Here is a 72,089-nt window from a genome sequence, read left to right as displayed (position 1 = left end):
ATTAAGTCCAATTAGAAAGCAAGATATACACTTTATTACTGCTTTAAATCTGTATATACTTGGCCAACTGGGAACAGCACAAACATAACATAGACAGAGACACCTTATAAAGTTGATTTGACGAACATGATAGCAAACGGTTGCTTATGAACACATCCAACAGACATGGATCAACATTAGCATTCATTTGAAGTTGTGTCCTTACTTTTAGGTTTCTTTTGTTCTCCACAAACTCCTGAGGGAAATATATTACTGCTATATGTTCCTCTATGTTCATAAGCTACGAGTTAACTGTCTGCTGTTTGGTGCAGGGCTGAAGGCTGAAATCTGTACTCAAGAGCAGTGGTGCTTTGGGCTAAATGCTAACATTAGCATGCTAACATGCTCATAATGACAATGCTAACATGCTGATGTTTAGTGTAATATTTACCATGTTCACCATGTGGGTTTAATATGAGTTTTTGAAAATTAGCACTAAACACAAAGCACAGCTGATGGTGAGAGGAATATAAATAGTTCTGCAGGTATTTGGTCGTAAACCAAATACTTGCAGAACAGACCAGAATCAAATAAACCCAAATTTTGACCAGATGGTGAGGTTAGAGGTTAGATGATGGTTAGAGGATCACCAACGTTGTTACAGTTCATCACGAAGGAAACATGAATGTCTGAACTAAATTTCAGGGCAATTTGTCCAATAGTTGTTGCATACATATATATTTCACTTGTACCAAAGTGGTGGAAACAACTGACTGACTTTGCCATCCTCAGAGTCACGCTGCTAGCATGGCAAAAAACATTGATTAGAGCAGCTTTAAAGATAAAGCCCTGCTGGGCTCCATTTCAGTCTCTGTAATCTTATTTCTTTGTTGTCTTTTGTCAATGCAACTCTACCCTTGAAATCTTAGCAAAAATTCTGAAAATTGTGTCCTGTGGTAGATGAATGCATTTATGGCACTGAGTGACACTGCAGGGGTTAGCAACAACTGGGTCAACTCATGTAAAGAATGTATGTGCTCATGCTGTTATACAGCTGTTAAGATTAAAATGACCACCACATGACATATGATATGTTAATAGGCAGCTGTTTGGATCAAAGTGAACATCAAATGACATATGATGCTGGAATCACGCAGGCCTGCAAATCTTTACTGCTTACTGATTTAAAGATCCCGTATTTTTTCATATTCGTCATAAGCTGCACAGCTGAGCCGAGCATGAAGAAGATATGTATGTAGGGGTAGACAGGAACCCCTGCTGACAGCTTCTGTGGAAAATGGCAAGTTTTAAAGGTTTATGTTGACATAGGTTAAAGGTCACATAGTGTAAGACAGCAGAGCAGTGGGTGGTTGCATGTTGAATGTCAGCATTTAGGGGACTGGAAGACACTCACAGTGGAATCTAAACAGCTCTGTACACGCAACATATTATATTTGCACGCATACCCAAAGTTTAGAACACACACACACACACACACACACACACACACACACACACACACACACACACACGCTGCCATGATGGTAACATGATGAGAGGTGACACATAACATGAGAGGTAGAATAGCTCAACACTGTCAGACAGGAACCATTTGAGTGTGCATAATAGTTGATATAATGAATTTTGCAAAAGGTTAATTAAAGTGAGATTAAGGAATCCATATGATGTTCCACTTTTTACTGTGTGAAATAACATTACAGTAAATGGAAATTTTGCATAAATGCAAGAGGCTTTGCACGAGCCCAGTGTTTGACTGAACTGAGATCACGCCAGACATTAAACAGAATGTATTTAAATAAGCTGTTTAATAATTTCTACCGTTACCTGCACCCCATCATGCATGCAATAACATTAATCTAAATGTCACTATGCAAAATTGAAATATTCCCTGCCACCAGACCTCTCGCCTTGGATAAACTGAATATTTGCACTGTGATATAATCAGAGAGCTTCCCACTGATTTTCATCAACTGATATATGCGACACCAACTCTTTGATTCTGACATAAATCCAGTATTGGCAAAAGTGTCATCAGAATTGCTGAAAGAATGAAATAGACTTGCTGAGGCGCACATTGCTTGGAGCCCTTTATGCAGTTATTCAAACAAAGTAGTCTCATTGGATCTTATCGACACATGACGAAACAACGGAAGGCAGCGTTTTCCATCCCTGACAGTAAACAGCCGCTCCGTCCACAGGCCTGTCAGTGTTAGAGACAGAGCTCGTTAAGAGCTGACATCAAACGCTTATGGAGACTGATGATTTAAATATTGAATCGACTAGCGGCAGCGAGCAGACAGAGGAGAGCTGCTATGTGCTGACACTAAGACAGATGTATATTTTAGCAGCCGTTTCCCAGCTAAACTGTCTAATGGCCTCGGGGATCAGACAGATGAAAGTCAGACCTGCAGATCTGCTGGGACATCTCCAGGGTTTTGGTGTACTGTAAGTGGCAAAGACCCCCATCGCCTCCCCCTCAACCTTCCTCTGTCCCTGCCCCCACCCCCCCTTACACGCTGGTTCACTCTCAGTAGGATCAGAGGAGAGGTTCCCGAAACGGAGGCCCCTCGCCAGGCCCCAGGCAGCGAGGACACTAACAAGCTCTAATGATCTCCAGCCAGGCCTGTCTCTCTGCTCTTCCTCCATTCACTCACACTGCAACCTGCAGAACAGGCCTCCACGCAGACAGACAGCCTTACTGAACCCGCTGTACTGCATGTACTGTCTCCTGTCCAGCTACTTTCAGTTCAGGATCAAGATAAGACAACCTCTGCTGAGAGTGGATGGGCATTTCTTAATGGAACACTCCCCAAGAATATGTTCTGATAAATGTATATGGATGAGAACAGATGAATGTTTGGTATGATAAGAACTCAGTGCACCCCTTTTCTTTCTGTACGTCTGGTCTGCAGGTTTTTGTTGGCATGTCTGCTCTCCAAGGGGAGACCAGATGTGAGGCACTGAAGGGATTTAAGATAATTGCAAACGTGTTTTGGTCTGCTTCTTATCTTGATGGGTCCAAGTGTATCTATCTAAGACCAAAGACGAAGAGAGAACTCTGCTCTCCCCCATCACCATGACCGAGGTTGGGAGCTACAAGGGCAGGTTGTATCTTAAATTGTTGGCCATTAACCAACTCTAATAATCATCCAAGGGATGCTGCACTTCTTGGTTCATTTTGTTTTGATCCCATGACATTAAGTTAAGATATTTTCAGTGCAGCTACAATAGGGCTTAATAGCACATAATTTCTTAGTTATCTAAATCATCAACACAAAATGTCAGGCTTTGGTTTCAGCATCATTTAGAGTTGTGTTGCTGCCATCCTTGTGAATTTAATTCCAATATTCACTTTCTTTTCAGCTCTATTTTGGTCTGTCAACTCCTGAGAGAAATACCTGGCTTTTTAGCTGCTTAAACGCTCACTAGCTATAGTCCCTGACTTTGTTGTTTTGTGCTGGCCAGGTAGCATTCAATAGGTTTGTCAAAGCTTTCCAGCTGAAAAATAAACCTGCTCTGGTGGGAGGCAACGCGAATGAGAGTGTTAGGAGTGAACCAGTCAAATAGTAAAACAGGTTGCAAAACCAAAAACAATCAGCTGACAGACCCTAAAATGCTCTGTAGAACTGAGGGGAACTGCAGAGGTGTGTGCTAATTCTCTGTGGGTTTGTTTCTATGAGTGACCACTTTCACATTATGCATAGTGATTTGTCCATTTGCACATATAAAATCCTTGATTAATGCAGCTTTAAACACTTATGATAACTTCAATTAACACTAAAATATTTGAAATGTACTTGTGACTTATGGGCCCCCAAGAATTCTCCAAGATAACTTGGACTGATTGCTGGGAAAATGTAGAAAGAGACTGAGAGTAAATAATAAAAGTGTCTAGAAACAATATAAATCATAAAGCTGCTTTTGGATTCCACTGAAATCATCTCTCAGAGTGTAAAATTTATATTTGGCGTATTACTTAAGGGCAAGCCAAAAAAGTTGTTGAAAATTAAAATTATTATCATCATATATGCAACAAATCAAGATTAGCACCTCCTTTGTAGCTGTAACACTGAATTGAGAAATAAGCAAAAAAAAAAAAAAAATTTTAAAGTAATAAAACAGAGTAGCCACTTTTTAAAGGAATGGTTTTGTAGCACAAAGGTATCAACATGATTGGAAAGAAACTTATCAAAGCTCCTGCAGTTTTAAACATGTCTATTTCCACACATACATTTCACAAGACTTTGTAAGGGGAGGAGTAATTTCATGACAACATATTATTGCATTTAACTTTGGACAATTTGTTTTTGGCCAGATCCATTGGTGTATAATTTGAGTAAAATATCCTACACTTTATTTGAGTAAAAAACTGGACTGGAGTGATTGAAGTGGACTGACAAACAACCTGGTGGCAAGTTGTTTACATTGCTATTCTGCTGTCTAGTTTTTGAATGTGCAGAAAACAGTTGATCACAGCAATAAGACCAAATCCAGACCTTAAAAACCATCAAAAGGACCATGTGGATCCTGGCATGCAAGCCAGGCCGGATGAATCCTCTTAAAAAAAGTGACTGCATTAGCAGCACATTGTTTAGATGCGGCTTCAAGTTCGAGATCATAAATGAGTTTAGATTTAGTCTCAGGGGCAGGACTGCTTCCAGTCTGTCTGTGCAGTCAGACGGAGTTGACCTCAGACACAGATGCTGTAAAAATGTCCTCTGTACGTCACGAAACCCAATAATCTGACAATGACTAATAATTTATTCACATATCGTTTCTTGAATCAAGTGTCATTATTTCATGCTGGGAGAAACAGTCACATACAGTAACACTGAACACTTTGAAACAGATGAATTTGCATTGGAAACCAGTAAAATCATCAGATCTTTTAAGAATAATGTCAGTTTAGGTCTCAACAATGAAGAATGACCACTTAAAAGGGGCACTTTTTGCAGTGTACTGTCTGCTACAAGTCAGAGTCCTGTTTTGTTGTGGAGTACATTCTCCTCGGGGAATAATGAGCATGAGGCGATCAGACAGCAAAGCTGGTTTCGCTCTCTGAAGTGTGTGCCAGAAATGCACATCCTCGTTAGACTGGTCCACAGCTACTGGGAACAGAAAGTTCCCAACTTTGGCTTTTGTGAGCCATTGTGTTTGCATCACTCTCTAACCCCTGAACCTTCAAGTGTATAATTGAGTGGTTACAGAATATTTTCATTAAGTCCGAAGTTGCTGTCCAGCCGTGGCAAGCAGCACGTCTCTGCTCTCAGCTTAGACTTCAAAGTTCTCTTGAAACTTAGCTCTGTGTTTATTTATGTCAGTCTTGAAGCCCGAGTAATCAACAGGGAATTGACTTGAAGGTCTTAAAGGGTCCACTTTGAAATAGATCAGTACCCGCTTAGATCCACCCTCACTCTGGATATGAGAGGTGTGGACATAAATTTCGCATCGGACAGTGGATGAAATGAATATGAATTTTCAGCATTTTGATCTAAGCATTGAGAGCGGATAAAAGGCACAGTCCAAAGCGCATCTGAAAAAGGAGCTTACATTTTCTATAATATTAAACCTAAGTCAGCCTTTGATCTTTTAATCCTGTGCTCATAAGGTTGTGAGATAAGCAGGCATGACTAACGTCTCTTTCTAATAGTCAAGAAAGAGCAGAGCCCACATAATGAGCTCTTTTACCCCTTTTGAAGACAAATTGGACTGAAATTCCATATTTAATGGATCTTCCTTTCAATAGATTTCTGTTTAAAATCGAGAGATAGCGAGATGGTCCAGTCACGTTAAGAGCTCTGTTAAACACAGCGTGGGTGACTGGCCTTGTTTTACGCTCAGCCTCCTAGATGTCTGTCTAAGCTGTCTGCTGCTGTCTTTGTGGTACCATCGTTGCTGTTTCTGTATTTAGCCAACACTGTCACTTACACTGACTTGCAGGGTTTATGTAAATATGACAGTGGAACTTCTGTGCAGCACACAGGCTCCTTGTGTTTCTTTCAATCACATCCACAGATCTGCTGATGCCAGCTGTGGTCACCTATCTCTCCTCAGTCAACACCCCTCTGCCTGTTCATTAGTGCGCTGAGGCTACTGGACTCAACTCAAACCAGAATTATAGCCACACATGTAAAAATATTTAGAAATATAGAATTTAAACAAAATTGTATGCAGCCCTAGTATAACCCAAGACTAAAGGTTTACAACCACAGTGACCCCATAAGACTGCAATACTCATCAATCACAAGACAATAAAATTTTAAAGAAAAGAAAAACGGAGAGTGGACTGTTTTTTAAGTGATAGTTTGGGTCATTCCTAGTCAGTGTATTACCTGCAGTAGATTCAATTTAGCCCACTGCCAGTTTAGAGAAGCAGCCAGGAGTACCAACACAGAAGCTGAGCGATGTGCTGTGGATGGGGACAGCAGAAAAAACATATTTCAGCCACTTAAAAAATTGGGCACCAAAAAAAACCCAATATCAGCTGTAGTGTACACTTTATTTTCTCCACTTTCTCTTGTCGTCAAACAGTCTTTTCCTTTGTCACTACATTTTCTCAACTGTTGAAATTATTATTATATCCTTTATGCACATTATATTTACTTATTGAATGTATTCTTATGCATAAACACAGTGTATTACACAGCAAATCAGCTGAGTAGGAAAAGGGCATATTTTCATTTGGCTAAAATACGTTTTTTCTGCTGTCCCCATCCACAGCAGTACATTGCTCAGCTTCTGTGCAGGTACTCCTAACCTGCTGGCAGCGGGCTAAACTGAATCTACTGCAGGTAATAACTGACTATGGATAAGTACCTCATACAACCCCATGTGAAATAACCCAAACTATCACTTTAACCACCAAGGAGATGTGGAGTTGTTACTTAGATCAAATATATGAGTGTAATGCTAACATAGCATGCTAAGATGCTAGCGACAAATTAAAGTAGGGCCACATAGAGCCTGATCTCACAATGAAATCTAAACCCTTTTGATTTAAATGAGTGGTTGGACAGTAGTTGGATGTGATTAGCCTAGCTTAGCATGGAATCAGGAAATGTTAGCTATGTATTTGTTTCTGTCAAAGTGTGGCTTTAGTAAGACAATTTATCAAAACTACTGAGACAAACTTTTACAATGATTAACACTTTAAAAAGGGAAGGAATAAGAGAATCTACCAAACCTTAAAGTGGAAATGAAATGAAAATCAAATTTGATGCAGATCACTAAACTATTAAAACTCTCTCTGCCTGTCTCTGTCTGAGCACATATAGTGTATTGTTTAACAGTTTTTATAGATGTGATCCATTTCTGACATGAAATCTAAATTGTGATTCTGCTCTTTGACCTTTAAAACACACAAATAACAGTTGACACTATTAGCCTTTGCAGGGCATGACAGGGCATCTAATCACTTTTAGAGATTAGAGCCCTCTGTGCTTGGCTTTGTAACTGCAGCTGGGTAATAGTTTCTCTCTGGCTCTCCCACAGGCTGTGCTGAACCTTTAATTGGGTGACACTCATTCCTGTTGCTCTCTCTCTCTCTCTCTCTCTCTCTCTCTCTCTCTCTCTCTCTCTCCCTCTCTGTGTGTCTGTATCTCTGTCTCTCTGTTTCACAAGCAGACAAAGTTATTTAAATCGCTCTAATACTTTCATCTCATATTCTCTTTGTCCCATTATTATGCAACCACACGGACTCAGATGTAAAAAGACACTAAGAGTACAAAGAGAGGAATTTTTCTGATTTCATGCATTACTTCCCTTCACATATCTTACATTCTCTCCAGACAAATTATACTCTAGATATGAAACGTTGGAGAGAAGGGGGGCAGGGGGGTGAACAAGGCCAATTTGTTTAAAGGCTGGTCTTCAGGGCGAGGCACACCACAGAGCTATATTCATATATTACATTTGCGTTTTTACACTTCTGACAGGCACTCTATCGTGTGGCCGTTTTCATCTCTCCGTTTGATGCTGGTTAAAGGAGAAGGCAGTCATTGTCCTCTGTGGCCTGCAGGCATGTTTTGAGCAACGCAGAGTGAGTCAATGGAGAGTCGGGGGCCGGCTAAATGTCAGGCGCACATGGCCACGCTCGCATAGCTTAATGCAGGCCTGTGTCTGGCCCTTGTCCTTGTCCCCCTCCAACTCTGTGTGTCTTTATCCCTCTGTCTCCAGCTTCTCTCTCTGTCTCAGATGTACATGCCATCTGGTCTGGCTCCACATCTGTGGATATCCTGTCTACAAAGCCTGGACAGCAGCGCTCTTTGTGCAGCGACTCTTTGCGCTCTCAGGCACCTGCCATGGCTTAATTCACTTTACCCATGCAAAAGAGGCAAGCCCATTAACAGTGCCCACTGCTAAACATTGCATGTTGTAAAGCTCTTGCTGGTATATATATACCCATACCCATAGGGTGAGATGCTTGGGAATAAAGCTCTCTCTACAGAGGGAGAACATTTGCAAACCTGTCAGCGACCTATACAGCTACAAAACACACAGTCATTACAGTGTCAAACCTTTGCCAAAGAGGGAAAAGTGCCAACTGTAGAGAGGAAGACAAATTGTGTTTGGAGAAAAAATAAACACAGTTCAGTCATTAATTTGTTGTTATCAAATGAGCTTGAATCTGCTTTCGTTCCCTCCTTTGCTGGCTTCAAACAATGATTTGAATGCAAAGGCTAATTACTCTTCACCGTGTTTGGCCTTGGCAGCATTTTGGTCCACAGATGTGTTCAATATGGGAGTAGTCACAGCAAATACGTGTACCAGGAATGAAAAGCCATGTGCCATGGATATTTCCCACTGGGATAGGCGAATAAATGTTTAATTGATTATACAGCTCTACACTATCCAATATGGGCTATCTTATATAAGTCTGTTTGTGATATGTCTCTTCGTCAAGGCGTTTTTGTGATTGCCTTAAAACTATTGTCAGATAAAATGAATCCCACATTTTTAGGGTTTTTTTTTTTGCCCTGTATTAAAATGGGCATCAAAAGAAGAAGAAGAAGACACTCATGAGGATGTTTTGATCATAAGATGTTTTGACGTGTACAAAGCACTTGATACCAGACACCACTGTTTTTAAGATCTCATTAGAGGCCCAATCTGTATTTTGTTGTTGAGCATTGAAATGACAGCGTCTGTCACACACAATGGAAGAGTTTTACTTAGTTATTACAACTAAGAATCATACTTGATACTTGATCATACTGTAAATAGTCAGCACATGCAGTATCATGTTTGCATATTTGCAGTGTTTGCAGAAATGTTTACTTTAGCACAAATGTTCACATGCTAAAATGAAATGAAATATGTTTCTCTTGAACATATTTCTCTGAAATTTGAATCTGTGAAAACTGTGACACAAAATGCACAATCAACATAATTTCATAAATTGAACAACAGCAAACATACGTACTGTATATAAAACCATGGTTGGTTATTAGACTCTATCTCAAAACAGTGACGGTGTATACTTGTATTTCTCAAATTGACACCACATTTCCCCAAAGCCCTGTTGCTTCCTGTCACAAGATGCTGAATCTTGCCCTCCAGTGATGTTACTCCACAAGCATACATGTTTTCACTGGGTTGATGAAGACGAACATGTTAGCAGTCTTTTTCCCAGAGGACTTTGACTCCTTCCAGCATCTGCCATTCCTAGTAAAGAGACTTAGCTCCATGTAGATTGAATGAACAGTGCTTACCTCCCATCTGAGCTGTGACACATTCCTGTAGAGTTCCTGCAAAGTCAAACCTGGTTGGACACAAGGTGCTGTAAAATGTAGTGTAGACCAGTAATGGTATGACAAAAATGTTGTTATGCTAATGTTTCAAAGTAAATATTGCAGTGTTTCCTAATTTTAATTTGTATGGATGCTGTTAGAGAGATGGGACATGGGACATGCTCTTTGGTACTGTACAAACAAACACCATGAGGGCAGCTCTACAGTGGGTAATCAAACATGTGAAGAGGGAGCTGTGTGTTGAGGGGATGAAACATTCATACAACTCCAACAGACTTAAGTCAAGGCAACTCAAAGGAAGATGAAAAGACCTTTATTAGATTGGTAGTTCATAATAGAACAATAGAAACTCTCAGCACCGGGTTTCAGTGTTTTGACCTTCATTAGGGCCAAAAACAGAGATCTTGGTCTGTTTCCATTCAGTTCTTTCAGACTCACGGGGAAATGGAAAATGGAGCCTCTCCCAGCATGCAATGTACAGAAGTCAGGGACACACTCTGAGGAAAGTCAACCATGTCAACACTATTTTAATTGGGCTTCAATAGATCAAAATGGTATTCGTTTAATTTTAAATTGGAGATCTTTTTTTTTCACTGAATGACTTTTTTTTTTTACAATTTCAACAACATTTTCTCAAAAAAATTATTCTGGTAAGTCGTCAGCAAGATTAGAAGTATCGGACAAATCAAGGAATTCTTTTAACTGAGTGATATTGTAATTGGAAGTGTGTTCATACATATAGAGACACTTTGTATTTCTATACAGTAACCTACAGCAGTAGATGTCAAAAATGGTGCATTGTGACATGGTGCGTCTGTGCCATAAAGTGCAGGAATTGACAATGAGACAAATAAATAAATAAAACAATAAGAACAATAGGAAAAAGAATTCAATTAAATTAAACAATGAGAATTACAATAAATACAATTAGCAATAAAACCTTGGGATTGTCTCAGTGGTTTTAAAGAGGTCAACTTTTGTTGAAGCATGTTCCAAGTATGTGGGCCCCACAACAGAAAGCAGATCTTCCTAACTCTGTATGAATTTTTGACACCTGCAGGCTGAGCCATGTCTGTGAACGGGTACAATGGCGTTTTTTACTCCTTGTGAAAATTCACATCACACTGACACACACAAAAAAAACAGGTAAAAAAATCTGTTTATTTTCCTTAAATAAAGGAAAGTCTGCCTTTTCTACTTCCCTCTTCTTCTACGTACAGTAGATACAGTGACCTGAGCACCTGACAAGAAGTCATCTATATCTCTGATGCAGGTAATGTATGTCACATCATAAACTGAAGGGCCGGCAGAGCAGAACAGGAAGACAGAGCAGAGAGAGAAAGAGTGCACGACCCTGACAAACACTGTAACAAACACAGTAAACCTGCCGGGCCTGAACAGACATCATTGACTCTGGGCAGATGTTAGTCCTGTCAAATGAAAAGACAAGAGCTCGTCTACAGTGACATGTGTGGTGATGGGCTGAGTTGATGGTTGTGGGTGAGGGGAACTTTGCAGGCTCATACATGCATATGGTTTCTTTCACTGCTAACAGGCCTTTACTTGAGGCAGGCTTGTAGTAGAGACAGGTATTTATTTCAGATTCCCTCTGGTATGCATAATCGATCATAGCGATACTTTAGTATGATGCCATGTTTTCAGTCACACCCGTTTTGCTATGTTAAAGCTACTACATTACGTGTTAATACAAACTCAACACCTCCTAAAAGCCCTCTAGTGCTTCAGTTGACAGGGACCCTTTTCTTCCTAACAGGGCTTTTATTGTTGTGCTGACGTGTTTGTCTCATTTCTGTGTTGTTTACCTGCTATTCAGATCTGATAGTTTCTTTAGCTTAGCAGTTACCGATGACTTTTCTCTCTCCTTTCAACTCTCCTGCTCTGTCTTGCTCAGCGTGTCTAATCTTTTATTATTCCTCTGCCTCATTTAGTAATAATGATAAATAGAATTTAAGTAGTTTATTTGTTGTAATGGAGGTGAGGCTCAGTGAACTGGAAGCAAGACTCCACTTTCCTGTAGCCCCCGAGCAGCTGGGAAACCAGACCGGCAAGGTGACTGCAAGTAACAAGAGGTCTAGCCCTAAGCCCACGGGTGCCACTGGTTGGCACCCATACACAGTCCAGCTATATACTAGTTTTATACCTAGTCTTGTTAGAAAAAAAAGTCTCTAAATCTAGTGACAAATTTGCTAAGTTGGCACCACTGCAGGCTGTGGCTGGTATTATAGACCACTATGGGGGGCAACCAAAAGAGCGCAGAGAAATTGATCATGACATGTAAATGTGTGTAACCTGACCCCCCCCCCCCCCCCCCCCCCCCCAATAGACTGGTCTTGTGTACATGTAAATATGTCAGGTCAGCCATGTGTTTTCCACACTAACACACAAACACACAGACAAATAACTGGATAAAGTTTGTATCTTTGCCACATTGTCATCTTGTGGAATCACATTTTATACTTTATCTTTCATGTTACTCGTTGGAAACCCAAAACGTCATGCAGTCAGCATGGATAAGTTCCATGTCTCTTCTAACAGGACATGCAACTCTGCCCACTCTTCTGAACATGAATCCAGGGACACCTGAGATTGTAGGTTAGCATCTCAAAAATGTCAGTAAGGCAGAACCTATTGGGTGTGAACCCATATTTCAAGGAACAGAGTGAGTAAAGTGTATTCGTTGGCTGGTAATCTAAAGCTTCACTGTCCAGCCAGCATGTTGATGCCTTTTTTGGTTCCCGTCTGTCTGCTTACAGAGATATAAGAGCAGCGTGAGTTTGCCAGGGTTTGATCCCAAGTTGGAGTGGAGGGGTGTTTTCTGCTATTATAACACCATTGGACACACCCAGTTCTTACATGCCTTTAAAATATACTCCCACGTTTTCAACACATCCTTTTTGGGCAGAAAAACTGGGTGATAAGTGTTCACACACACACACACAGACACACACACATACACACACACACACACACACACACACACACACACACACACACACACACACACCAGCGGCAAAAGAATCTGCAGCTTCTCATAGTTTCAACTCTCCAGTGATGGTTTCTCTCATTTTTTGAAAGTTCTGTTTTATTTTGAAGGATAATAAACCATCAGAGCACCAAAGAGACAACACTGGGGCTCTCGCAGTGATTTGATGATGGTAGTGAAGTCCCCTGGGAGTGGCAGAGTGGTTATATAGCCCAGTTACAAAGCTGACATGGTGAAAGTGATTGCCCAGTTAATTAGTGCAGTGAAAATATATATAATTGTGCATTTGAGAGCTGGAGGCAGCATAAAACCGTTGTGCTGTAATCTTACCCTCGCATCTCCATCAAACGGTCCGAGTCGGGAGAGACTGATCACAGAGAACTGTGTACTCTCTGATAATGCTGTTTCAGACCCTCTACGGGCTCACACGGGCCTTTCATATGTGTTATTTATGTAATTATCATGCTCATGAATTGCGGATTGTCAACAGAAGTTTGAAGATGAAGCGCTGTGTCAATTAAAGTGATCCGCATTTGAAGTCCGCATCATCCACCACTACAGAGGGAGCAGCTTCTCTGATGTGCAGGCATGAATACAAGCAAATGCATGTGATTAAATATTGTTTCCTATTATTGTTTACTTGGAGATTTCTCTGAAGTTAATTCAGAAAGTCTCTCACATTGAATCACTTTGAGCCGCACATCAGAGGGAGAACTTGAAATCAAATGCTTTTGGTTTTCGGCTTTCTCATGGAAAGTTATTTGAGAGATTTATTTCAAACAGTTACTCTTGTCAGGCTGATCTAAAGCTTTGGAATTTCAGAAATGTGTGATTCTCTCCAGAGCCATAGTCAAACCAGACTGAACAGAATGAAACTTTCCACAACATGTGTTCAATCAAACACATCTTGGCTTCTCAGAATTCCTCTCCAGAGTGGACATGTGCATCTAGGATTGTTGTTGTACTGATTTTTCATTTAACATCACAATACACCTCTGAGTTGGCCTTCCCGGCTTTTATATGTTATCAAACAGACGTCTAGCCATATAAATGAAAACTTTACAACCTAGTAGTGTTACAAACACACTTGATACTGTGGGACAAAGTTTAGCTTGGCTTAAGCAGTGCAGGTTGTGACTGACCAAATCAAGTTTTCTTGCCATAACTTCAGTGCTACAAACCTGTGTGCTGCTGATACCACCTCATGTTACGTACTTGTGAGACTCAACACTTCCCGCACAGACCAAGCTGCAGCCTGTACGCTGAAGAATCCCGAAGAGGCTGCTTGGGAGCAATGGGACTCCCCAGTTTCACTCATGCATCAGAGTCAGACTCAGTGCTTATTAGCTCATTAGACTATTAGTTTGTTATCCTGTTAATATTACTCCTGATTCCTGGTGCACTTGCTGCTGCAGTTTGGGTAAGTTACACAACTTTTACTGCCTGTTTCTGCCTGTTAATAATTGTTTAACCTAGTCTCTAGGTTATTTATTCTCTAGGGTACATTTGCTATATCCCAGAATGTCAGTGAGTGAATGAGTGAGTGAGTGAGTGAGTGAGTGAGTGAGTGAGTGAAAGGGTTGAGTGTCAAGACCACACCTCAGTCACTTAAGTGTTAGGTTTTTCCTATTGGCCGTTGGTCTTTCAAAATGCTTTAGCGTGAAGATTTTCTATTATGTCATCACAGGATCCAAAAAGTTTTAATTTTCCTTCGACAACCTTTTTTTCTCCCTATAGCTGTGACAGACAAAATAAGAAAGATATTGCTTCTAACTTTCAGTTTGAGTGATTATTTTACATGTAAATACGACTGAAATCACAGCACAATCTCGGTCTTTAACTTACATGTGTAGTGAATTTGTCAGAAGACGACACGGTTATAGAATCAGGATTTTAGCAGAGCAGAGGAGCAACCTGGAAATGACTTGGAAGCAACTCCTTGTTATCATCTAGTCTAATGGACCAAATTTCAGCCATTATTTCATAATTGTTCGATTATCTGACAGCAGAAACAGAAAACATGTAAATGAGAACAGCTTTATTGGGAATTCGAATGTACTAAAATACTGTATATGTCAGCACAGAGAGTAGGAAAGAACCAAAATTGGCTGAGACTAGGCAGAATACAAATATGATGCAATGACAATATGAATATGTTATTTAGTGTATTACATGATGAGTGAAATGTGACATTTAGCATCTTTTTGAGCAGACTTTGGCTACTTGACATTGAAAGTAGTTTACAGCAGTTGCACAGCAGTTCTCCACTATGTTCTCTAGTTTGCACATTGACCTTAATCCTGCTTTCCATAAATCTAGAGGTCTGCCCCTGTATACTGAGTGAAAATATCATTTGGACCACCACCGCTTGCAAGTGGAATTTACTGGAGTTCTCTGATATCTTGAACCATTTCACACAACAAGCACATCACTATCAACAGGACGACATTGATGTTTCAAAACTTTTCTGATCTTACACTACTATAGTTAGGAACCGTTTAGGTTTTCGGCACATCTGTTATATGGTTAAGGGAAAGATGATGTTCAAAGTTATGATACCTTTGTCACTGCAGTTAGTTTAGGGAGTGACCACACTAATGGTCAAGAGAAACCAACGGGAAATATACAGCTACCTCTCGTATTAAAGTTTGATGTCTTGTTGATCCATCCAGGTACCTCATCCTCCTCCCTCTGTGGACTTTGTTGCTCTATAATAACACCACTACTTTGTCTTTTGCTCCTGTTGGATAAGAGTCATAACTACTTCACTTGTCAGAGTGCTTTGTCACTTGAATGTTAGCACATCGTAGCACATCAACTTAAAGTGATGCTCTTGTTTTCTTAGTATTAACATATCTGAATCTGTATATAAATATGTTCAAGATGTCATATGTCATCAGGATAATTTCATCTGATCACAGGCCTTTGCATTCAGACCAGGTACTATTTAACCATTCTCACTATCTTGATTCTGCTGATGTATGATTGAACTGTAGGGAGAGCAAAGCTATCTTTTCCTGTTTCCAGTCTTTGCTTTCTAAGCTGAGCTATTTGCCTCACGGCTCTGGCTCTATGATGCGCTAGCTCTCTCAGATAAGGTGTTAAAATACAGATCTCAAGTTAATACCAGATGTAAATGGGGTAATTTAGTCTCATTATGAATAATAACACTGTTGTTCCTGCTGATCACACTCTGTCAGAGGCAAGGCTGCATGCAGTTATGCAATAATTGCACCATATTATCATTTCTTTTATCAGGTGTTTTACATCTGCTGTGTCCACTGACAGGGCTGAGGTTCCCTTAAGTATCTCGATCCAGCTTTATAGTCTGACTTCATTTTGAAATGAGACAGTGTGCTGAGGATTTAAAAATTCCCTGATAAGAAAGGACAACAAACATCTTCATCATCAGCAGACCAGTGCGATCTCAAAGCATTGATCTGGCTTTCTTATTCAGTAAGACTTGCAATGACTGAATAGTTACAGGTTAGGCATCACAAACGCTTTATAGAACTACAGTTTGGTTAAGTCCTGCCACCTTTCTGACGTGGAGGGGCTCTCGAACCCCTAGGTCACACTACATCCCATACAATTCATCCCTACAGTAAGAAGAAGGAGTCTCTGCTGTTTTCATTTCTCCTTTTCCATCCCATTTGTTACACAGCCGGTCTGTTCCAAGAGACAAGTGTTTACAGTTTTCAGAAGACTCGCCGACCATGTGTTCCAACAAAATGAGGTATGAGGCCTTAAAGAGCTCAGAGGACAATTCAATCCCAGTGCAAAGCTAAGAATCACAGCAAGCCAAAGTAACCAAAGTAATTAACAATTAACACTGTACAAATTCTCCCTGCTCACTTGCTTTTAATATTAGGAGGAGGAGGAGGAAGGAGGAGTGGGGTGGGTGCGGGTAGTGAAGAACTTTGAGGTTTCAGAAAACAAACTTTGCCAGGCATTCTTTAGACTTCGTTTGGCCAAGTCTGAATCAAAGCGAGCAGACAATCTTCCCTTTCATCTCTCTGAAGCTGTGAAGGAACAGACTGTGTCCTGCCATGGCTGTGAACTTGTACAGCTTAGCACTGTGAAGGCCACAATTTTTTTTTTCAGAGGGTCGTCCTTTGAGTGTATTTTTTTTTCCTCTCTAACCTTTTGATCTAAATCTTCTTAACTTTAAATGAAGTGCTTCAGCCTCTTGAAGATTCAGAGCTTTCATGTCACTGTTCGTTTTGAGATGTAAATCCTCTTGGAGACGTGATGACTTGACCATGTTGATCAAATACGGTCGGAACTTAAGTATGGACATTCAGTCTCTCTTTCATTGTTCTATTCAGTAAAAATAACCTGTCTCACAAAAACTTCACTTTTGAGCTAAAGATCAGATCTCCAAATCTGACATTTTGTTGGATGTTTTTATTTGATCTTTAGTTACTGTACCAAAGGTGAATGTATTTTGGGGATTGAAGTATGAATTTAACCTCCTTATCCTGTTACTGGGATACTCAGTGCTTTTTGAGTCGTATACATGGTCACAAAGCGCTGCCATGAAACATTCTCTTTAGAAGGGTACTTCTGTTTTCTGATGTTGCAACTCATTTTTCACATTAAACTGTACAAACTTCAATTAACTGTAAATTAAAAGGATTTTTATATTGTAACAGTGATGGAGTCGTATTTCTCTGGGGCATGAAAACATTTCTAGTTTCTATATATTCTTAAATAAATCCATTTACTTGGACTGTAACAAATTATGAATGCACAAATGTGCAGTACTGAAGTACTGTACAGCCAAGACTCAAGATTCAACTTAATGATGCATAAAAATATGGAAATAACAGTGCTTCTATCCCAATAAACCAATGCTAATTCCCAAAAGATAGGAGATAAATTTCCATCATAAATACCCATAAAACTCATAAAAATATTGTTAAAACCAATTTCATAATAAAAGCTGTTAAAAGGACCTATTCCAACAGGCAGTTGTAGCATGATAAAATACAGAATTTAACTCCATAACAGCTGCTAGCAAAGACAACAAGGTCAGTGACGCTTGTATTTTGTTATCCATGTTGCGTTCACCACAGGTTGTCAGGCTGCTGAGACCCTGACCGTGGGAATCTACGTCATCGTTTCCAAAGGTCTCCATTTCTGGCCATCCAGACTACGACGCAGCCCAGGAGTTTTCAAACTAAAACTGCGTCAGCTGCGTCTCCAAAGTCTCTTTTGAAAAATCCGGAGTGGTGTGGATGCCAGACATTAACATAGTCAAAGAGATGTGTTTTAAAATTAAAACATAGTAGCGTGGAAGTAGTCTTAAAGTCCATCCAAGTGGTTTGCAAGTGTTTCAATTATTCAGAGGACTGAAGTACATGAGTCTTCTGATGTATTATATAAACATTATACGAGCATAAAAAGTCAACAAAAGAAAAGCATTATATCCTCAGAAAGGCTGTGCAAAAAATCAGGGGTTCCTAACAATAAACACCTGGTGCCCATTTGTCTTATTTTGGCCCCTGTGACAAATAGAGGGACCTTGCCTAGCATAGCATGCTGTAATAATAGGCCCAAGACAGAAAAGTACACTGAACTGACACTAAAGTTATTGTCTAAACTTACATAGTTTGGCAATAGGGTAAAGGTTCTGGAGATCCCTATACAATATAAAAGCAAATGTGCTCAAAAGTTATAGCTGCATCTTCATTTATACGCCATTATTTATGCACTCCTCGTCCATACGCTCAATGTAATATCACAAGTTTATGACTAAAATAAAAGTGCATATCATCAAGCTAAATTGAACTGAATTTAACATCATGACCTTGTACCAGAAAATGTTCTTTGCATTGTATTGATAAATCACCTATAAATCACAAAAGATTGTTGTGGAGATGGAAAGTTGTCTTGTTCTCTTCAGGTATGGCATGTTTATCTCCAGCCCGATGCTCCAGCCTGATCTGCTCCATATGTCACAGAAACTTCGATCCCTCCGTACTTGCCGTTACATGGTATTGAGGGGGGTACAAGCGGTGCATCTGCGCACATGTTGGTGAGCATCAGCCTCCAGAGAGGCCATAAGAGCTCACAGAACCCACTCTTCTATCCATTCACCATACATGATTTACAGGACATTGAGGAATAGAAATTCCTGTACCCAAGCCTATCCTGACCAAGCTGTGCCAGTGTTCGACCAGCCAGAGGAATAAGAGGAATCCCTGGCGCTCTGTGCTTAGTGCTGCTAAACAGGCTTTTGTATGTGCTATACACAATGCTCCATCACTGGCACTTTGGACAGCATGAGGGCCCTGCTGCCAAGGGAGCTCCTAGCTGTTGTTCTTTTCATCTAAGTTAAGCCACTTGGCCCGCGGTAGAATGGACATGGAGAAGAAAGGACGAGCAGAGAGGCTTGAGGGAGATGGCAGGATTCCTCCCCTTCTCCCTCTGGGACACGTTTCCCCTGCATTTTATCCTCGCACCCTTGGTCTGATTCACCATGAATTCTTTGGAACACTTTGGTACCGCTTAATTTACATGTATGCCAACAGGCTTTTAATGTATTTAAAACTTGGATGATGTTCAAAGGACACTATAATTCCTCTGAAATAGGCCTTTTGAAGGCTTTATCTTGTTCTTTCTCTCCTGGCTAATCTTGGAGCCCCTCAGTATGCCAGAGCAATTTTTCTAATGCCAATTAAGCTTGACATTAGCATAAAACAGCTTTTAAAGTTTTTTTTTCTTTTTGAATGAAAGAGTAATGTTAAATGGACACTTACTTACAGTCCAGTCGTCTGTGTTTGGAGTTTGAACATTGAGCAACCTCAGTAGAATAAAGGAACCTGGTCTTTGTTTCTATTGACTCATTAACAGATGGGAATATGAAGGCCAAAATTTCCCTCAATAACAAGCAATAACAAGTCAAAGTGTGTGTGTGTGTGTGTGTGTGTGTGTGTGTGTGTGTGTGTGTGTGTGTGTATATATATATATATATATGTACTGTATGTGTATAATGCTAATTAGCACTCCCTGTGGTATAACAGCACACATTCTGCTTTGTGTCCAAATGAAGAAGGTTATGCTGTTAATGCAGAACATGTTGGCAGTCTCTTTCATTTCTCCCAAGAACTGTAGTAATTGCCACAGAGAGCTAGGAATCAATTAATTACCATTAGGGCTTCATTCCAGAGCACAGTGAAACACACAGCAAATGGTTTTTCATTAGCCACAAATGTGCAAATGTGACCCAGAGGAGAAACATAAATTCTTAGCAGATTTCTTGCATTTTTGAGTGGAAGTTAAAAGCTTCGTTCTTTCCCCGCATGGAGAGCTGGGACACATTCCACTCCCAGGAAAAAAGTGTAAGTCCCACTCAAGGGAGTGCTGTGGGAAATCTCAAGCTGTTGTCGTTTTGGGTTCTTGTTTTTCAGAGTTTAGAAGAGTGGGACCAAATAAATCTGCAGTATAACTTCTTTTACTTTGTTTGGATTATTTGAATTATGATAAACAGCTTCATTAACTAAATCCTTGGAGGTGAAATAGGTTATTTAGTTGACTTCACAAAAAAGTAGACTGTAAACAAAAAACTAAAGACAGTCATTCTGATGAGAAATTGACACACCTCAACACAATGCAGTCGTCATTACCATTATTCATTATACCTGTACTTTTCCTGCTATGACGGGTTAAAATGTTTGCAGTGAAAATGGCCTGTAGAGGTTATATTTATGGTTATATTTAACCATTATACCTACCTGGAACACACACAGGGTGCACCAGTTTGCATGCATCTAGTTGGGAAAGGAAATAGAGAATGTATATGTAGAATTTTGTTCAACTTATCTTTGTTTCTACATTTTAACAACTTGTCTGACTGAATGTTTCATTGTTTCATAAAATGTAGTATAGCCTTGGGCATAGTCTGCACATGTTTTTTCTTCAAACGCTTATGGACCTGTAGTTCACCAGTGTTTTCACTCCCTTTGTGAGTGTGAGCTTGATGGACACCTCCCTCACTTTCCTGTGACTTTGTTACACTTGTTAGGGCAGGATAACATCCAGATTTATGGCTGTCTCCAAAATCTCTTGTTCACTCATTCACTACTTTCTATAGAACCAAGGGTGTCTGATTCAGTTACTATAAGACCACTGAACAGTGCCGTCTTACTGTGCAACCACCAAAGTCTAGATGGGAGAAACTGTGTTGATCAAAATGTTAAAATGCTTGTGTGATTTTTGGACTTTTCTGCTTCAGATTTTGTTTCTTAGTTGTGCTTCTTGGTTGAAGTTGTTGGGGCTGTAGCAGCTTGTGCACTGTTTCTACTCTGGGCAGAAAAAAGTCCCTCAACTCTTTTGAGTTATCAGGTAAAAAATTATTTTGATCATTTTCACATAATTCCATTAAAAAGAAGCTAGAACTGATCATCAATCGGACACGATACATAGAAATAAAGTATAGTATAACATTATTACAGAGAGCATGATAACCGCTTAAAACATTTTTTTTATTTGCCACATGATTCAAATTTATATAAACTAAGAATGTAACATATGATTATGTATATTACTTGTAAAATGTGAGCCATTGTATTATGGGTTTGTTGCAGTCTGCACTGTAGGCATTTTATCAGGCACTGTATGGTACATAAATTCCACAAGCCCATTTCTAATATTGTTTTGTAAAATATTACCAGTTTTTGAAAAACATTTTATAGATAACAAGCAGATGAGAACATACACTGCAAAACAAACATTTTAAATGTTGCAATATAAAGTTCATGTAGAGTTTTTAAGTTCTCAAAAGTGCACAGTAATTCCACTTATTGGTAAAAGAACATATATTGTTTTCTTTGTGTGACTGAGTTATTTCCAGTCATTGTAATGCTATAACTAGTTTTATGTAAGTTATTTCCAGTCATTACTGTACAACTATCTGTAATTTAGAGCATAATTCCAGCACTGCATACTGGAAGACACTCAATAGTCAGTTATAAACCTTTCGGGACGAATGACTCTACCTTAGATTATGGGCTGCAAAAATGCCAGTCGACTTATTTTAAGATTAATATAGTTTCCCAATCACTTTTATTTGTACCCCATATGTGCATCAAAATCCCTCTGGAATTTACAGCCTGTAATCTGGGATCATGTTTCTGCTTTAACCTATTTTATTTTTTTTTGGCATTTATGGATTAAGGACATTTATAGAGGGCAGAGATCCTTGTGTGCATGATAGACTTTGATACTGCTCACTAGCCACCTGTTAGCTTACCTGCCTGTTTCCCTCTTTGTGTTTCCCATTAAATGTATTTAGGTTACCCACCCAAATAGGTTTCCCCCTACCCACAAACACGTTCTTGTACTGCATTAATTCTTTGATATAAAAAATCTTGGAAGAAATGTAGTTGTCAGTGCTGAATGAATCAGCCAGACTATACATTCACACACTTCCGGTAACCATTTCAATCGACCCTTTACTTCTTAACATGGCTCTTATTGCTGCGCTGACATGCTGGCAGTTCTTTTCTGGTTGCTGGTGTTGTTTACATGCTATGCAGATCTGCTAGTTTCTTTAGCATAGCAACAGGCTTCTATCTATCTCCCACTCTCTGTTCTCTCTCTCGGTGTATCTTATGTTTAATTATTCCTCTACATCCTTTAGCAGTAATAGTAAATGTAGTTTATTTGCCATGATAGAGGTGAGCTGTAGTGAATTAGGAATCATGGCTCCGCTTTCAGGCAGCTCCTGAGCAGCTGGGAAGCAAGGACGGCTGGGTGACCGCCCATGACAGGCGGCATACACCCATACACTTTCTAGCCATATAATGGGTTTATACCTAGTCTTGGTTAAGATGTTTTCCTAATCCTCCCTGCCTGTTACTGACCACCGTAGACATACCTTTTAACTGTACCTGTAGTCTGTTTTGCTCATGTTTCCTGTTACCTGCTGCTGAAATGACTGCGGCTTGATGGTGAGGTATTGATACCCTGTAACAAGCTCAGCAATCCAAGCCTCAAAATCATTTTCAGAATTTGACACCATATCTTTGCATGGGGCATTTGCATTTATACAGACAAAGACAATGATGCAAAATCAGTGTAATCTTTGAATATTTTAGACCAGTTGTACAGTCTTCCACTGAGAGTGTTTGTGTGAAGAATTTGACTATGTTTCTGCCAAAGCAGCATTTTACAGCAAGACTTGTTTCTACGGCAAGTATAATGGCTCCATAAGCTGAAACAGGTATTTCAGCGATATCAGCTAATTGGGAAAAAGGGACCAATCCATCAACAGTGAGGGATGAAACAGCAAGTGTAGAGAAGCTTCCGTTCTTTTGGAGCAAAAGCTGGTTTTCCTTGTTAAGTAAACTCAGAGTGCTGCGCAGACATTCCTGGAAAAAAGTTGGAGAGGAGAGTAGTGCTGTCAGGGAATAGGTCTCCAAGTAAAGAGGCTTTGAGATCGCTTCTGAGGAGTCCGCGAACACGTCTCTCAACACTCTCTTGTGTTTCTGTCTCGTTATCTGATTCTTTAATCACATTTCTGTTCCTTTGTGATGCTGCTGTGACAGTGCTTTGCTGCTGTCACCTCACAGCTGCTGTGGGGTAGCTGATTCACCGCCTCAGAACAGAGCACCCAGAATCACAGTAACAGAGACTTTAAAAGCAGAGCCACATAACGCAGGCTGTCATTCTGTCTCGGCAAAGGCCAGCTGAATACAAGAGCAAACAAGATAATTCGCAAACTTCATAATTTTCTTGAGAGGAAATAAAGAACTGTTCCTGTCCTAAAGTATGAGACCAATCCCACCCCCCTCAAAAAAAAAAAAGTGGGAGTGCAACCCATTAGCAGCAAGTCACTCGCACTGATCGTCAGCATTAGAAAGTGCTTTCAACTCTGCTGGCTGTCAGCAACTCTGGCAGCTTGGAAGAGCTTTAGCTTCGACTCTGAATCTTAGTAGAGGGGCTGTGGTCGGCAATGACAAAATCAGTTTGAACTCTTGTGTGGAGGATCTGTTAAAAGGGGTTTCGGATCAAAGCAGCCTAAGTGGGTCAAAATTACCTTGACCATCTGAGAACAGTCACATTTTGAAGGGGGGGGGCGGGGGCGATCTGCAATGTAGAGGGTAGATTAATATTTTGCCGAGAAGATTCCTCCCAAAGACGTCAGATCAAAGCGGAGCAAAGCTTTTATTTCTTTTCTTCCGACGTTCCACTGGCTCAGTGTTAATTTGGTAATTTGGCTGGTGCTTTACTCTGCGTGTAGCAAGGCAAAAATGTGTTTACCTTCTCAGTGTTTGGAGAAATGTCTGGGGGCCTCCTTTGCTTTGCTTTTCATATGAAATACAATAAAGAATCCCATGTTTATTTTGGTCGTTAGGAATACGAATGTGCTCAGTACCACATACCGTTTGTGATGGTGTAAACTTTTGATGGTGAGAAATGTTTAATTGTACACCTCAGAGAGAAATTACTGCTGAGTGCACACAGTCTGCTTTCATTTCAAAGAGACACTGATAAATGAAATTACAAACAGTAGAGGGACAACATTTAAAAGGCAGGACCAAAGACAGTTGTTGTACTAAAGTTTGTATAAGGAATGCAATTTTATATGTGTTTTTCTTTCTTCTCTTTTTAGCTATGCTGTGTGCCTTTATGGATGAGGATGTTATCCTAATGACTTCAGTGATCTCTCGACTTTACATGTAGTACATGGAATTTACAGTTTTGAATCAAATATCTCCAACTACTGGATGGATTGCCATAAAATTTGGTGCAGACATTCATATGGCCCTTAAAATGACTGCCTTCCTGTCGCCTTTCTCGCTCTTTTGTGCCTCTGATCTCAGCCTTGATATGGTTTAAAACTAAAGCTTTTTATTTCTCACAAGAGCAGTCCTCGCCTCGCAGTGTGAGCCTTTGTGGAAAAGAGGCAAGATCTCAGGCTAAACCTTCTCCAGGCAAAAATCGTTTGGTATTAAGGTAGTAATGAGCCATGGCAGTTACTCAATGGGAGCTCTGTATGAGCAAATGGACAAGAGGAGAGCGGCCATAATGGATTAAAATCAGACATAAACCTGTATTGACAAATCACTGCAGCTCGTCTTGTGCTTTCAGCAAAATCACCAGGAGGGAACAAATACCTGTTTGCTTTGCCCTCCTCCTGAGGACCTGTCTGCTCTGTTTGTACCACCTTTAGCTATGTGATAGCCGGTGTGTTTTAACTCAAGAATACTCTACCACTGCCAAGGAGGTTATGTTTTCACACGTGCCTGCTTGTTGGTTTGTTTGTTTGCTATTTGTCAGCAGGATTGCCCAAATGTACTGAACCGTTTTGCAAACTTGGTGGAGGGATGGGGCACAGGCCAGGCAAGAACCCATTCAATTTTGATGCCGATCCAGTTAATGGGTGGATCAAGGAATTCTTTTAATCTCTTTTTGTGAGAAGGCATTTCAACATTTTCATCAATGGAGATAATTTATGGATCTTGATGACATATTTATGGTGTTGAGATCTATTGGTTTGTACAATTTGGTACAAAGTTGGTATGCGGAGTAATGTGCTCTACTGAGTGCCATTCTGGTCTTTTTTTAATCATTTTCCTCACTATAAATGAACAACAAATATTTATCTATATTAGAATCAGATGTCATGTACAACATTATTTTCAGTTCTTTTATATACATACTTTTAGAAATTAATGCTAAATGACAGAAGGAAAATCTCTAACTTAAATGGAGGACTTAGTGAAATCATCTTGCCTTGGTTCATTAGTAGAGGTAATTTCTGTTTTAACCTAGGCCGTGCTAATTCCAGCCTGGCCTTTGGTACATGTGAGGCAGTCCTTTAAAGACGGCTCGCTTTTGAAGCCTGCTGGTCGAGCTGTTCAAAGCTGCAGCTGTTTTTGGTGGTGTTTGACAGCTTTAATTGATGTTTATTTTGGCATCGAGTTTCATTCCTTTCATGCAAATGTCCTGCATGCAGCAAAATGGGTCAGGGCAGCACTAGGTGGGCACAGTTTGTGTGTACCAGGATAAGAGCAAAGTGCTTAACGAATTTACATTTTAGATCACAGAATCTCAACAAGCTGAGCACAACAAAAAGCAGTCACACTAATGCTTGAAATGAAAAAAAAAAGCTGCATGAGTCTCTCTTTGATTAGATAATGGATGGTGAAAACATTGTGCAGCATATTAATATGTCTTATATTACAAAGGAGCCTTTTCTTCAGTTTCCAGAGCCGAATAACGAGGCTATAATTTTCATCTTCACTTTAATGTTATGTGACAAAAATATCCATCCCATTAAGTTTTTCTCCTGTTGATGTTTTACGAGGGATTTTTTTGGAAGTGTTTCTCCACCTTTGCTGTCTGTTCAATCGCTGCCAGTGTGCCCACCTGTAGACCTGAAGAGAGTCGGCCGCCTCTCAGACATTCTGGCTCACCGCATGTACCCCCTCCTCCTCCACCTCTCACACCCATCCCGTCATGCTTTTCCCTCCACCAGAGCTGACATCACCACGGAGGCACGCAGGGGCCTCCTCATCTGCTCCCAATTACAGCCTTGCAAACTCCTCCATGGAAAAAAACTTCAAACAACTCGAGACCTCGAGAAAACAAACCGGTGTCGAGGCTCGCCACCAGTGGGTCTGGCAAGGTGTGGATGTGTGTGTGATCATCCAGTGACACCATGCTTCAAATTAAGGGATCACTAGGACTCACAGGATATTATCATGGATGTGGATGTGGAAATGTAAGTATGTTCTGACACAACGAGCAAGGTCTGGATAAGCGGGAGCCCAATAAGAACGAATTGGAGTATGATGTTGTCCTCCCATTCCCACTGAATTTGTGTGAGAATACACAGGACAGCCTGGATGACTTGTATTTGAACCCTGGGGTTGTCCTGTGCCAAGTACATAGGAGACCATAAAATCCAGAGTGGTCAAATATAAAATGACACAAATGGCTTTTTCATATTTGTTACTGCTTTTGGTTCAGCATCAACATCTTTTTATCCTCTCAGATTTATCCTGCGCCATTTCTCAATTTTTCAAAAGCATTTCAGCTTTGATAGATGGAGGGAGATTTGTACTGAGAAAACATGCCTAATCTTGGATTAAGCTGCACTACCATTTTAAGGTCAGAGGTCCACTAGCAGTCATCATGCATCAAAGTCAGATACAGTAAAGCAGAAACAACACAGACACCATGGAAGGCCCCCTTTGGCTTTGCTGTGGCCACAGTTGAGATGTAGCCATTTTCATATTGTATAACTGAGCTAAAAAAAATAAGCAGAGAATATGATACTTAGCTGGTTTCTAGGACTGGGTTATACCAGCTAAGTTAGTAACTATTAGCTAGTAGTTTCAAACAAGTGATTTACTAAATCAGGTTGCACTATCAAATGATCTATTTATAATTTTTGCTCCGTAGTCAACGTTAGCATTAACAGCTGTTTACTTACCAGCCTAGAAGAAACATTACAAGTTAAGCATCAAACTTCATTCCTTTATTCGCCAAGGTCTGTCTCCAGCTGTGACTTTTCATTTGAAATGTGGTCTTCAATTTGAAAAGGGGACAACACAGAATATTTTGTATCATACAATATCTGTAATCATCTCTTCAAATTCCAAAATCACAGTACAACAGGCTGTGCCTTGTGTTTCAGCGGGGGGCGTCCCTAAAATCTGTCTGTCAGTCCGTCTGTTAACTAATGTTGTAAAATTCAAATACCTTAACTGTTGGCTTGTCACTCAAGCGAAGCAGCAGAGTCCCTGCGCAATGATTGGAACATGATTAGTCCACATAGTCATAATCAATCAAATGATACATTCTTTTCATCTAATTAAATGCAGCTGATCATTAAAAAAAAAAATCATAAAAATAGGTGTCCTCTTGTGCAGTTTTTAAAAGCTGCTGGTTTTGGTTTCATACCAAAAATCAATCACTGGTATGTAAATCTGTGTTTAGCGTCTTGTGTATCCTATGTGAGGTCCTGTACCACGTGTCAATATGCGCTGACTCGTGCTCTCTGTAAATCTGCACACCAAACGGCTTTCACAAATTCCAGTCCCTGCTCCACTCCAAATGTTCTTCTTGTACCAGTGGACAACAAAAGGCTCAACCTCCAACAGAATTACATCACTGGCCTCTATGGACCCTCCATCCCCTCTCCATCCCTCTCCCACCCCCACCCTAACCCCCGCCCCCAACTTCAGAGTCAGTCGTTGGACGGCCGGCCATCCAATCGGCCAACCTTTTTCTCTCTGGGAACACGACTTCATTACAGAGATGAATTGTCTCATTGTGAGGACCCAACTGCCCCCTCTTGCAGGAGAGGGTGGAGCCTTGCTGGACATTGGGGCATCATGCGGTGACCCGGCTTCAGGGGTCATTTCACCCACTGTTTGGAGAGCATCTCACGTAACGCATCACTGGACGACTGCCTCCTCTTCTCAGCCGAGGGCCCTCTCACAGCCACACCAAGCACCACTGCGCTGGACATCTTATGTCTTTTACAAAACTTAATGAGTGTACACACATGGACAATACATATATATAAAACATGACTTTTGTCTTTTAACTGTCAGAATGACATAAAAAAAAAAGTTTTGCAGAGGATTCTGAAATATTATTTTTGACAAAAGAAATTTTGAATTTTCTCTAATTCTTTTATTTGATCATTTTTCCAGCCTTGTTCTCTCACTTAGAATTTTACTTCTGCTTGAGCAATATTTCTTGTCATTACTAATCAGCACTTTGAATTTGATTTAATTCTTCAATGTGACCCTTACTGTACAGATACAGGATGAAAGGAGTTTGTTGAGCTTCATTTACTGGCTCTGGCTAAATTTAATGTCTTTGATGGTGGTCTGTTTGAAGACTAACAGCTGACCGTGGTCACCATTGTGTAGAAAAGAGGACAATTTCTTCCTTAGGCATGTGCACTGTCAGGTCCAGCCAGCTTTATCAACTGTGTGTGGAAAATCCGTCCTTTTTGCAAAGTAGGCAGAAGACAGGCAAACCTTTGGAGGCAGACATCTGGGTGGTCAGTTTTAAAGTGTCAGGCTGGTTGGAGAATGTTTGATCAGCTCCTGGAGGAAGCAGCAGTTTCCTCTTGTGAAGGACACGGTTCATGTATGTCACTGTAAACTGTACCAGCCTGAACATCTGCGTCTCTCAACAGGACAGTGAAGCACAGGTTGCAGCGAATACAATCGCATTGTCATAACACTGCAAAAGTAAAAAACTGAAGCTCTTTTAAAACTTTTATTTACTATTGAAGAGCTGACAAGGCACATGTTCTTTTGATGCCACACCCTGACCCTGGATCAGTTAATACGTGTTTGCCACAATCTTAGAAATAATTACTGATGAAAAGAGAACATCTTATTCATAGTCTAAGATAACCTGACCTCCAGTGGTTTAACCGCAGTGATATACAGGTGTACTGTAGTGTGTGGTCGGTACACCGTGACATCACCGGTGGGTGTGGCAACAGGTTCAACAGAGCTCACTTGAGAAACCTTGAGAAACTTTAAAATTAGAGAGGATATTGAATCTCAGATTTTCATGTGAAGATGCATTAAATTGCAGCAAACTTCAACCACATTTGGTCTGGAGTGCCAGCTTTTTTCAAGAAAGTATTTAGGCCTATTTAAGCAACACTAAGAGAGGGACAGTACCCACAAAACTAATGACTATCACCTTGGCTGAACTGAGATGGTGAACATGTTAAACATTATACCTGTTAAACATCATTATGAGCGTGTTGCTTTGCTGTCACGAGTATTTTGCTCATAGCTGTTTTGTGGTGCATGAGAGCAGCTAGTGTGGTTGTAGACTTATTTTGTGAACTTCTGTTTTAGCAGGGAAGCATGTTGTTGGATTTACCTGTTGTTTCAAAGCCCAACCTTGTACATTTGTGAAGCTGTCCAGTGCAAACACAGATCCATAAAGACGGTGTAATGGGAAAAAAAAGCTAATGCTTGTTATTGCTATTCTATTCCTTTTCCCCAGCTCATAATCAAAACATGATCAAAACAGTGAAAGTTGTTTTGAAGGAAAGAAGCCTGCTTGAAATCTAACTTTGTTCTGTCATCACAGTCGGACCATATTCAAGTGTTGAGGCTGGCACTTAGACTAGTTTGGCTTGTGCCAGAAATAGGGCAATAAAAGGAATCAATATGCTTTATTATTTATTTGTTCATTGTAACGTACAGTCGTTGAAACATTTTATAGACGTAGAAACCAGCCAGTAAAGAATTAGTGTTGCTTTTATTGCTTTTCTTCTAAAATGTCCTCGCTGCTCTCTCGCCAAGCAGCTACAGGCAGATTTCTGTGGGGTGGCTAGGAGCCAACTCTGAAATGTTTTATTGTTGTGGAAAAAATTATTTTAAATACTCGCTTTACAATGCTGCTTGAGGCATGCCTGTTTCTGCTGACAGCTCTCTGTAGCTTTGTCTGGTTAAATGATATGCTTTACAAGATTTTTTTAAGTAAACACATAAAAAGAACAATGTCAGAACGCTATGTTGTGAAATGCTCTTTGGAATTGTTCTGTTCAGAGGGTAGGCCATATAATGTGTTTTTTTTCTGTTCAGCAAGATCAACATGACTCTTGACTCTTTTAATGTACCTGATCACTTCTCAGCATAAATTTGTGTTCTCTTTGGGGATGGGCAAAGTGCAGTTCAGGGATATGCTATGTTTGTGTATGTAGGAAAAACGCCCTGATGGGAAAACTCTTTCCTATCAGGGAAGAGCTACTTAGTAACTGAAAAATACAATGGAGCTCTGTTTATCTTATCTTCATATCTTTGATTACATCAAGACACCTAAAACCAGACTACTTTGACAAGACTTTTCCCACCTAAAAGTCTCTAGCATTTCACAGCTTCACATCCTTCAGCCGTAGGTTGCACCAGTTCTGCATGTCGCTCCAACATTAGGTTGAAATGTTTGGAAATTTCAGATCTTGTTCCAGGTACTTAGCTATTTTTCACCAGTGACAAAGTGTAGATGTAGGACAGAGAATAACTTTGACATCCCGGTGATTCAGGTCATTTCTGCACCAGTTGAGGACACAGTGGTGGGATAGAGGTCTTTGATGATTTCTAGTGTGCTTCTACATCTGCATAAAGTACCTTCATTCACAGGACCTGTGCTTCATATTTCCCAATACCAGATTAACTTGTGGCGATCCCCATCGTCAAACTATAAAACAAGTATTAGATTACAGTGTTGTTGTTCTGATATGTTTTGGCTTCTATCAGCAGAGGTCTATATTTTCGTTTTCTATTCTCCATAAAAGAAGAGAAACTGTCCTGCATTCCTGTGGATCTGTAGGTGAAAGGTCACAGGTCTGTGGACAGGAAGCCTTTCTGCAACAAGATCCGAGAGGCTCACAGCGCCAAACCATAGTTGTGTTATTCCGAAACAGGCCTCTTCGTCGTGGAAAGTGCTGCTAAATATTTGGGTATTAGCCTGCCATTGTTTTCCTGTGTGGACTTCAGCCCCACGCCTCAAGCCGAATGCCCTGAAGATGATATAACACTCGGCGCAATTTGATCGTGGTCTCTGTGATTGAACCCAAGCAGAGAGTGCAATTTCAAAGCCTGCTGAAACTATTCAAAACACCAGTGGCCCGTTAACGGCCCAGGATAATGAATTCCATGGCAGCGCGGGCCTCTATGTGTGGGAGACTCAGAGCTTAGCTAAATAAACCTTGTCTGGCTGAGTGGCCCCACTGGTGCCCGGCCCTATGGGGACGAGCGCAGCCTGGTCTCTCACAGGTCACTGGACGGGCTCAGTGTTAATGACAGCCTCATTTACCCTAAACTCACCATGACATCCACTAGCAACATCCCACAAGTCACACCTCTACTCTGTCACAAAGGATAGGCTACTGTTGGCAAGGGCATTGTTAGTGGCTCAGCTTGAAATGACAAACTGCGTCTACAGAGGGTTCATAGGAGTTGTGCTGGTTGAAGCTGATAGCAGAGATCACTAGTCTTCCCTGTGGTGGGAGTGACAGGCTCTGATTTTTTTTCTTCTCTCTTCATTAACTATTCACATTTGGACCTTATGTGCAGATCATCATCGCCACTCAACATGAGTCCAAGCAGTTCAAAGGCAGTGTTGCTTGGAAGTATGCACGCCACCCCAGGAGTTGCCGGGCCTCGGACACCTGCAGAGTGGTGGGTGCTGAGAGCTTGGGTGTGTTTGGATCAGGGACTGAATTTTCCTCTGAAGATGAGGAAAAGGTTTATGGCACGCTCCCATGAGAGTGTCTCCTGCTCTTTGAAGCTCCTGTCTTGGTGGCTGCTCTTATCTCAGGAAAGGATTATTTTATCTCCTCCTGTTCCTTTCTTTCTCTTTTTCTCTCTCGCTTTCCTTCAACTCAGGTTTTGTGCGGATCTCTTAGGAGATCTTCTCCTTGCCCTTGCTCTTTCACTCCACTCATTTCCAATTTCCCCCTTTCAGAGTACACCCAGCCCTCTTTTCACCACCACCCCCACTCTCCTCTCTGCTTCCTCTGCTGCACCCCACTCTCTTTCTCTTTTTCCCTATCTCCTCTATTCTACCCTTCCAACACATGACAGACTGTGTAATTAATGAGCATCATAAACCTCTCTTTCTATTAGCTACCCATTAGTAAACCTGGCAAGCCTGTCATTTTGGACAAAAACACACAGCTCCTTCATTTGATCCCCACATCAAAGGGGGAACCCCACTGTTTTCGGCTGAATACACTAATTGTGTCCTCGTTCTGGATGGGGCTACACCCCCATCGTTTCAAAAAAGCAGCCAGTGCTGAGTGCAGATAGCAAAGAGAAGTACAGAAGCAGAAAGTATTGATTATACAGGCCTAAATTTGGAGAGTTCTTGACGTTGGAAAGATTACCAGTCATTGAGCGGCAGGCCTAAAAGTCTTCACGTGTGTATTTATTTACCTCACATCATTTTGCGCTGTTCATTTGTACTGTAGACACTTTTTGCAAAAAAATAAACGTCAGTGGGCTTGAGGCCCTGTTATAAGTGTTTTCATGCTGCTGTTAAGATAAAAAGGAATTTTTAAGTGGGACGATAGGATTGCCGTATTTTACACTACAAACCAATAATGTAAAGTACGGGATAAGCAATCTTATTAAGATAAGTCTTAGAAATTCAAAAACCTGAAGATTGTTTTTTTTTTTTTTCTGTGGTTTGCATATATTTATGTCTCACTCCCTTCACTTCACAAATCTTGTGCAGCTCAATGATTTTTTTGTGCTAATATGAAAAAACAAATTAAGACCAGAGCAAGCTTAGAAATGTTACTACGATTCTTTGAACTGCAAATGCAGTTCTTGAAAATTATTTGAGTATTGAATATGTATATACTTTTATTGAGCCCTCACTGTTTTCCATTAGCACAATCAATAATTTCAAAGACTCCGTGTCTCTAATATGAAATGCATTTTGCAAAAAAAAAACATTTTGATGATAATCTAAAATGCAGATTTTTATTACTCTCATCCTGCCTGTTATGCTTTTATTGTATCCCTTGTATATAACGCCATTTAAAATGACAGTTTTTATGTTGTTGTTAGACATGAAATGTTCTTAAAGGCAGCAGTTGCTGCCTGCCAGGTAGTTCATATGAATACATCAAAGGTCTCGGTTCTGAGATTGGATTTTACTTCACTTTAAAACTCAGAAAGTGTCTGTGTACTGTAAAAGCAGAAAATATACCACTGTGTCCAGTGATATTGTGAATCCAGGATATTTCCATTGCTTTCAGCATGCAGAATGGCAAACGCATGCCAGGCTGTCTTTCCCTCCCCGCTTCCCTTTTGCCTGACACATCACACGCTGGGCCACCACAATGGGCTGAGTCACCACCGCTGCAGGAATCAACACTGTACTTCAGTCACGATTGTCTTCTGCCCTTTACAACATTTATGCCCTTTTGTTCCTCAAGATAAAGGCAACAGTCACATGTTTGAGCTTTAAGCGCCCAGCAGCTGCTCTTCTCTCCCTCTGTATACTTCACATCCCCCTCTTCACCACCAGGCAGCATTCCCTCCTATGGTCTCCCCAGGCATGAGGCCCCTAACATTGTTACAAGGACATAAACACAGACAAACCATTAGATACCCCTGAATCTGGCCGTCTGAATGTTCCCCATTATGCCTGTTTCCAGGGAGAATGCTGAGATTTATGGTGGAATGAGCCAGAGTTGGCCACCAAGGTAGGAGCCACCCCAGGTCAATAAATACCTACACCAATCAGGCAGGTGTCTAAAGAATTTAGCTTTTGTGCGATGAAGCTAATCCACCAAAAAAACAAACAATCAAAGAAGAAACAACAGAAACAATAGAAATCAGGACACAGATTTCTACTGGATTTGACAAATGCCTCAATGAGAGCCAAATATTTACTTCATTTATTCTCTGAATTGATGATGTGTCAAGCTAAAACAACTGCTACCCACAATAATGGGATAGGGATTGGAGGTTTGGGGGTTCACGTACATGAGATGGGACTCTGGCTTTAAACCCCCGCCACCTCCTCTCTCTCAGGCATCAAAGGCGAAGCTTGGAAATAGGGCCCGCAAAGCCATCTCTCCGTTGGCCTCTTCAAAGGACAGGAAGTGTGTCAGAGGGACAGGCCTTCTTTCCCAGCAAATTCAGGCGAGTTGCTATAATAACAAGCTCATCTGTGTGTCTGTGGCAGACTAGTTCAAAGGGGAGCCTGATTCCTCTTGGTACAACATGTGATGATAGAGTCAGGATGCGGAAACCACTGTTTAGTAAAAATGCGACTGGAGGGCTGTATTAGGGACATGTGTCAAGTGTAAAGCCTCACCACTAAAGATGTAAAAATATTTCCCTGGGGCCAGTTCGCTTTTTTTTCCAGAAATCCCCCCAAACATATCATATGTCCACTTTGGCTGTTAGCTGCTTAACTACAGAATCTATAACACCTCTTCTGCCAGTAGTTGGTGTAGTAAACTCCAACACTGGCTTGCCCTCTATGAAGGCTCAAGCTGGATTTACAGTTGTGTATGAAGGGGTTATGTAGCCCATGGCATTTACTGTATGTGCGAGGGCTCGATCTATGCCAAAGACCACACTGATATGTGCCTCCTCAAAAATGTAAATACATCAAGGGGGCCATGGCGGCTCCATGACACCATGTGGGGAACACAAGAACTGTGATTGTGTTTTCTTCTACAAGTTTCTAATGCGGGGGAGATTGTTGATAATGAGTTGTTTCAATAGTTATGCCTTAGATACTTTCAGAATAGGAATGAGCATGTTACAAATAAGGTACTGCACAAAGGTCCCTCAACACAATGACGGATCCTGCCTGTTGTCTTTTGTGAGGTATGTGGCAGAAGGAACCGCAAACGACTTAAGTTTACCAGTTGGCCAACTTGACACTGTTGTACATTCGCTAGCTGGAAGATTTTTCCCATGTGGTAACAATAGACAGCTCTATCTCCAGTGTGCTTCCACAGATAGGGCCACTTTTAGGAGTTTCATGTGGGAATATTGATAATTGGCTAATGTCTTGAAGAAAGGCAATATGGTAAAAATGTAAAATACACAAAATAAAATGCCTTCTATGTCTTTTCATTTCATTTACATCAATAAACTAGATATAACTGCCAAATGTCAAGTCTGTCAGTGTACAGTATGTGCTTGACATGTGGGTGCTGGAGGCATATGGGTACAGGTAGGAAAATCCAGGCTTGTAAACTTAAACACAGCTTTGACTTCTAGCCTTGAGATTTGAGAGGCCGATAATAACTTAAGGGCTGCTACCATCAAACTATGGGAGCTATCTACTCAAATGATATTTAAGCAGCAGTTAAACAAGTGTTTGGGGACATGTTGTTTTAAGATTGTGTCCTAAAATTGAACAGAGCCTGCCTTCAGATTCTAATCTTCTGTTTTTAGACTTAAAAACCATTACACAGAGCTCTAAAATTAGACATCCAGGATTTGAAAAAATATGGCACCTTTTTTTGCAACTTGATTGATAAGACAAAAAATGTTACCTTTTAAGCAATACTACAAATCTGCACGAGCTGACAGCCCTCAGAAAACCTTTATTAATAAGATTGGTTTCTAAGTGTATTATTTACATGTAATTAAGTGCACTGTAATTACGTAAAGACTGACAATGCTGCAGTGATATAAGTAAGTGCTATATTTTCTCTTGGCTATATTCTATTTTCATATTTAACACCACTGGGAAATTAACCTTTGGGAGTAAATAATCAAGGAAACATATTAGGAATTTGATGTGATGCAGAAAATATTGTATTACAGTTCACAGATCAGTGTTTTCTCCTTTCTCTACAGTTCCTCAATCACAGCATGGCACAAACGAAAAGAACAAAGTTGATAATCTGGGATCATTCAACAGGCACAGATTCAATATTGCAAACGGTGCATGTAAAAATGCATGCATATAAACTTGATTAACACTGGTAATGATTAGAAGATTCATGTGGTATCTCTTAAAAACTTGTAGCCCCATTTCTTTCTCTCAAGATGATGTCCACAGTGTGCGTGTATCACTGTCACATTGAGCTACTGGCAGCCTAGCATGAAATGGCGCATGGCTTCTGTCTTTTATTATATATTTGAAGACTTCAAAAGAATCTTAGACTGCTTTCATCTGCTGCCTCAGTACAATAAGACTGTGATTTCTAAACCTTATTCTTATGTCAAAGACCCCAAAGAGACAAATGCACACTGACCACAGAGCCCAATATGATGTGATTTTCTTATTACTTATATGGTTCATTATTAAAGTGAACAACTTTAAAGGTCAAGAAGGGAGGTAAAAACTGATCCAAACAGTGATTTAACAGAAGGATGTCACGCTCAATCATGGGTACTAATTCATTCTAAATTATATAAAAGATCATTTAGTTATGATTTAAGTGGGTAATTTAAGCCATCATAGAGGAATCGTCAATCCTGCTCCTCCTAGACAACTATGTTACAACTTCCAAGTAACTTCATGTGGCACTTTGCATCTGTCCGCTCTCAAATAAAATAAAAATGTGATCTGGACTCCTTAGAGCTGAGGTCGTTGGCACCAGACATGCTAGTGTCTTGGGACCCCCTACAGGAGCCCGTGGAGGAATGCAGACCTCATCCTTGGGAAGCACTGGCAATAATGCAGCGACGCTCAGTGTGTTGACATACACTTGCATACAGTCAGGGGTTAGGTGTAAGTGAAATAAAGGTTTTCTTTACGCCTCTTCTGGCCTTTGAAGACAAGCAAGAGTCGGGAAAGCTCAGAAAGCTGCGTCAAGTCAGCTAGAAAAAGTCAGCTAACACCGGAAGTTCTAACATTTAATTTTCATAATAAATATATGAAAGAGACATGAAATTGACACATCAAGGGTTGCTGTGGGATGGTTTCTAAACGGTTGGTTTATTTGTTTCAGTCTATGGTTTACATAACATCTGCACTAAAACTAGCCTGTTGACAGTGAGTCAAAATTAGCAATTTTCAAAATTGCAGGCTAATATATATAATTGCGTTGGTATCATAGACTTATCGTAGAGTAAATGCTATGGAAATATTTGCTCTCTCTTTTTCAAAGCCTAACATCAGTTGGTCACATGTAATTTTTAATTTGATTTAGCTAAATATTGGGTTATTTTGTATAACAAACGTGTCTCACTAATTAAAGGTTTTATACTGAAAGTGTGGACAGGAAGTCGTGCATTTCCTTGTGTGCGTCTTGTCAGTGGCGGCGCTCTGGATCAAAGGCTGCTTTCGCACTCCAGTCGCACGGTCCTGTACTGAGCGCAGTCTGCTCTCGGTCTCCACGGACGCTCCTCTGTCTGGATATCGTAGCCTGTTTCTTTTTTTTCTTCTTTGGATTATATTCATCTGATGGTTTTCAACTCCAACTCGATGCATAGAAATGGGTAAACTGCACTCGAAACATGGTAAGGGTTCTTATTCCTGAGAGACAAATCACAGCTGTAGTTTTTCCTCTGCTGCGATACTTTCGAGTAACAGTATTCATTGTCTTGTGTCTTTCTCTCAAGCCGCTATTTGTAAACCGAGGGAGAGTCCAGAAGGTAAGCGCACTTATGTTTTTTCCTCTCTTCTGTGAAACACTTTCATAGTCACTGAGAATTTCGGTCAGTTTGTGAACGGCAGAGCAATTTTCAGACTCAGCTCTTGCCTCATTAGAGCAGCGTTACAGCTCTAGGAGTCCGACTCTTTGAAGATGGAGCGCTTATGGAAAACATGAGCGAAGCGAGAGGAAATATAGTTTGTAGCTGCTAATAATGCGCTTCTTTGTTGCAGGCGACAGTTTTGTAGTCAATGCCTGTTTGGCGAGGAAGGGAATCGACGACTGGCTCGTGAAGCAGAAATACTACTGCACGAGCTCGCGCCTCGAGCAGCAAGACTGTCACCACAAGAATAACTGCGGTTTGACTGCACGGGTGAGTACGACGCTGTCCACGAGGTTCACGTGCTGTTTACGGTGAAGTAAGGTTTTAGAAATGTCTGTGAAATTCTTCTTAAACTATTTTCTAGTCACCTCGCGATGCCTGTCCGCGCTTCACATAATTGGGACGAGGTTTTGCCGCGGTTCTTTTCCCAAGACTTTTATCAGTGGTGTTGCATGAGGCTACATTTAGGCTCCAGCGTATGTCTGTGTTTAGACGGACGCACTCAAAGTCCCTCAAGAACTTTCTTAAAGCTTTCATGGTGGACAAACTTTTAACAATGAGTGAGAGATCATGTGTATTCATGTTGGCTGCGCATAGTGACTTAAATGTACGCTGAGAATTTATTCAAGCTGGTACCCTCGACGTGAATATCTCAATTTTGTGTCCGTTACAGCCTGCTGTCTCTTTCATGGTGACAAACTGAAAAGCGGAATTTCAATTCTGCCTTAGGTAAAGCTCTCATCTTCTCACGTAGGGAACAAATGTTGGTATCATTCTATGCACTGATCAGAGGGATTTTTTTTCAGGTAGCAGTAGATCAAGTCTGAGTTGAAAGCATTGCCGTGTGGCAGTCTGGTGACAAGTGTGGATTGTAAAGGCTGGGGAGAAATGTTGGAGGTCATGCTTGTTTTGTATTTTGGCATTGGTATAAACACTGTGCTGTTGTTGTCAAGTAGGGAAATCCTTTGGAATTGCTTCAGAGGAGCCTTAAGCCTCTTTGGTTTGGTGATGCCTTCCTCAAAGGCAGCATGTTTGAGGAATTGGAGCCCATCAAGAAAAAAAAGGGAGAAATCACTTCCTCCACCCACAATCCAGACACTTTGAGCAGAAATGCATCTATCTATTGAATGCAGCCCAGAATCCAGGAGCTCTTGTATTTTGAACACATTAGAAGCACCTTCAGTGATATTCATGATGTTGTGTGGCATGATTGTCCTTTTAAAATACTTGACAGCTCCTTAAGTTTGAAAAACTGGAATCCTACAATTGGTGACACATAGTTGATGGGTATAATAAACAGTTCTTTTCCTTTTCTTTCCTTTCTCATTTGCTTTTTATAGTGACAAAACTTGCATGCAGCAGTTTTCATGTTAAGGTTATGTTATACCATGCATTTAAAATGATGGGTTAGGAGGCAAGCAAGGCACAACTGCACATGCTAGTATGGATTCTTGGAAAAATTAAGCTTTGGTATGTGGATTCATTGGCATGCTGGGGAAGAGAAGGCAAACATCAAACTTGAGGAAGTCTTAAGTGACTGAAATATCTTCTGATTCCCACCTAAGTTGGGTCTAAAGTCCACCATTGTTTTGATAGCAGAAGAGCAGCCATGGTGTTGCATGGTGGGTCAGTGATGAGATAAGTAGTGGTCGTTTTATGAATCTCCTGGTCTGAGGTGATGTGTGCACGGTCAAGTGTATGGAGTGTTGGGAGGTTACCAGCTTTACATGTTGCACCAACATGGTGTGAAAGTTGCTAAAGGTGACATGTGCCCAAAGCTGCATTAAATTTCATATGGTAGTAATAGGATCCCACTCACAGCAGAAGCCGTGTCTACAGGACGTTTTTTTTGAGATTGGCTCTATGAGAAACACCTGAAAGTATGTTAGAAAGTATGTTTTTTTTTAAGTTTTTTTTTTAGATCATGTTGATGCTGCTGCAGCAGAAAAGTGGTGCCATTTACATGGGCACTTATTTGTTAGAGTGGGGTTCATACGCTTTGGGCAATTTAAGCATTTAAAATCACATTATTACCATGCAATTACCATACATTATTACCTCAAAAACAAACAGTCATTACTTTGTTCCTGGAAATATTCATGTGCTTCTTTTCCCAACAACAGTGGTGTGTGAAGTTTTGGCCCAGGATGGAACAGGAGCCCCCAAAAGAGTTGGATGTTTTTGAACAATTTGGAGTTAGTGGAGTACAGTTTGTATAAATAATTCAAGTCTGGGTGCCTAATGGCTTTTATAGCTCAGAGGGAAAATGAACAAAAGAAGAAAGGTGATTCCACCATCCGTATTTATGTGGGTGCGTTTTGCTTTTGTTTTATGATTATAAAGTGGATCCAGGAGTCTGATTTCTCAATGGGACAATTCCATGTTGACTCTATTCACACATGGTGTGAGCGTTCTGGATACATTAGCCATTTTTCCTTTTCATCAAGGTGCCACCATTACTGTTTGGCAAAGTTGAGTTATAAGATAAGGACATAAAAAATGGTGTCAGTTCTTCTAAAAGGTTGAATTTAAAATTTCTTTTTGTAGTTTGATGTTCATCTCGCTAGCGGGAGTGCTGATCATCGACACTGCTAAGGGGGAGGCTTCTAACATTTCTGTGCACCCATTACTTTTTCCCGCACCTTAAATAAATGATCTCATTAATCTGATCATCAATCACATTCAGCAGTTTATGAGATGTGTGCTTTAATACAGTTACCAGCAGTAACTTTATGCTGATACTTTTTACATTTGTGTGGTGTAAACACCATGCAAAATGCTATGATTCAAACATTTATTTGTCTTTGAACATTGCAAGCTAATGTTTTATTTGTTTATTTGCTGCTTTTCTTAAAGAGTTACACAAATGTTATGACGTCCCAAAGTTTCCAGAGTATTCCCAGAATAAATTCTGTGTGAAAATCATTTTACTTAAAATGATACAGTCTAAAAAATATTGTTATTAAATTATCAAAATAATTTCAAATGTTGAATAATGTGTTATTCCTCTGAATGAATTTATAGCCTTCTGTAAAGTAAATGTTCACCATATCACAAGCTTTAACTGTAGTAGAAGTCTTGACGCTCTGTGAGAAGGAGTTTAAAAGCTCGACCCCACGGCGCTCTCAGATAAAAACAGAAGCTAACCTCTTAGGTGAGAGAATGCGAGTCAAGTCTCTTAACTTTAAAAGCTGTCTATATTGTATAGAATACCTGGTGAGACAGTTATTTATAGCCGCTGTTCTGTGAGCCCCCCTTCCAGCTGAACCAGGGTCCGGGAGAATGTGGGTCGGGTGTCAACAGTAGGGAGTCCGCGCTTGGAATTCTTTTGATCCGATTTTTTTCCAAACCGTATTCCCTGTAGGAGCAATGCTGGTTTTAACAGGAATCATTGCTTTGCAGAGCCGCTCACATTAGCAGTTTCATCTTGATTAATGGCTTTGAATTGAAATTGTGGCTGAGCACACACTGATAGACTGAGAGACAGAGATGCTCTTGGGGGCTTTATGATGTTTCCATGCAGACCCTGTAGCCATCCATGAGTTCTGCCGTCAGTTGCGGCGTTAGTTCAGTGTGGCAGACAGTGAGTGAGTGGTGTGGGCAGGTGGATCTGTGGGTTTCAACACATGAGATCCAGGTCATGTGAGCCTGGGCACACTTTCTCCCCTGTGTACAGCATGGTGTCTACACCTACCCATTAATTTGATATGTTATGTGCACCCCGTAGAATTATGCTGCTGACATAGATATTGATGGAGTTTTCACAACTTTTGACTTGGAAGTTCAAATTTCTGGTGGCAAGTTTATTAGGTTGCTTCTCTTGGCATCAGATGAAAAAGAACTCTATTATGTTTGTCGCACGTCAAGAGTGACTTTAAAAATAATCAGTTGTGATGGGTACTTCTCACAAAGTCACCCCTTTCTGTTCTTAAAATCCCCCTCCCCCTCTTCTAATTCTCCCCTCTCCTCCTAGCCTCCATCTGTTTCTTGCGTTTACCCTGTGGCTGTGTGTTGGTTGAGACTGCATTTGAAGTGGGCCACGCAGGGAGGTGTTTGTAGTGACACTGATGGCTCCTCCTCCTTTGTGAAGCCCTAGGGTCTATGTAGTAAAAGCAGCCCCTCCACCTCCAATCTTCCCAAGCTGCTGCTCTTACAGTTCCAACACTCTTTTTTTTTTTTCTCCAACTTCCATCAACTTATATGGAACATATACAAAAAGCAAAGGTACATCTGACAACAGAATGCAACTGAAAAGTGAATCACAGTGGAACTTCTGCCCCCAACCCCCTTGTCTCGCAGTTGGTTGTCAGCTCTTTGATTTTTTTTTTTGTTGAAGGTAGAAAGGTTTTTTTGGAAGTAGGCCTAAAGCTTTTAAACGCATTCCCTCAGCCTCCGAGTCTGATAAAAGACATGGCAGGTTTTGCGCCCCCTTCGTTTTTTGCTTCTGCTGTTGTGCTTTTTCTCCTCTTGTCGTTTTCACAAAGCGAGGGCCCTTGTCTAGAAGCTGAAAGCACCTTTCAAATGCAGACTCCTCTTCCTCTTTCTCTCCTTCTTTCTGTCTTCTCCATGTGCGTTTTCTTTTCCCACCGGCTGGCCTCTTGTGCGTGCTGTGTGACGTATGCCCCTCTCCCACCGGGCTCTACCCCCTCTGTGCTCCCAAGGGACCGAGGGCCTGTTGTTGCTCTTTGAAGAGGCTGGGAGAAAAGTTTGGAGCCACACTCTAAAGAGAAGAAAAGCCTTAGCCTTTGGGGAGGAGGGGTAGCACCTGGCCATAAAGGGGCTCTGTGATTTTTTTTTTTATTTTCCCATGAGAAGATGGGGTGGAAGTCTTGGGCTGATGTCAGCGTAGCTGGGGGACTGGGAGGTTCGAGGACATGCAGGTGGCTTTAATGTCACATCCAGCATCGTATGTCACATAGATTACTAAAAGCTGGAGGAGTTTCTCCTGTGTGACAAAGCAGCGCGGATAACTCTCAGTTGCTGTGAATGGTGCCTTCTGGAAAGGATTTCTGTGAAAGAATGACAGTGGTTCAGAGTAAAGTAAAGCTCTAGTGGCATGTAGACACTTGACCAGGTTTATCCACCTTTCTCTCATTTAAAGCTGAATCTTCTGATGTATTCCCCCTGGCCATTTTCTGATTTTCTTAAGAAATATATTATTGAATTTATCTGGTCTAGTTTCAGATGTCTGTAGTACCACAACATGTTTAAAGTTTGTAAAACCAATGAAGTAACTGTCATCACAGGCTGTTGTCATTACAAATAAAACTGTGTATTTGCCATTTTTATAGTATGAGTGAAGTGGTGCTCATGTATGTGCAAATGTATTCATGCAAGTGCATATAAGTGTGCAGTATGTCTGCAGTCAGCTGTCCGGATGCACTCCAGAGATGAAAGGCTTCTGCGGGAATGTGCTCTGAATCTCAGGGGATTAGCAGCTGAGATTGTGCTTTGTTTCCCCAAAATATACGCTCAGTTTGGAGCAACGGATAGCTGTTGATCAAAGTGTCTCTCACCACCCCTTTCACAGCTACACTCAGGCTGCAGGGTTTGTGTCATGCTTGGGGGTGGCATTTATTTAAAAAAGGGATAGTTAGATTTAGAGGTTGTATGTGTAGTCACTGAGAGTTTGCATTCATTTTGAAACTGGTCTACATCCAAACTAATGCCTTTCCATTTTAAAACTGCGTTGTAAAAACGAAAACGATCTCCACCCAGATAAGCTTTTTGGTATCATAAATAATCTCCGTCCATACCAACGCACCTGAAAACGTTTATCACATGGCCATTCAAGAGGAAGCAGGTTGCCTACTCTGCAGTTGGTTTCTACAAACGGGGAACAGCAATGTGTATGCCTGACACACAGCATCAGGAGTTTACATTTTTGACCTGAAATATTAAGTTGGGAAGGAGAGCGATTAATTGATAAACAATTTAGTTGACAGATAAGGTAGTTACATGCAAATTTTATAAGTTTGTTTATGCATTAATGCTGATTTTAAATGAAAGAATGATTTGTTTGTACAGGTAGACAGGTGTGATTTCAGAAACCAAAATATCGACAGTAAACTACACTGAAGAGACGGTTGTACATTTCACATGCACTAGTGAATATAAGCATTTATAACACAGCTCAGTACCATGAGCAATATTTTCTACTAATACACAGCTATCACTGGGACCAACTCTAGGTGACTGGGGCTCCTGTGGTGGTGCTGAGCTCCTCTGAGCTTTCTGTGGGAGCTCAGTGCCCATTTTAATCACCCACTTAAAAGGCTCTGCTGAAGTGGGTGTTTAAGTGTTTAAACCCTGAATAATTCTCTCTTGTTTGTTTATCAGGTTCCCCCGCGGGTTGCGCTCTGGCCTGTGCAGTAAGTGCTGAATAATTTGACTGAGCACTCAAAGTGGCTCTCAAATAGGACGAGATCAACATCTGCATAAAACTGCTATCAAGCTCTCATGAGAGTGCGCATGCACAGGAGCGTGCATATTCACTCATGTGCCATGAAGCACACAGGCATACTATCACAAATATACATACACACATTACTCATTTGTTTACCCTAATAAGTGGATTCAAATCACTGCTCACAGATGCAGGGTCCCAGTGTGATTCCCTTCCATTTGTTTTTCTTTCAAAGTAGACATAGGGAAACGCCAGTGATGGACTCCACAGCTTGATGTTGTGTTTATTCTCCTTGTGTTTGAGAGCTTTGCTGACCAGGTCTCTAAGGCCACCTGAGGTATAGGGGATGGAGGAAGCGGATTTAGGTAAACAGAGTTGGGAGAGCATTGTGCCTCCCGCAGACAGAGGGTCCAGGTCTCTTCAGCTCTTCCTGTGGCGCCAGGGCTGGAGGAGGTCTGGATTGTGTGTTAGGGGATGTTTTTGGTGGAAGGAAAGCTAAACAGAGGATCGGCCCTGCTGAAAAGAAAGCTGTCCTCCCCTGGTGTGTTTATGCTCCACAGGTGCCACAACCCAAAGAGGACCTTACCCTGTAGACTCTCAGTGAAGCAGGCCAACCCTGTGCTCCCCAAAGTGCCATTTGCCCTGTCCGTCAAACCCACCTCTCCCCCAAACTTGTCTTGCTCAAGTTTGAAAACAGCTCCCTTGGACGGATTTTGTACGTCTTCAGGGGCCTGCAGAGTAACCTTACGCTCCCTAAAGCGCACACTGCTGTAGTTGGCTTCTCAAATTTGTATGAGTTTAATTTTACATCCGAGTGTATGTGAGATCCAAAGCAAGTCTGTTTAACATAGGCGTGCCTTTAAAGAGTTCGTGTGTTTCCTCTCCACACAGTTTTTGTTTTATTCAGAGGCTCACACAAGTAACAGGATGTTAAATTTGATCCTTCTCTCTCTGTCGTCATAACTTTTCACTGTCTTTTAACATAAGTTGTGCTACATGTCATTGCTGCTTCCTATATGCCGATGATGTGATTGTTTCACTTAAATTCAAGCAAACAAAGTAAGGCGCTTGTTGACTTAAATCAGGGATTTGGATTAAATGGATAGAATATGTATGTAGAATATGACTTTTTTTCATGGATGTTGTCTCCTGGTTTGTGTTTGTGTAACTTTGTATTTATTGTTTCTGTGTGCAGTGTATTTTAATGTGTGAGTGAGCATTGGTAGTAGACTTTGGTTGCAGTTTGTAACTCAGTAACCTACTCCATTGCAAGTTCATTATAGTGAGCAGTGACACAAGCCACTAATTCCAGTCAGCTATGAATAGAAACGTGCGTCTGGCACCAGCGTGCTTGTATATAGTAGTTGAAGTGTCTATTTTTGCTGCTATGTTTACTTGCTAAGTTGAAACACTCTCTGTAATTATAGAGATTTTAGTTCCACAGTTAAAAGGTCAGATGTGAGGGATGTTTAGAGGTAGTGGCTTGTGGCTGGAAGGATGTCTGCTCTAAACATGCTGTGTGTGTGTGTGTTTGTGTGTATGTGTGTGCGTGCGTGTGTGTGTGTGTGTGTGTGTGTGTGTGTGTGTGTGTGTGTGTGTGTGTGCGTGTGTGTGTGCACAAGCAGAGAGGAAGAGTGGCCACCTTGGTGTTGAGGTCAGTTCCATCTGGTCAACATGCACACGTCAGAGGTTTTCATAACTGCCACCTATCACATAGAACTCCACTGTTGATTGCAGCTACAAGGTTTAGTTTACTGGCTTTGAATAAATGTTACTGACAAGTGTCTTCTGGTGGAGTTGTGGAGATCTGAACATAAAGATCATATTTTATGACATGTCCTCACCTACAGCTTCTTTCACCATGTGTAGAGTGGCTTGATTGAATCCAGACTACACTCACAGTGTAGCCTTAACAACTTACAAAACTGGTTCAGCAGATCAGATTAGACTATGAGTAAAAACCATTATCTATTTTGTGCATTCCAGCTTTTAACTAACATGTCCTGGCTGGATCAGATAATAAAAACCACATTAAAGAGAGGCCCTTTCAATTAAAAACATTATGATCTTGAGGCTTGTCTAAGTCTATTGTCTTCTCTTTTAGGTAACTTACAAGTTTCTTAGGTGTAAGCTTTTTCATTTTTAAAACACATTTGAATATCTTGGAATACATCAAGGATTTTCCCAGCCTGAATATATACTTTTTTAGAATGAGATCATTAAGCTGTAGCTTGTGACATGACAAGTTACCGAGGTGTTTCCTCTCATTTGGCTGTGGTAAAAGGTTGAAGTGCCTGTCACTTTCTTGCTGCCCTCGAGGTAGACTTTCCGACTAAAACCCTGTTCCTCCCACACTTTGCAGCACTTGAGACTGGCGTCTGAAGCCACCCAGACGACTGAAGGACTGTCTCTCCTCAAAGAGAGCTTTGACTAATTGCTAAGACCCTCTAGACACAGTGTAGCGCACTCACTGTTAAAACACAACACTCAGACACTTAAGCATGGAAGCAGGCATGCTGTCAACCGTGTGTCTTAAATGTATAATCCATCCTGTTTTTGCAGTAATGATTGACACACATGCACACACTCTGTGAGCCTGTGTCGCCTCAGCTGGACTCCTCTGCCATTTTTGCCAAGCAAGCTAAAGGTTCCAGAGCAAACTAATTTCCTTCATGAACTGTGAGATATTCTATCACTGTTCTAACCGCACAAGCTTTCGGAGATGAGGTGTGTCATTTTGCATAAGACTCTCTCTCTTCTTTCTCTCCTTTCTCTTTCTTATTCTTTGGATCGGAGCTTTACTCTGAATTCAGAGGGCCATAATGTTGTGATTTGTTACTCTTGGCAGGCGGAGACCACCTGTAAATCAAGGCCAAGCGACAGGCTGTCTCCATTCCCTTCCAAACCATAGCTTCCACTTGGGAATGCGAGGTCCCAAAGTGGAGTTCATTGGCTGGTGGAGAATGTGTTTTAAGGATTCACCTCTAGCTCAGATTCCCTGTTAACCCTCAGAGTCCCAAGGAAACCTTTTGGAAAAAGTAGAAGTGGCTTTGCTCACGCTGTTACCGTAATCTTTGTGTGACTGGCCATTTGTGAGCAGGGTTACCTAAAAATTCAGTTGTAGCCAGCTCAGCCAAAGACGACTCAAAATGACAGTAATTACCTTGCAGTAAAAGAAGTAGTATTGGCCTCTTTTATTCTGAAGATTATAGTAGTTTCCACAGCTATGGTTGGCTAATTGCAGGCCATTTTGTGAATCAGAGAAAAAGTTTTTATTTTTTTGATTAAATCTTTTTTATTTGTTAAAGAAATTTAAGAAAAACTTAAAAAAAATAAAAAATTCCTGAATGAGGCCCAGTGTTTCCCTCATTGTAAATGTAAGCACTCTCGACAATTGGTTTCTCTAAATTGCTGGAGGGGTAATCATGCAGTTTGACTCTTGATCTTGACACATCGTATCCTCTCCCTCTCCTCCTCTTTGTGCAGATAAGGCTTTGATAAACAGTGTGATAAATGTTAATTGCTGTGGTTACATATTTTTCAAAAGCTAATAAAGGCTGTTACCTTGAGTAACAGGTAGGGATTCGTGCCTGAGGGGCTGGCTGAGTTGTAAAAGCTTATCTTTGCAGGTGTAAAAGTTTTGTAAATGGGTCATTAAAGTGTTGGCCAACTTCACACATAAAACACAAAAAAGGGAGAGGGGAGGGGGGAGATTACTTCAGATCAGCATGTTTCTGAAGCATAGAGATGAGGGCTGTAAATCTCTGCTAATATTCCACTGAGCCTTTCAGGAGGCAGCCTTTGATGTGGGTGAGGTAATGTGACCAGCAGTGTTTGCAATGTTAATCTGACGTGGAGAAATGACTGGTGTCTGTGCACTATCGCTCTACAAAAGGAAGGCATCCAATCATGGCACTTGTGGGTGCTGTAAAAAAAAAAAGGCTTCAGAAAGCAAACAACACGTGTACAAAAATTCACACATCCATGTTTTGTCACATGTCTTTGCAACCTGCAATGTCAGAGAGTTAATTTATACAGACATACAGTATAATTTGACTTAAAAAAGGGTGCACAGAGCAAAATTGCTGAACCGCTCCTCCTCCACATGCAGGGCTTTACGTCAACCTCACTAAAGTGTTTCTGGACTGTGTGTGTGTGTTGTGTGTGTGTGTGTGTGTGTGTGGAGAATCTCTGCATGACCTGTGTCGTGAACTAGAGTTAACAGAGTAAGCCCTATGGCATGTGCAGCCTCTTCAAACCCCTCCGGTCGTGGTGTTGCTGACCATGCACACTTTAATCATAGAGCAGCTTCCTCCAACCTGCCTGGTGATGGATCCTGACTCTGTGGCTATAATTTCCTTCCTGGGGTGCAGGAAGAGAAGTGGGTGTGCCTTGACTGAGGGGTGTCAGGCATGGGGCCGCAGAGTCTGCACAGAAGGTGTCCGTCTTTGATTCTCCCTTTGAGACGTCAAATTACACGTTAGCCATTTTAAGTCAGCATAGTTAAAGGATTGCTTGTTCAATTATTTCTCCAGTTTGTTCTCAACTCAACTTAAGTATTGGTCTTGGTAGAAAGTCAAGGTAGACAAAGTGGTTGAGACATAGAAGAGAAAGTTTTAGTGGTAATTTAGGGCCTACACGTGGTTTCAAAGTTCGGTGTTGCAACCACTTCGTAATACTTGCACATCTGGTAAAGCCCCTAAATTGTTTTAATTTTTTTGTTGCAGAGTTCTGTTCATAAAAATGAATATAAAACTTGTGCATTAAATGTACTGTAAAATACCTTAGATTAAAAGCATCCACCAGGTAGCGTATGTTATGTTAATGGTGCATGTGAAGGGCTCAACATCAAAGGATTTACAATCTGTGACCTCTGGAAAGGCATTGAATTTCTTATCAAAGGCATGAAAAAAACACAGCAGTTATGACTTCCTCTTGGCACTGCAGACTGCTCATGAGATCAGTTTTATGCATTTGTTCGCTTTGTTGTGAAGCCCTGACATTTTAGACAAGTAAGCATCTGTTCTGCTGGAGCAAAGTCAAGAAACTACCTCAATGCATCATGTGATGATGAGCTTGATAGTCTCATTGTCAAATAAAACAGATGTATCTTGTTTGGCTGGAGAGAAATGCAGAGACGTTAATTTGTCGTGGCTTTCAGTTTTGTAGGTGTTGTCTTGAAATCGGCCCCGTCACCGCTCCTCCGTAAATGGCACCGTCTCGCGTCAGCCTTGCTATTCTATATGATTATCTGAGATCTTTATTTCATGTGTGAAAACCGATCCCCTTTGAAGCTTCACTCAGAGGCAGTGCAGCGCTTCACTACCTCACATCAACACCCTCTATCTTGGCTCCATCTCTGGGCGTCATGTTTTACTGCTACGTGGTGCTTTGAATGAGGCTGTTTAATGTTGCTGGAAGGTGTGGGGCACCCCAGTGTTAAAGGACTGCAAAAGACTGTAGCCAGGTTTAAAATGCTGTCTGACGATGACTGGTGGTCCACTCTAGCAGCAGCACCACCACACTTACCACATACTGCAGGATAGGCGCTGCTCCAGATTCCAGGAGCTGTGCTGTTCGGTCCTTTGAAACTGCCTCCGGTGTATCTCAGTTTACTCTTTGGGATGATGGAGGGGGCTGGGTATTTCCTCTCTTGAGATCTTTTGCGAGTAATACTACACCTATAAGCTAATTTGCAGCTCTAAAACTAATACGATTTTTTTGTTGTTTTATATCTTCGTTTTCAACATTGAGGCTGTGTGTATACTAGAGCTTTTGAAAATCCCTGTGCTCTACAGCTGTTTTCTCCATTAGTTATTCATAAACTTTAGTTGGTGGCTACTTTCCAGGTCAGTCAGAATCAGTCAAAATCAAGTGCAGTAAATTCATGGGACAAAGTACAAATACATGATGACAATTTGAATGTATCTTAACATACCTGGTACAAGGACAACAAAGACTGCATGCCATACACTGTCCCTTTGAATTTTATCATATAGCTTGTATCGGTCCATACAGATATTGGCCATGCTCTGGCTGTGAAGAATAAAACACAAGTAAGAAGTATCACTTCTCACTTTCAGTAAAGGCTCTATTTCACCCTCTCCAGTGCTCAGTGGCTTTTATGTGAGTGTCAGCGACCTCAGCTGTCTCTTGTTTGAAGGCCCAGGGGAAGGAGACGTACTTGGAGAAGCACTATTGCAATTCCCACATTCTCCCTTGTCTCTGTCACTCTTCCTGTCTCACCTTGCACAGGCTAAATGGCCTTTCATGTGGGACGCTCCCCCCTTCATGTCGGCACCACTGCCCCGAACGTCACAGTCCTCAAGGTGTTTTCTTGCGCTGTGTGGAGAACGAAGCAGGAGGAACCCAGCCGCAGTACTAATGAGATTTTTCCTGGGTTTTGATGGAGTGCCAGTGGCGCTGCCATTGCTCTAGAGGCCTGCTTCCACTGAGCCCTGGCGCGTGATCAGGGGGAGCTGTCGTCGGCTGCATAAATTGTCAGCCTGTGTGGTGGGTCGTGGAGGAAGACAGCATGGAGACCAAGAGGCCTTGTGGGACTTTCCCACAATCACATACAAGTACACATTACTTGCACTTTAATGTACCCTTTTGCTTTCAGACAGAAAAAAGAAATGGCCCAGTGGGTCCATGTCTGGAGTGCCAGAGTGAGGATGACGCTAGTGGCAACTGTCTGTCTTAACTCACTAAATTGCTTATATACCAGCATGCAGCCGCTCTACTGCAGAATATGGACCCTAAAATATCAAATGCAATAGCAGAAGAACCCTTTCTTAACTTTTAACCTTGTATCGAGGGTAGGTTAGTTGAGCACAGTGCACTTTTCCGACTACACTCTGCTCTGCATTGGTTCAGGATGTACTCAATCGATGATTTCTTCATTCCTATTCACGCTGATCAAGGTTAGCAGCCAAGGGATCAGTTGGGTCACTTAACACTATCTCACCATTTTGAAGCAAATGTAATGATTGAAACTGCTGACAAGACGGAACTGTTTAACTCTGTCAGGTGAGCTACCTTTTCAGAGCTGGCATAGTTGACTTGTGAGCCATGATGAAAATGGCCAGGGTAAACAGCAATGTGGCATGTTCATTTAATTTCCTTGAGAATGTGGCTTCAGAATAACTTCATGGATGTAAAGGCTACAGCTCTCACATCTACACTGCATGTAGCACATTGCAACCTCAGTGGTGAAATGAAGTTAGAATAGGCTTTCGCCTGAGATAGACATTTATTATCACATGTCCACAAACTTGATCTATATGTGTAGACACACAGGGCTATACACTATGTATAGCAACAACGAGCTATGAAGATATTTCTGTAAGCTGTGTTAATTACATTACAAATTTATCGGCTATCCAAACATATACTGTGTGCTTTCAAGTTAAGTGAAAATCATCGAAATCATCCTGGTGAAAATCTGTTGAAGCCTTGAGTCCACACTTCCATTAAAGTATTCTTGAGTTATATTTAATTTGGTCCGCTGTAATCAAGTTTAACTGAAATGTGTCAATTATTAGTTTGTTATAGTTAGCAATAATTGGTCTGAGGCCTGGCGTTGAATGAGCTGACGTTTTCATTAATAAAAAAAACATACTGAGTACTGTAGAGTGGTTGCCATTCTTAAACAAATAACTTGATGTAGTGTTAGTTTAGTAAATATTATCATTCTTAAGTATGCTAATCTGTCTTTGGCATCTCCAAATCCATATTCATATAGTGTGCCATTGATGAGGATTGCCAAATAATTCCAATGGCCAACCCAAACAAGCCTTCAGGCCGGCGAGTTATGTATATGGGATGTTGTAATAGGGCAGGCACACTGTGTTCTGTGTTATAGTCCAGTAATAAATCACTTTCTGTAAAGGGGCTTGAATGACTTTAAGACACACAGGGGCCATACAATCCCTTGTCCTAAAGGCCCTGAAGAAGCTCTGGACGTGGCTGCCGTTGAAAGCAAAATGCTTTATGCGCTGGTTTCCACAGAACATTTAACATCATGTCTGGAAAATTGTTTTAGCTGGTCTCAAGTGCAACAGAAAGATGCTTGTTTGTGCCCTGAAGCCAGCGCCTCTGACCGAATCCTGCAGAGAGGGAAGTGAGACCTTCGCCTTAGCTTTCATAAGCTACAGAGACAAGCAGGAGCAAAACATCCAAACACTGTAACACCCAATGTCACGGTCATCAGAAAGAGATCCAAGAGCAAGACTCAGGAGGCAGATGTAGAAGTCTTTGCGTAGAACAAAACAAGGATATAAAAATCCAAGCTCCCAACAAAGGGTTGGGCTATGGCAAAATCCAAAATAACGCAGACAAGGTTCAAAACACAGATCAGGATCAAAACAGGTAGGCTAAGAACTGACTGCTGGAAAGCTAAGGCAAGTGGCACAAAGACCTGGCAGAGAGCAAGTGGAAACAAGCTGGTATACTGTATATACTGAGGAGCTGATGAGGGAATGGGGAACAGGTGAGCAACTGAGTGCAGAGGAGGAGCAGGTCAGGTGATTCTACTGCCGGGAAAGGCTGGCAGGTGGGCGTAACAGAGTCTGAAATGACAGCAGAGTTAGAACATGTATGCACAAACAACTGCATTGAATGAATGAGCAGACTGAAAGTCAAAACAATGACACCCAGTGTTTAGCGGATTTAGTCAGCAGTGCCTCTGAATCATATTGTGTTGAGTTTATAATGCCAGTGCCAATAGTTGCTTCATGGAGGATTGCCTCTCATGTTTTCATCGTTTGCACTGAAATTGAGCCACTGGGGGTGGGGGGTAGCTTCTCCCACAGTGACCTCTGATCCTTGAATTAGTGAGGTTCCCAAGAGAAGCCCATTATTGGCTCATTGCTGGACCAAATGATGGCTCTTTTACCGTTTTCATACATTTAGCTGGTCATTGTGCATGCATACAGTACATGTGTACTAGAAACTAATGAGACCCCGTTTTCTCATTGCCAGCCTTGACCATTCAGATTCACTAACTGTTTGTAAATGTTGCATCAGTTGAGCTCATCTGTACTCATTAGTTGAGAAATCATTTTAGAGAGGGATGACCAGCATCACAGTTTGGGGCAAAATCCACTCTGAGGGCCTTCATTTTAAGTCAAAGTGAAAGGAGTGAGTTCAAACCTTTTTCCTCTGTGGCTTGACAAACTGGACTGAGTTGCTTTCTCGTCAAAAACCAGCATTAACATGCTGTGACAACACTTTTACTAGTACTGCTTCATGTCTTACTTCTTTAGTGTGTGATAATGTAATTCTGTTCTGCCTTCAGTATGGTATATTAAAAACCTTTTACAATATTTGATGCTTTTTTAAAATAAGTTTTATCTCTTTTCAGAACGCCACGTTTGTGAATAATATCAAGACATGATTCACAGACTAAGGAGATTAGGCAAAAAGGATATCAGGAAGATGGAAGCAGAACTGTTGCTTCTGCCGTCCAAACCTCCCTTTTCTGGAGTTGAAAAAAGAAATTTGCCTCATTGTGTCCCTGACTAATTGGCTGGTGGGAAAGCAGGAAACTCAGAAGCAAACATCTTATTTTTAGAACTCTTGCATGTTATTTTTCGGCCCAGGACAATCTGATCAATCACTGCCAAAGCCTGAAACTTGAGAGCTAAGCTCGAAAGTGGTAGTGCCATCAGGAGCTCCATAGAGGATGTCCACAAAGCTGAGAACGAAAATTCAAACTGAATATTCCCATATATTTTTATGATTTGATTAGATTTTTTTTTTTTTTTTTTTTTTTTTAAGATTGGATACCTGCCATCATTACATGGTTTCCAAACCAGGAGAACTGTCTTTCTTTTTTTTTCTTAACAACTAACAAGTGACAGGGCAAAGAAAAATACACTTATAAGGATGATGAGAAATTTGGGTTTTCTGCTCCAGTTTGAAAATACTGTTTTTCTTTTTCTACTTCCTTGTATATCCATTTCTATTTAGTGGTCAGAGACTTTTCATGAGGGGAGGGAGTTAGTGTGTTTATGTGTGTGTGCGTGCATGCGTGTGTGAGTCTAAAGTAAAAAAAGCATGGGATATTTTTTTCCTTAACACTGACCAGAGCAAATCCCAGAGTAACCCCAGCATACTAATAATACAGCTCCCATCCATCACCACAGACAACAACCAATTAGCACATTCCTCTTCCCCCTTTTTTCTCATGTTCTTGGCTAACCCCTCAATAATTTTGGATCATTCATCAAAAAACTGAAATGCTTTCAAGATGCTGTGTTTGTGTACGGGTGTGCACGTGTCTCTGCGTGAGGAATTAAAGGAATTTGGATTGTGGAGTGATTTTATTTATCTATGAGGTATTATTGAAACAGAGGCCAATGTTAATGTTACCACAGAGTAATTTACACTTACCCAGTGATGTGGCTCATAGCCATGACTGTGACCTATCTGAGCGGGTCAACACGCATCAACCAATCTGTGTGGAACACAAGTTGGAGAAAGCAAGTGTGTATATTGACAGAAGGAGAGAAGTCATAATTAAACTTATCGTAAATATTAGGTATTTTCATCACTACTAAAGCTGACAAGTACCACAAACCCTACAAATGCAGGACCTGCAGAAGTAGCCATCTTTAATTTAACATGAATGAATTGCCTGTTGAAAATGATGCATCAACTGTGACTGTTGAACTAACTTACTAGTCATTTAATGGCCATAAGCATTTATCGACAATAGAATTATCAATTTAGTTGGCAAATGTGCAAAACTGGATGCAATCATATATCATACTTAAGTCTACATATAGTTTATATAGTCTGAACATCTGTCAACAAAACCCATTTGAAGTAAGAAAGTTCATTGTTGACCTTGTTCAAAAACATTTGGTGAAGTAAAACACTTTTGTTTACACCAGTTGTCAGTTCAAGCATAGTTCACAGCTCTAGTATCTTTTTCTTGCACTCTGTTGTAACCCTTATGTGATCCTGCAGTTATCATAGAACCTACTGGTGACCCTTTTATCATCCCGAAGCTGAGCAGCGTCTGACCTGCATTAAAACCAGCTTAGGAGCAGGCTAATGGAAGCTAGGCTGTAACGTGTGTTGACCTATCCACACCAACAACAAACACAGGTTTATACCTGCTTTGGGCAATCAGTCATACAGCCAGCCAGTCAGTTAGTCCTGTGGTTTGCTGTATTCTCTTCCTGAGGCCACCTACAATGCTGCAGCCTGGCCGGCACTAGTCTGAGGAGGGTAAGATCACACCATCTGACCTTCTACCTCTCTGGATTACACAGAAATCCCCTCTCACGCTGTCACAGCTTTGCCTCTCTCTCACACACACACACACACACACACACACACACACACACACACACACCACCATGTATACAAGAAACACAAATGCTCGTACACTTACATTAAAGGAGCTATTTTTAATTAAGGTTAATCATCACCTTTAATCAAAGCAGAGTGTGTGCAGTTTGTCTCATTTTTGATGACTGACTGAAAGTAGTTAATGTGCAGTGGGAAACTCTGGAAGAAAGCACAGGGGTGGGTCACTGAATGTGTGTGTATGTGTGTACGAATGTGTGCATGTATATGCGTTTGTCAGCCCATGAGTAATGGTTTTTTGGCCAGATGACTGTAATGCAACATGGATACCTGAGCCATACTTTTCCACAGCGAAGTTCGGGGATCACATGTCCCGCCAGTCTCTGTGGTATGCACTAACAGATAGAGCTGCCAGGAGAGGGGGCCCGGTTGAAAACTGTCCGGGACAAAACAAGCCTCTGAACATATCGCTGCAACGATAGCCCGCCACCGAAATAGCCTCTACTACCAGCCGTCTTTCTCATAATTCCCTGCAGGGCCGACGGCAGTGATTTAGATACTTATTTTATAGTCTCAATTCCGACTGCCAGTCTTATGCTCAGTTCATTTCAGTCCTGCAATTACTAGCCTCTTAAACTTTCCGCTGCTGTTCAAGCTCAGCACGCAGCTGTCAAACTTTGTTCATATATAGATGTATAAACGCTATAATTTCGATTTGGGCATGTCACTCAGTGTTGGAAAGCTGTGCTGTGGATTTGCACTGTTAAAGATGTTTGTTTTACGTGACAAAAATATTATACTTCTCCACTGTATGACTTGAAGCACTGATATATGTGTCTTGTTCTCTCTCTCTTCCTCTCTCCAGGACTCTATGGATGAAGCATGTGCTGATGGGATTGGTGATGAACACTACCGCTTAGAAGGTAGGCCCCTTGCTCTTCATCATCATCACCAAAGGTTGCAGCAGCTCATGTGGTCCCTGTTAGTTTGATTTGAATGAAAAACCTGCAAGAAATACTGTTTGCAACTGTCTTGTGTGGTTCCTCTTTACCCTTCTGCTCCACACCCACTCGCTAAGCTCCAACAATGTGCTGATGAGGTCCCCTTTACCTTCCCTCCCGCCTCCTCACCTCCTCCATCTCTTATCCACCCCTCCCCCAGCGGTGCTCTGCAAAGTGCCTCCATTCCCCCATGTTTTTTCCCTGATGTGATGTGATCCTGGATTAAGAGCTCCGGGAGAAGAAAGTCTCTCCCTCCCATTTAAAGACAGCACTGGACGTGAGGTGCAGGCTGAAATGCAAAGTTGAATGAGACCAGCCCAGAATTTGGAAGCGAGACCTTTATTTCAGTTGTGCTTCATAGAGAAGAGAGACAAGAGATAACATGACTGATAAATGGAGCTGGAAATTATGTTTAGTCATTGGGCTGAACCGGAGTCTGGTCCGAGCTTGTCCTCCCTTCAAGACAGATGTTGTAAATTAGAGTATGGTGCTCTGTTCATTCTCCATGATTAACGGGTGCGAGCTTAGATAATTTGCTTCAATAAAAGATTCCATAGTTTATGAGTGAATATATCCATAATTCAGACGTTAATGAAATTTTATTTCTCATATTCAAGTTATGAAGGCAAACTCAGCCACTGATGGGAAGCAAGGGGCGGCCACGGTGTCATGTCTGTGGGTGTAGAGATATCACATACCAGAATATTTGTGGGGTCTCATTCAGGGAGAATGGGCCACAGTTTTGCTAGTTGAGTGGAGTTGAGGTAATCAACAAGTTTCTGTTTCATACCAGCACACTTTTTCAAGCGTCTGGAGTTTGGACTCACTTTATGAGCCAGAAGTGGATACATCCAAATTAATTTGTCTGCCTGAGAAATTGTCAAATATTATATGTGTAGCTATTATGTTAACTTACTAATGAAAATTGCTATCTAAACAGTTTTTTATTTTAGCTTGAAATAAATTGTCCTCATAACAAGACACTTTGCTGTGATCAGATCCATTGTCTATAGATCTGACAAAGTGGACTAACGTGGGAATGGGAGGGAAAACAGTGAGAACAAAGATGATAGGACAGCGAACGTACATGAAAACCTAATTTCCTCTGGGTTTAAGGAAGCACTTCCAAATAAAGTTTTCTGGGGATTGAAGTTTTCTGGGAACCTCCTGGCAAAAATTGCAAGGATGGGAAGAAGGGCTTAGTGATGAAAGTGTCTTTAGGATACTCAACATCGGTACTGCACGCATGCAAGAACAGCCTAGATGGGCTTTTTATGAAGTTCTGTATCCTTTTGTTCAGAAGCACCTTGCCTCAGATTGTATTACACCTGTTCACATGGAGGCTGCCGATTACAGTTGGTCACTAAATAGCTAAATGAGACTGCAGGGATACTAAGTGTCCTGTTCATGAGAAGCTGAGTACTTCAGTGGTGGTTTCTGAAGGAAGAGAAAAGTAATTACAAAGGCCATCTCATCCTGCCCATCCCAAAATCACCTTGGTACCAAGCACTGAGCTGTCCGAATGTATGAGGGGGGACAGGCTCTGTTACGTGTAATACGGTCTCCAAGCTAAGCTGGGTGTGATTGCTCACTGTGTGTGGCAGCTTTCCTAACCTGCCAGAACTGGTGTTTGTGTGCGTGTTCAAGTGTATGCGTGCACGTGTGTGTAGCAGGGTTGCTGGAGCAGGCTTGGCATGGAGGGTGCCAGCCTCGGCTGCCCTCGTCTTGCCCCTCAGATCTGATGTGCAGCCAATCCCCTGGCGGCAGCTTCTCTCATAAAGAGCCGGCTTATGTCTCTGGTGGTGGTGGAGGGTGGGGGGTCGTGGAGGGGGGAGGGTGATAGCAGATTACTGTTACTCCTCCCGGCATTTCATTAGCTCCGAGATAAGCATCTCACCACCATATTGAGCCTGCTACGGAACAGATTTGCCCCTGCACACAATGTTCCCTTTGAGCACCTCAGATGATCAAACAGCAGGACCCAAAATGCTGCTCCTCTCCAAAAAGTTGGTGAAAGCTCCCTGGGACGATGCCTTTCATTTCTGGCATTTTCCCCTACCCAGGGATGAGACAGGTCTGCTTTGATCTGCTTTGGATCAGGAGGAAAGAAATTGGGCTGTTGTGTCTGCTCTGTTGGCGAGCAAACAAACAGTGTTTCAGATTTGACTTGGCTTAATTAATTAGTGATTCTGTTTTACAGCCTTTCTGATCCTCATCCAAAAGGTTTGAGAATGGAACTTCAAAGTGTGGCGGGAGGAGAGAGGAGCTGTGGAGGGTGGAGAGAGAGGGGCGTGGTCTGTGCGGGTTTATGGGTGTGTTTGCTGCCTACAGGTTTGTGATTGGATGCGGGGAAAGGGGGGGCTGATGCTTACACACAGCAAAGCTAATGACGAGAAGTGAAACATACAGGGGCTGTGGCTGAGTAAAAGCTGTAAGAGGCTACATTGAAACACCAATGAAGATGAAGCAAGGATGTGTCTGGAAAACCATAACTCATAGAGGCTCGCAAAGGGACCGACACGTACACCTCTCAGGTCTCAGTTACATGTTGCATGTATCTGCGGCCTCGTGTGTCAAACAAATGTTGAATTTCAAAGCAGAGAAGGATATCCGGTAGCATTAGAGCTGGGCTAACATCCGGCTCTGAAACTAAAACATCCAACCACACAATGACAGTCGTGTTATTTCTGTCCACCAGTGTGGACCACCTTACAATACCATGCAATCCCAAAATACCATTACCATTAATCGTGACCGCAGATATTACCTTAATGTATTGCACAGTTATAACTTTTTAAGTCATCACTTAAGGCTACACAAATGTCTTAATTGCATAATTGTAATGGATTGCACTCCTAATGGAGTCCCACCCTATACAGTAACTTGTGTTCACTGATCATAACAAAGCAGGGTTGTGGTCTGGGAATATCTATGTCATAAAGTGTAGTACAGTGAAACCTTCATTGATTTATGGTATTGGAAACGTTGTCAGGCTCTACACAGTTTGGTCTGGCCGTCAGTTTGACTGTTAAAATGTATACGACAGATTAATGCTCCCTCTGGACTGTCTCCCTGTACTCTCCGTCTGGATGGTAATGTAATGAATGTCGTTCCATGAAATGATGAGCTCTGCTGCACTGAGCTGGGGACTCAGGGGCGTCCTATAGGCCTTTGATGTTCAGATGCAGTTTTAGTTCCACCATTTATAATCGAAAGCCACCTAATACTCTGTCATGTTTTAGGCATGTTATACCATTCAGTTTCATGTTTGACATCCCCTCTCAGTGCAAACTCACTGGGATATATATGGTGGCTAAGAGTTTAAAAACTATTACTTTATGTGTGGGTGATGGAAGAGCTTTTGCCACTAGAGAGTCAGTTCTGTCACAGTTTAAACATTTTTCTTTGCACTGGATTGACATTTTGAGCTCCGGTTCCCGTCTTGATGTTTCGATTCTACATCACTTCTGCTCTCTGAAATGATGCAGTAATTATCTTGTTATTTGACATGAAACTCAATTTGAGTAACATTTCTCAAACCTGGCAGCGCGAGTGTATTTTCAGTACTGGTAGAAGCAACTTAAAATGTCTTAAAAGAAACAAAAGATCACAGATCAGTTTGCTCCGATTGCTTCCCCTTAGCGTTTTAGACATGTGATAATCCAAAGAGCATTTTTTGTCAGATACTTTGATTTTCTGCCACCCTTGAAAATTAAAGGAAAATAATGTAAATACACTGTACAAGTAAAATTCAATTGAATTCTGAAACCTGAAGTCTCCAACAAAATTGTTGATACTATGTATGTATTATTTCCGCACCTATACTGCCTTCAAATATAATATATTACTAATATGAATATAAAAAATCTTATTTCAGTAAGACAAAAAGAGTGAGGAGTGTGGCTGTGTAGATTTATTTCAAACCAGGAGCACTTGAATATGTGACATAACTTAATTGCGATTGCCAAGCTCGGAAGTATGAGCTTACAAGGAACACTTGAAGGCAACGGCATATCCTCAGGTTATGACTGCACTCAACGTTACCATCCCGAGGCTCCCTCTTTTATCTTTGTGTGTGTGTGTCTGTGTGTGTGTGTCGCTGCAGTGGCTTTACCCCCGGAGAAGACAGACAGCTGCTGTGTGGAGGAGAAGATGCAGGAGAGGGACAGCCAATCCCCCGCAGGGCCACAGAAACAGCTCCAGTTTGAAGTGAGTGTCAACACTGAACAGGACGTTTATTACCTCCCCTCTGGATGAAACTAGGGCAATGGCAGGAGGACACACACACAAATACACACTCACATGCACACTGGATGATGTTGATAGTTCAATGCTGTGCTGTTTCAGGAGCTGGAGTGCGCTGTGTCGGTGGAAGAGGATAACAGGCAGGAGTGGACCTTCACCCTCTACGACTTTGACAACAACGGCAAAGTAACCAGAGAGGTAATAGCCATCTGCTCCGAAACGGTTTTAACCTGGAGAAATGAATGAATGAACAAGCAAGCAAATGAATACAAAGCAGACAATTAAAACAAAACAGCTGCCAACACCACACAGTAGTCACTTTGTTGAAAAGTAAATCGTTCAGCCTTTTTCATATCAAGCGTACCTAGTTAGCATTTGTCATTTTCCTGTACTTTGCAATAATATAAATGGAAAAAATATGAAAGAAACATTTTTGAGTACACACATTTGAAGTTAATGCCACAAAAAAAATTACAGATCAAACAGCTTACTTATACAAAACACCATATCATCTTTGCCTGGAAATGAATCAGTAACTTCCCTGTTAACTTTTTCTGGTATTACCTCGCCCAAAAAGAAAGTGAGGACAGAAGCTATAAGCCTCTAACCCAATCTCACTCCTAAGAACCAAATCCAGCACTGTCTGTGTGTTCCCACTCCTGCGAGGTACCTTGTGGCCTGCGTCTGCCTGGTACAGATCTGAGAGAACATCCAGAAAGGCCTGTGTTTTTTTGAGAACAACTTGAAACAGCGCAAAGAGACTTGAGCTGTCCTCTGTGTGGTTGGCTGTGCAGTTTTTTTGGCATTGCCTGTGGCTCCACGGCTCATGAGACGGCAGGCGGCGGCTTGGAGGAGGAAAGAAGAGCTTTCTTCTCAAACTCTTTTTTTTTTTTGTACCTCTTCACACAAATAAAAAAGAGAAGGAAGCAAAAGAAAAAGATTTTATTTTATTTCATTTATTTATTTATTTATTTTTTTATAGTTCATCTATATCTGAAACCAGTATGTGGAACCGGTCCCTGAAGAATTCATAATAGTCCTTTTTTTGTGAGCCAGAGTGGTATAGTGAGTGAAAATTATACTAGTAGAGTCTTCGTGTGGCTTAATTCTCAGCAGTGTGGTCACATAAGCGCTTTTGGTGAAGTTGCGTAAAGTAAAACGCTGATGAGATTTGAGATACTGTATGAGTCAATTCATTTCACATCCATACCAGGTGAAATCTTTATGGACAATTAAAGCTGAGTTTACTATGAAAAGATCCAGCGTAGTTGCCAAGACCCAAGAAGGAGTCATTAGCTCAGTATGGTGCACCAAACACTTGTCAGTGCTGAATATTTAAATAATATAAACAGCCACAAGAGACAGCGTTATTTTATGTGCAAATTAAGGAGTCCAAATACGGTCAGCTATCTTTTCCTGAAGTAAACATGGAATCACCTTTCATTTGAAAGTTTTGATGTTGGTAATTGTTTAATTTGTCTTTGTTCCTATAATTCTGTCCCTCCTTTTCCTTGGCCTGAGGCAGAGCATCATAATGACCTGCAGTCACATGAGAACATCTGTTTGCATGAATCATGCGAGGACAGGGCTGCTTTGCATTTGAATGTGTGCTTTTGAGTATATGTATACATGCTCTTTGTTGCACTTATTTGAAAACCTACAAACATGTCACTCCGTATGCAGACGTGATCTCAGTCATTTAAAAGACATTGAGGAATTAAACAGAAAAAGTCTAGAGCTCACACAGCTGTAACATGACTGATATCAGGTCTGACATCTCAGTCAGCCGCCCCTGCTACCGCAGAGACGTTTCTTTTCATGAATTTATAACTTGTCTTTACACCCTGTCTGATCGTTTCACTTGGAAAGCTGAACTAAAACAACTGACATCAGTGTGTTTCTCTGTTCGCTGTTGTCTGAGTCACTTCTTTAAATTCCTAGCTAGCATGAAGTTTATGATACATGCACAAAGTTACAGAATACTGAATTCAAACAGTGTAGTAATAAGAATAGTCTCCTACAGCATGCCCCTTTGTTCTTGATTCCTTCTGTGAAATATGTGCACTGAAACTCTGTGTCTCTGCACCAGTGTTACCAATAATCCACACAATATCTTTGTTATACGTTGTGATCAAGTGATAAATGGAAGCTGCATATCAAAAAGCCCAGATCAAACACATTCCCATAACCTCTCTCCCGCAGGATATCACCAGCCTGCTCCACACCATCTACGAGGTCGTGGACGCCTCCGTCAACCACTCTCCCGGCAGCAGCAAGACGTTGCGGGTCAAGCTCTCGGTGGCGCCTGATTCCAGCCAGCGGTGGAGGAGTTGCACGCAGGGTGCGGCAGGTAAAGCTTGCATTAACACAGTGGGTGGGGGCGGAGGAGAAGAGAGGGCATTTTGGGGTCTCCCTTGTGTTGCCTGCTGTCAGCTCAGCCAGAGATGTGTTTGTTGTCATGCAGAAAGGCGGCTGCTTCAGGCCTGTCAGAGCTTTGTTCCTCGCAGTCTCAGAGTCGCTCCATCTCTCCCACTCAATGGGGTTCATTTTTAATGATGGGGGGAGTGACAGAGCCAAGAGAAGGCCCCCTCCCTCAGTGCCTTCAAATACTCTGAAAGAAACCTTAAGAGATGTGCCGAGTCCTTTTGATAACCACAGCCATTTTTCTTTTCTCCAAAGTTCCCTTTTCTCCCCTCTTCTCCCCCTCTCTTCCTCCCCCCCTTCTCAGAGCTGCTGGGAAAATATAGCTACGTTCAACTTAACTTTTCTCACTGATGACTTGGTAAACAAGTAGTCAGGGAAAAATATCTCAAAAAGTATATATTCCTGTGTGTTTGCGTCCTATTGTTTCGACTATAAATATCCATCAAGAGATTCAAACAGAGCAAGCTTTGAAAATATCGCCGCTTGCCTTCATGCTAATTTCAAACTGCATCAGATCTCGCAGCCTTAATAAACTATTTCTGAAGTCTGCAAGTTTTTTTATTTCATTTCACGCCTTATAAGAGGCTGCGAGTTGAAAATAGAATAAATGAAGCATTGTTGTTTTTCCTTTTCTATAGATCTTCAAAGTAAAACCCCAAAACAAAGGTTGCTTTCTTCTGAGGCTTGTGTGACTGTTGTCATGTGTATGTGTGTGTGTGTATGAGTGTGTGTGTGTGTGGCTGCTCTGTGTAGCTCTCTTTGATAATAGCCTCCTGTCTTTCACACATTCACAGACTTGTCCCACCCCAGAGAGAAAAATGACAAGTGTACAGAAGACCCCAAGAGTGCAGACAAGAAGACTCGAGCACTCCTAAGGTAAACCCACCTCCTCTGAACACAGTTTCTATTATTTAAGCTTGTGGTGTCTACAAGAAGAATATGAAGTTTATCATCATCAGATTTTTTTTATTAGATCGCTGATTTGAACATCCCCCTTTTCTTTTCTCATAAAAGTTGCAAGGGGTAGTGGTTGTTCACACACTTGAGATCTGCAATAGTCGTCTACTCTTTAATTAGTTTTGCCCAGATTTACTTACACTGTACTAAGGAAGAGGTAGCAGTGGAGGGAAGAGTTAGCCCTGTGTTCAGATACTTCCAGTTGAGGTTTAAACCTGTGATTTTCCAGTCACAATCTCACTTCTCTAACAATTCGCATGCTGCTGCCTGATCATAAGGAACACTTGTTTTACTTTCTCCAAACACTACCATACTGAACCTCACTGACCCAAACTGCTACCTAATGAGAGGTGCCGCTTGTGTCCACAGGCGCCACCACAGTGACCACCACACCCAGCCGGGCTGCCAGCGCCACTGTGTGGATGAGAACCTGGAACGCAGGAACCACTACTTGGACCTGGCAGGCATCGAAAACTACACATCCCGCTTCGGAGCCGGTGAGTGGACCGGGGCCAGGGGTAACGAGGGGGAGAGGGGAGGGAGAAACACAGACCGTGGCCCTTTGAAGCTGCATCCAGGGGCCCTCATTACTGCGGCACCTGCTTGGAGCCATTAGGTGGAACTACCAGCCCACTGAGCTGCTCGCCAGTACAAACATCTGGGCTCAGGCAAGCACAATACATCAAGTGTTCAAGGCTAAAGCCCATCAACAGAACAGGCTGTTGTGAAGTGAAGTATTAGGTCTAATAAGCAGCGGCCTTGATCTGATGGTCAGCGATGACATGTGATTATGTTGGTTCTGTTAGGAAAGCGCTAACAGAGATCTGCTCTGTGTCACGGTGTGTCAGCGTTATCCACATGAAGACAGAACCTGAAATCAAGCTGCCACAATCTTACCTCGGAGCTTTTTAGTGGATCTTCATTAGTGAGCTGTTGGCAAAATAAGTTGCATATAATGGATTGTTTTTCTTCTTCTTTTTTGCTGGGTTTTGAGTACAAATGTAATGAATCTCAACATTCATCACTCCTGTGACAGAGTTGTTTCCCTGCAACCTTGACGTTTGTCATTGATGCTGCTCTCAGTTAAAATAAATGCTTGTCTGTCTGTTTCACAGCTCCAGTCACAGAACCGACAAAGGCAGAGCCTCAGACCCGCTCATCCAACCAGACACGCTCTCGCTCCCACGAACCAGAAAACGGCCACTCCCATTCCCACCACCGCCGCTTGCAAACTGTTGTGGACACTGTTGCTCCGGACAGCCTCCACCCTCCCCGGCCGCGAGGCCAAGACTCAGGGAAACATGCCCTCCGTTCTCCCAAGACCCACAGCCGCACACCACCTGCACAGATCAGTGGCAGGGTGATGAGAAGCCGAGGTGTACCTCCTCCCCCGGCCCTACCCAGCCAGACCCCACCTCACCAGTCCACAGCCCCCTACCGCAAACACAAGCAGCGGTCCAAGGAGAGCCAGGGCTACCGCGCTTTAGGCCCTCTGGCAGCTTCAGGACCAGTGGTGGAGAAGGAGCAGGTGAGGGACCTGCCCAGTGTGCTGCTTTATGAGGGGGGGCTGGCGCAAGTGGTGCAGCGGCACGAGCATCACCACCACCATGAACACCATCACCACTACCACCATTTTTATCAGTCCTGAATTTCAACCCTGCCTGTGACAGCTCAGCACTCCTGCAGCCCCACAAAACCCAACCAGGCTTGCAGGCACTGACTACAGTCAACCACCTCCTCAAATACTGTGCAGTTAGCCCTTCAGTGGCTTTGTACTGGACACAGGACATAGGGAGGAGAGGAGGATCATGGGAGGGGCAGTCCAGTGCTGAGATGTTATTAACCAGTGTTATAAACAGCTTGGTCAGACTTGGGTATGCAGCAGGACTGAGGATCACGGCTGGGGCTCGAGAGGAGGAACGGAGGGACAGATTTAATATACAGCTCCTCTCCCCCAGACCTTGTATCCCACTACCTGATGAACTCTACGGCTCTAAACCAGCACCACAGCCCTTCCAGACCACTAAGCCAAAAGGTTTTTAAGGAACAGGAGGGATGAGAGGAAGAAAGACTGTGGTGTAAAGATGAAAATATATGAAGGAATATAGATGATAGGAGAGCAGGGCATAGTGTGTGTGTGTGTGTGTGTGTGTGTGTGTGTGTGTGTGTGTGTGTGTGTGTGTGTGTGTGAGAGAAACATTGTGTGAATGTGTGGGCGTAGGAAGAGTGTGTGTGTGAGTGTCACGACACTGGTGTCTGTTGAAAACCACTTGAAGTGCGCTCATGGGTGCGTGAGTATTTAAAGCTGGCTGTCAGGCAGGTTTTTGAAGATGAAAATGAAGATTCTGATCTAAGCACGCAATACCCCGTAAGCAAGTTTAATGGGAAGGAAAAGTAAAAGAAAAAAGGAAAAAAAAGAACAGAGATCCCAAATCCGCTGCTACCTCTAATTTTATCCTAATTGTTGTTGTAATGGTGACTTTGACTAAGCATTCAGAAGTTATTTTCAAATTACTTCAAAACTTTTTTTGAAATAAGAGAAATCATGTCATGATCTGCAGTACTGAAGTGTCGAAAAGCTCCTTTTATTAACTAACATTTACTGTACATAAGGTATATATTGTTATCAATTTTATAAGCTTTATTGATAATGTGATATCTTTGTATTCACTATCTGAAGCTTTTATGTTTGTTTTCCCTACACAGCCACATTTTATAAGACCACTTGGAGCCCCATTTTCACAAGAACATGTACAACTGTATTAACTCACTCAGTCTCACACAGTCCCTCATTCTCTCTCTCCGTTTCAACTCTCTCACCATGTGATTAGCTATGTAACCGTGACCCAATAATTAGTCAAAGTAAAAGGCTGAATGACTAAAATCCCAACTCTCAACAGTGCTGTTCAGTCACGTTCAGTAGTGTGTCTAGAGCATGAAATATGAGGACACGGCTGTACTTTTGAATACACATCAAAGTATATTACTCAAGTTCAGTTCATGTAAGCTTAGCTGTCATTTAATGGCCGTCATGCTGTTCATGTAGACCGTTAGTATCTGGGTTCTGCATAAAGATAAGGTAGAAATATCTACCTTATCTTTCCCCTTTAAAATATAAGGGATTGACCGATATGGTTTTTTTCAAGGCCGATACCAATACTGATTATCTGTAATCAAGGAGGAAGGAGGATTTACTAAAGGACTGTTGTATTAGACTTCATTAGTTTTAGCTATATGTTCCTAATGCACAGGCTGCAAAGTGACTGAAATTAATTGGTTGATTTTGGTGCTGTTCTCACCTATGAACTGATTCACCTGGAGGCCTAAATATGCTCTTATTTGATAGCTTTATCTGATATTATTATTATCATCCAATAAGAGGATTTACCTCTCCCCTTTTAAAATGTAACACAATAACACGTTTACTCAGAGATATTTTATTTTATCTGTTATCGGTTAAAAAAACAACGACACTGATAATCGGATGCTGAATATTACCACCAGGCCGATAATCGGTCGATCCCTAATACTTATACTATAATGCTTCTGTTTAGTCTGGTGGTGTTTGTGCCTAAAGGACTCTTTTTTTTGTTTGCCTGTCCAAGATGTCAGCAGTTGACTCACATGTCCTCAGTCCCATGACACACTTAAAAACAAAACTAGACATGGCGTGATCTATGACATCAAAGCAGTAGAGTACACTAGTTCTGCCTCAGGCCCTTTAGCATATTTTACATACATTGAACCTTGCTCTGTGCAGCCAGTTGGAGGTTGGTGACTTCATTTATCAATACGGGGTTTGACCTTTTATTTTACAGTAATTAATGCAAGGAATTCTTTTTTGCTGAGCAGACATGTAATATTTCACCACCGCCCCGCTTCAGAGCCAAGCAGTCACGCATATTCACACCTGGGAGTTGTCATGCTCCGTGCTTTTCTTTTCTTACTTTCAAGCCAGCACTTTCCCCAGCAGCTCTGTTGTCCGGGCCTCTCGGACTGGCCCAGGGTCACACGGCTGCTTCCTCTGTTTCCATGGCATCTTCCTGTCCCCCAGCTGTCAGCAGGTCTTTCTTTGTGGTGTGGTGGGGCGAGGGCTCTTTCAGCTGTCTCATTCCTCTGGTGCTGGATAACACTGGGCCCGGCCTGCAGTCTCCACCAGACCTATAACTCACCACTGCTGCTCTCCTGCGGGCTCCTGCTCATCCTGTCCCATGATGCTCTAAGGGCACTGCTGTAAACATGCAGATGTTGATGGCGCATGCAAAACACATGCAAAAATGTAACTTACCCGTGGCACATCTGGTGCGACAGAGACACTGAAGTTAGAGTTGCATGTTCTCCAGGATTATTCACTGTTTTTCCTACTGATATTCTTGCTTAGCAGACATGATCTTTTGCAGCACTTTCCTGTTTCATTCTAGTGGGGCCAGTCTCTTGACCTTTAGAGCAATGAGAGTTTAAGTGCCTCGCTCTAAGGTAGCCTCACACATAGAGAGGGGGGGTGATCTGAGTGAACCAGAGCCCTTTACCATTAGCAGGCTTCATGCTGAGACTATCCCTTATGTTTGAGTGTGTTAGTCTGTCATAAGCATGTGTGTTTTTGTGATGAGCAAGAATGCAGTGTATGCCAGCCCTGCGATGTCCTCTCACAGCTGCGGGCTGTCCTTTAGCAGGAGGCACCAGGCAGACGGGTCATCTCATGGGACCCGGTGGTGAATACGGCGTCATTCCCTGAGGGGATCACAGCTGCGTTCCATACCTCAGCTTCTTCACCTCACACTGCTTTTCCTGGGCAACAAATCTTTGTTACTGGATCCCTCATAACACTGTAACTCCTTTGTCAATGCTTGCACCTCACCCAAAACAGTGTTGATACCAGTGTATGACTGTAAATATAAGCTGTGTGGAAACGGTCGTCTTGTGTGAACGGACAGCAAGCAGGCGACTGCTCGCCCAGCAGGGTGGTCTGATTCGACACGGTGAGCGAGGGCTTCTGAAGGAATTTGGGTGAAAAGCTTGGTCAGGTTGTAATTTTTAAACTTCTTTCACCCAGAGAGAGTTTTACTGAAGACACATAACTCATTTTTGTTAATCTCCTGCTTTACAGTCATAAAATTACCAGAAGTCACACTACAAAACTTAAAAACTACTCACCAGAAACTACAGATGTACTTTCTTACCTTTTGACCACCACTGTCTCTGGAGCATCTTTAGATGCTGTACTTTGCTCAAGGGTACCTCAACAGCATTTGTTAAGGGTTGGGAAAACAGTTATTTTTCAGTTTTTAATTACACAGATTTCTTCATTTAAAAAACGTGTTGTCAAAACCTCATTGTTAACCTTACCACTGTCACAATCCCTCTTCTGTCTTGTCATACAGTGGCAATATATCTATATTTGCTGAGGGAAAAATAAGATCATGTGCAGGTGTTTTTGTTTTTTTTATCAGCAGCCAAGTTGTCAGCTATGCCTCTAAATCCACCAGAATTTATTTGTATTATTTTGCTTGCCAGATTGTTATGTGAGAGTGGGTGTAACTTTAATATTTCAAATTATTAATGCTTCTTTTTGGAACCAAAAAAAAGTCCAATCTTGTCATACAAACTGCTCTAGATCCATTATCGTCTGTCCTGTTGTGTAGGATATTCAGAGCCACCTCTCCATGTTAATATAGTATGTATTGCTCCACTAATATCCATATATCAAAAATTAAAAAAAAATCTGATGTATATAGTGGACTGCAGAAAGATTAAACCAGCGTCATTTAGAAAGAAAATAAGGCTTATTATAATGAATGACTGTCAAACTATCTCTCTTGCCTACTGTCAGCTAGTACTCCGACAATACCTACGCCACACCAATCTGACTCAGCAGGGAGGAATAATTCTCTGCCTCTACCACAAGCTGTTTCTTCCTCTACACACAGACACACTTTCACATGGTATTTGTTGTAAAAGAAAATTGTTTAGCACTAGCTGTTTTCTATCCCCCTCCCTCCTAATGTTTCTCATGACTTTGTTTAGTTTATATAGATTGTATTTGATTAATTGCTTTATTTATTTGATAGCAGATCTGTGCCAAGGGAAATACCCTTTTATTAAAGTATGAACCTGTTCCTTATAAACTCACCGACTATTGGAGTCATCTTATTTCATTCAGATATGTGCGGTGCAATTGTATGTATAATAAGAACATATTATTTATAAAAGGTACCAGTTAACGATATTAGTACACCAATTCTTTATGCTAAAACATAACATTTGTACTGAATTGCATTCAAAAAGCAAAAATATCATCTACTGACAAGTAGGTCTTTCATTTTGGGAAATATATATATATTTGTTTTCTTGTTGAGAGAGAACCAGATAGAGCATATTAATGAGTGAGCTTTAGAGGTGCTAGTAGGCGGAATATTTAATGGTGCCCTTATTTCCAGTCTTTATGCTAAGCTAAGTTAGCTGGCTGCTGGCAGTATAGCTTCATATTTACCATACAGACATGACAGTGGTATTAATCTTCTCATTTAACTCTCAAAACAAATAAACAAAAACCTAGATCTTTTCTTTTAAGGTAATAGGCACTGCTGTCTACAGCCAGTGTTATCGCCGTACAATCTCTCTCACATTCACTTTCTTCTTGTCATTAAACACCAGATTCTTACACATGGATGTTCTGAAACCATCATTTTAAAGGCTGTATGTGGAGATTTCATTGGCTCATGGAGTCTGTGAGTGGATGACATTTAGCTGCCCTCTGTAAAAAGTTTAACTAGCTTGAACTTTTTTGATGAACATGAATGCAATATTTTCATGATCTCCGCTTTTCAATTTATGTCAGCGCTTTACCATCCAGCCATCCATCCATTCATCCGTATCTGTACCCACTTATTCCATGCAGGGTCGTGGGGGCCTTGACAGGTCACAAGTCTTTCACAGGGATAATAAATAAATGAATAAATAAAACAAATAAATGCAGACAACCATTGACGGACCATATTCAGTCCTACAATAAACCCCCATTTCCCCTCCTCTGCACAGACACATGGAGAACATGCACACTCAAAGTCTAGCTGTGAGGCGACAGTGTTATCCACTCAGCAACTGTGTGACTTATGGCCATATGGGGACTTCAGGATCAAAACGAGAAAACACTGGATTTGGGTGAGTGAGGGCCTGTACTATTTAGGTCAACATGTTTAATGCTGCCGTGCTATGTGTATATATATATATATATATATATATATATATATAATTGTTATATCTAATGTAATTTTTTGTCATTAAGAATAATTTCTCTACAATGCTGATTAGGTTTCTAATGCATTTTGTACTTCTTTTGTGGTGCATCTTTTCCTTTGAAATACATTTTTATCTTTAATTTCTAAGAAGTGAGATGGACTGATGTGAGGGGTAGGGGGAAATGTGTGTGTGCGAGCGTGTGTGTATGTGTTTGTAGTGAAGTAAAGCTCCTCTCTGCTGTATCTTAACTGTGGTGTCACAGAAGGCTCCCAAATCTGGCTGACCACAGCTGCTCACCACGCCACGCTCGCTACATGCACACACACTTTCATCTGCAGCTTAGCGGCTTATCTCTGGTCGGGGCAACCGCAGAGAGTCCACCTCTTGGCAATGTGATACGCCTTCCTCTCACGAACACGTCTATTTGTGTAAAAGCGAGGCACTGTAACCCAGCAGAAGTTGTATCATCGTTACAAATGATTTCTACCCTGACACAGCTTACAATGTTATTATTACCACTGCTTCACACATCTCAGCTATTAAAAGAATGAGTCC

General features: G+C 41.5%; 1 protein-coding gene across 1 annotated transcript; it reads left to right on the top strand.

Moving 5' to 3' along the window:
- The first annotated feature begins 37,519 nt into the window (after positions 1-37,519).
- nkd1 (NKD inhibitor of WNT signaling pathway 1) lies at positions 37,520-70,519 on the top strand. Its single transcript, XM_056382449.1, has 10 exons — positions 37,520-37,706; positions 37,809-37,841; positions 38,074-38,213; positions 56,534-56,591; positions 60,775-60,878; positions 61,017-61,112; positions 63,117-63,264; positions 64,133-64,214; positions 64,665-64,792; positions 65,411-70,519. The coding sequence occupies exons 1-10, from the start codon at positions 37,682-37,684 to the stop codon at positions 65,941-65,943; spliced, it is 1,347 nt and encodes a 448-aa protein (XP_056238424.1). The 5' UTR covers positions 37,520-37,681; the 3' UTR covers positions 65,944-70,519.
- Positions 70,520-72,089: the final 1,570 nt, after the last annotated feature.

This window comes from Seriola aureovittata, chromosome 1 (assembly GCF_021018895.1).
Source record: "Seriola aureovittata isolate HTS-2021-v1 ecotype China chromosome 1, ASM2101889v1, whole genome shotgun sequence".
Classification (NCBI taxonomy): domain Eukaryota; kingdom Metazoa; phylum Chordata; class Actinopteri; order Carangiformes; family Carangidae; genus Seriola; species Seriola aureovittata.
The sequence above is the reverse complement of the archived record's forward strand: the minus strand, read 5'-3'. Positions and strand labels throughout refer to the sequence as shown.

Bases quoted from the DNA above. Each gene is read 5' to 3' on its own strand.
- nkd1 (XM_056382449.1), top strand. From the start codon at position 37,682: ATGGGTAAACTGCACTCGAAACATG. The intron at 63,265-64,132 runs GTAAAGCTTGCA...ACACATTCACAG, and splicing joins TTGCACGCAGGGTGCGGCAG to ACTTGTCCCACCCCAGAGAG. The intron at 64,793-65,410 runs GTGAGTGGACCG...TCTGTTTCACAG, and splicing joins CACATCCCGCTTCGGAGCCG to CTCCAGTCACAGAACCGACA.